The sequence below is a fragment of the Helianthus annuus genome, chromosome 9, assembly GCF_002127325.2.
Source record: "Helianthus annuus cultivar XRQ/B chromosome 9, HanXRQr2.0-SUNRISE, whole genome shotgun sequence".
Lineage (NCBI taxonomy): Eukaryota > Viridiplantae > Streptophyta > Magnoliopsida > Asterales > Asteraceae > Helianthus > Helianthus annuus.
This window is the reverse complement of record NC_035441.2, coordinates 137285338-137356963: the sequence shown is the minus strand read 5'-3', so window position 1 is coordinate 137356963 and position 71626 is coordinate 137285338. Positions and strand designations below refer to the sequence as shown.

Genomic DNA, 71626 nt, shown 5'->3' with positions numbered 1-71626 from the left:
AGCGGTTATTGCATCGCCGTACAATGCAAGAACAGAGTCAAAGGTTGAAGTTGGACCGAAAATGTTGAACGAGAAGGATGAATTGGAGGTTGCAATTAGGGTTTAAATCATTGTTTGAAGATGTTCATTGACGGTGGAGACTGCGAGGTTTCAGATCTGTGGGAAGGTTTCATGGGTTGAAGACTTCCGGTAAAAAACATGAGGGTGGTTCTAATATCGGTGGCCAGAGCGGTGGTGGTGAGGCGTTTGGGTGGTTGCCGGAGTGGTGGTAGTGAGAGAGAGGGGGGGATTAACGCCAGGTCACAGGTCACAGTGGTGAGGTATTAGGGCACAATGGGTTTAGAGAGAGAACGTTGGAGAAGATAGTGTTAAGAGAGACAAAGAAATTATATGGGATAGGAAAAGACTAAAATGCCCCTCATGTGAGGGGCATGTGACCAGGATTTAACAGTTGAATTGGATGGTGTTAGGGGCGGGGAGTGAAATAGAGATAAGTTTCATAGATCAGGGAGTAAAATGGCTATTTTGAAAGGTTTGGAGCAAAACCATTAAAGTGACCAAACCATAGGGAGCAAAACGGAAATTTACTCAAAACAAAAAAAATGCATGATTGGCTGAAAGAGAGTGGGGCCCACCACTACCCCATCTCCCTCATCTTCCCCGCATGCAGCAAGTGTTCACAGCTCACCTCTTTCACCGCGCGGCAAATCAGGGACCGCGGCACATTCCCCGTGCTGCAGCTCACCTCACCGCACCAATTCTCCACTCCACCCCGTCCACCCTTATAAAATCATATATATTAAATTTAAACCTTTTATTAGTTTGTATTAAAAATGTCAGATAACAACTTTTTAACGTGAATGTATAGGTTATCAACATGTTCGTTTACCGTTAAAAAACCAACATGTTCATTTGAATTGAAAACATTAGCCTCTCAACAAAAAACCAACATGTTCGTTTGAATTAAAAACATTAGCCTCTCAACGTTCTTTTTTTTTTTTTTTTTTTTTTTTTTTTGTAACTAATGTTAACATCAACGATATATAGAATGTGTTTTCTGTTCTTACAACATTTTTACCTACAAAAGAATGTGCTGATAGTTTCCCTTATAAAATACCTCATAAAAGTTCGTTTCTAGAAGTTTACTTTGATTTCAGAGCTGTCGCTTTATTAACCATATAAAATTAATTTAAGCCATACACGACAAAACTGGATGCAGAATTCAAGTTTCAAGTCATCTAAGACTAGCGCAAAACTTCAGTTTTAATTGAATAAGTGCGTTCATACGATCATCAGCCGTGAAGGTCAAAAGTTTGAGTCTGCTGTCGAGCAAAACTGCTTAAGATTGAGTTAGGAGTTTTATACCACAGTAGTGAGCCTTTGTACGGTGGGTTTTCTTTGAAATGGTGTGGACGCGTTACTTGCGTTCACTGACATGGATGACCTTTTGCCATTGGGTTTACCCGGATAATCAGACTTTTGTTGATCTTTAAAACATATTGCATATTACGAGGAGTGGAAAATTCAAATGAGAAAAAAAATTTTATAAGAAGATAAAAGAAGAAATTTCAACCAACAAGAATTTTTATTTTAGAGCAAAATGCCCGGATAGTCCCTATGGTTTGTTAAAATTTCACCTCTAGTCCTCAACTTTTTAAAATTACACTCTTGCTCCCTATGGTTTGACTACTTGTTACTCGGCTAGTCCCTGAAGTGAATGAAGGTTAGTTTTATCAGTTAAATGAATGTAAAATGACTAGATTACCCTTACTATTAATAAAAAAAATTAAAACATTAAAAGAACTATAAAACTTTTAAGTTAAATTCAAAAGGGCCCATCAAACTCCCTCACCCAATCTGCCCTTCTCCAACCTTGTTTATGAGACCCACCCAAAACCACCACCATCTTCAACCTCTTCCACCTTCCACCTTTCACCATCACTTCTCCGGTCACCACCTCAGGCCACTGTTGTTCTCAAGTTAAATCAGAATCCTTGAATTATGCATTGAATCAAAATAATTTGTTCTCAATAAATACAACAATGATGAAAAATCGATGCCTTTATTTTCAAAATCACAAAAAGATGACAAAAACCCCACCCCTCCATTTCAAAATTGTTGACTTATGCGTTGAATCAAAAGAAACCGATCCACTGCCTCCATTTTTAAAATCACAAAACCTTACTTTCATTACATAATTCATTACATAAACAGACCGGATCGAGCGTTTCGGAACATCGTCACCAATACGTAATCTTATTGACGCTGCAGACCGGATCGAGCTGCGTCAGTCCGATGGGGAAGCTCACCTGATCGTCGGAGTTGTTGCCGGAAAACCTAACCGAAGAGAAGTTGAAGTTGCAGGTGGACATATGGTGAAGAGATTGGATTGGTTAAGGTAAAGTCATCTTGTATCTTCTATTTTTCTCAGATCTAGGCTCATTGTGTACAAACTGGATGAAGTAGAATAGTGTGCGGCGACATGATATGGTTAGATTAGGAAGAAGAAGGGGTGGTGGTGGGTGGATTGGTCAGGAAGAAGAAGTGTATGGATGGGTGGGTCCCCTTATAACATACATTACGTTTTTAATTAAAAGAGTTAAATGCCCGGATAGTACTTGTGGTTTGGCATTTTTTCACATTTAGTCTCTAACTTTCTAAAATTACCTCTATAGTCCCTAACTTTTCAATTTTCGTTCCCGGATAGTCCCTGGCATGGATGGAGGTTAGTTTTTGGTGTTAAGTGGATGTGAAATTACAAAAATACCCTTAGTGTTAAATTAATACTAAAATTTTAAAAGAGATGCTTAATATTTAGAGATTTATGTGGGACCCACCCACTTCATCTTCTTCACTCCACCTTCAAAACCTAATTATCTGCAATCATCTCTTCCTCCACCTTCAAACCTGCAACCCTAACTCCACCAACAATGGCGTTTTCTGATCTCAACATCCCGTACACCGATTCACCAAACCAAACCTCCACTAATAACAAATCCACATGCTTAAAACTCGCTGTTAAAGCAATCGAAATCGGTTACACCGGCGTCGCCTACAACCGTACCATCACCGGAGTGGTGCAGCATCAAGAGTCCGTAAAATACGAAGGAATCCCAATCACAATCCACCACAAGAGATTCAAGGTCTTTCTCAGTTATATGTTTCAAATATGTATACAACATTGCTAAAATCTCCATGTGGTTTAAACTTCCATGTGGTTTTGAGGTACAACTCAATCAATATACTGCTATTTGAAGTCTGAAAACCTAAATCGTTCAAATAAGGAATATAGGCAATGAATTGTGAATGCCTAAAACCTAAATGAGATGATTCAAGAACAATATTTTTCCTCTTTAATTAAGCAACTTTTGTGCTCCATCACTGTTTACTATTCAACCCCGCAAAGCGGGTTCCACACCACAATCATCACCCGGTGGTTTAAACACCAGTGCCGCTGCAAAACGGTTGGGGGTTTTTGTTTGGAGAGGAAGAACACTCTTTCTCTCTCTATTCGATCTTAAGGTCTAAAAAAACGAGTAGAAGAGTTCGATTGGTTTACACAGCGGCAGTGTAATGTAGAGAGAGGAAGAGTGGTGGTGGTGGAAGGAGGTTGTGGTGGTGGATGTTGTACAAACTACAAAGAGAGAGATGCAGTAGAGAGAGAAAGTGGGTTTGTATAGAGAGAAATTGGGTTAATATAAGGGCATTTTTAATTTATTAGTTTTTTAATTAGAGTTAACTAGAATTACGACCCGCCGCAATGCGGCGGGGATTCTTTAGTTATAACTAAGTCGATTTAGGACGCGCATGTTATGTTGAACCTTTCAAACGGGAAAAAATAGACGATGTAAAAACGTTCACCCACACATGTACGTTGCGTCGTGTTAACTCGCAAAATTTAGAACGAAACATAAAAACGTTAAACCAAAGACGCACGTTTCGATGTGTTTAGTCACAAAATTTTTGAACGAAGCATAAAGCGAAAAAATTTGCGGAAAATAAAAATTATAAAGGACCAAAGTTGAAAGTAAAAAAAGTTGTGAGGATAGATTGCAAAAGATAAAAAGTTTTATGTTAAAAGTAGAAAACAAATAGTTTTGCGTTAAAGGTAATTTATGAAATACATTTGAGTGAAAAGTTAAAAAATCATTTTTTTAAAAAACCCTCAAAGCCAAGGTTACGACAATCATATGCATAACCATATGAAATACATTTGAGTGAAAAGTTAAAAAATCATTTTTTTTAAAACCCTCAAAGCCAAGGTTACAACAACCATATGCATAACCATTTTTTTTTTTGGAAAACTCTCAAAGGCAAGATTACAACAAATAAGTAAAAAAAATCAAAGTGGTTAAATCGTAAAAGATGGAAACTTTTGAATTAGAAGTGAAAAATCAAATTAATCAAAGGGGTTAAATTGTATAAGATGAAAACTTTTGAATTAGAAGTGAAAAATAAAATTAATCAAAGGGGTTAAATTAACAAAGATTAAAACTATAAACTTAAATTGTCAAAGATTAAAACTTTAAGGTTAAAAATGAAACAAAGATTAAAACTTTAAACTTAAATTGTGAAAGATTAAAACCTTAGGGTTAAAAAGAAAAATTCCATTTTTTTTGGAAATCTCCCAAAGCCAATTGTACAACCTTGATATGCATAAGTTTGTTGCTTCTTTATAAGGTTATAATTGCTCGGATGGTCCCTGTGGTTTGCCATTTTTTCATCTTTAGTCCCCACCTTTTCAAAATAGCATGTTTGCTCCCTGTGGTTTGATTGTTTGTTACTCGGATAGTCCCCTGCGTGGATGACAGTTAGTTTGCTCAGTTAAGTTAGTATGAAATTACTAAATTACCCTTAGTATTAAAACATATTAAATAAGAATATAAATTGTGGGACCTACACATATATAAAAACTAAAACATAATCCATCAACAACCTCGCCCCTACCCATCCCCTTCAACCTCCTCAACCATCGCCGGCAAAGAATTCCGGTCACCACCGCCGGCCACAAATTCCAACCAGCAAAGCAAATCTGTGAATGCAAAGATCTCACTTGTTCCCGAGAGAGAAAAAGAAATAGGCGGTGGCTGTGACAATTTTCATAGATCGGATGGGTTTTAGTGAACCGAATTGGACGCCATCTGTGACAGTCCATGATTGGTGGGAGGGTGACAATTTTCATAGATCGGATGGGTTTTGAGAAAGAGGAAAGATGATTGGTGGGAGGGTGTATAGAAATGGAAGATGAAGTATAAATTATATTTTTATTTAATATGTTTTAATACTAAGGGTAATTTGGTAATTTCACACTAACTTAACTGAGCAAACTAACTGTTATCCACGCAGGGGACTATCCGAGTAACAAACAATCAAACCACAGGGAGCAAACATGCTATTTTTGTAACACCCTAGTTACTAAATTACGGTTTTATATGAAATTGCCACAATTAGATGTGTAGTTAAGACCATACATATTATATAAATGCGGGTTTATTAAAACTTTTAACAAATCATAAGTTATTCAACATAACTTAATCGAGTTCGTTGTTTAAAATTTACAACGTGGCAATGTGCGGAAACGTGTATCTATATCGTGTTCGGTTCTTCGTTGAGCTTGATCTTCTTCCGACATCCACAAAGTGCCTACATTTCATAAAAACATGAAATGCTTTAGTCATACGGGACTTAAAACGCGTCTAAACGAATTCGAGAAACAATTGATAACAAAACAAAGTTTTCAACCTGACCTCCACCGTAAATTACGGTGGCACCGTAATTTACGGTGGCCACTGGTAGTACAGGCCCCCACCGTAAACCAGGAGGGATCCACCGTAGCCTTTTTCAACTCCACCGTAAATTACGGTGGACACCGTAATTTACGGTGGCCCCTGCATCAGCAGGTCTGCAGCTTAGTTCAGCCATGCTAGTTTTTACGGAAACGGCCATAACTTCTTCGTTATTGATCCGTTTTACCCGATTCCTTTTCCTACGCGTCTGTAATTTAATCCTCCATTTTATGAGGTTAAAATCCGACATTCGACTTAACAAAATTTAAGACTTCTAAGTTTTCGGCTTATTTCCCTTTTTTGCCAATTTTGACCCGTTTGCGAGTTCACCATCAAACATGTTTATTTGACCCTTATGTCACATATACTTCTTCAACTTAATGTTGCCTATCATATTAGATTTTAATCGCCGGTTTAATTACTCAAATTAAACCCATTTTTTACTCGGATACTTATTTTGACCCGTTACGGGTATTTAAGCATTTTCAAGCCTAAAAACGCTTTCGAATGCTTCTATATTTATTCTAAGTATTTACCTAATCATAGAACTCGTTTCCAAACAACTTTTAAAGGTTGTTTGCTCGAATAAGCCAACAAGGGCGTTTTGGTCGATTATGTTCTTTATACTACGAAAGGCTCTCTATCCCATTTATTCGACCAAAATAGCATTTTAAACTACGACATGAATATGCATACCTGGCCCGGATCAACAAGTAGACCCGATTTATAAATACCTTGCTTTTTAATCGCTAAGAAAGAGCGATGCGAGTATTCATTGGATTTCTATTCCTGTAAGCATATAACTCGACAAAAGATCATTAGTCAATATTGTCAAAAGGTGATGTCTACACCTTTTGACCCGTTTGGCCGAATTGACCGTTTGTCTTTTCGAGATGATATTTATTATCATCTCAACTACATGACCCGCTCCGTTAACACGGTGCGGTCATTTCTACTTATAAACCTTTCATTACCACTTTCGTCATAATATGACCGAATTATCTATTTACTTCCTTTTTAACCATTATTATGGTTTCTTTCATCTTTGATTATCTAGTTCCGTACGCCTACACGACGGAACATCGTATTTTAATCGTTTAGTTATTCCATTCGTTATTTATACGCTAAGGGAATATTACACAATCTAAGACTAGTGTAAGCTATACTTACCTCGCATCCCGCATACGCCTTTCTTCTCGTGCTTGATTCATTTGACCCGCTTCCTTTCCAAGCCTCTACCTAGCTTGTCAAGCGTCAAACTATCATCATAATTCGTAAGACGGTTATATTAGTCATCATTAATTATGACTATTCCATCTTACATGTTTTCTATCACAATTACCATTCGATCTTATTAATGGTCGGTTTGACTATTTAAAAGTCAAATCACCAATTAACACATACGATTGCACTATTAAGTTCACAAGACTCAATTAGGCACATTATCAACACTTAGTTCTCATTTAGGCATTTCAACAAACACCTAATGTGCATGATTTTACATATTTATAATCAAGTTCATAACTTGTTATTTTTACCAAGATTTTTAACATCTTTTACAAGGCAATCATCTAATTTATAGTTCAATATCAGAATTAACCTCATAGAATTCAAATAACACTAATCTACTCATCATGGTTCTAGTGTTCACCTTGTTTCTACAAAACCCACTACACACACATGGTGGATGATCATGAATTTCATAGTTTAAACATTAATTCAACAAACTAATGACTAGGGTTTACTCCTAGACATGATTTCATTACTATTTCACCCAAATAACGATCATGCAAACTCAAATCTCAAATCTCATGTGTTCATCCAAATTTGAGATGGAACCAAAGTGGGAATTTTGACATACCTTACGATCCCTTCACTGAGGTGATCACTAGTTTGTGCTCGGATTTCCATTTAGGTTCGATTCCCCTTTCCAATTTGTTGATTTGTGCTTGTTAGGGTTTGAGTAAGGAACCCTCCTTTGGCTCCTGTGATTGTCACGACCAGAACACACACTTTAAGTGTGTGTTTTGGTGTTTTAACTCTTGTTTTATTAAAGCAAGTTTCCCACTTGGCAACATTAGCCCCTCATGTTTTATTTTGATCAAATGAAGTTATAACTTACCATTAGTCAGTTAATTAAATGCTTCTAACTAGGTTAATTATTCCTAGTTACTTTAACGTGTTCGGGAAGTTATAACCCGTTATATTTTAAGTCCCGTTATTTTGGGCTTTTTATACACTTTGTTTTCTCAAAGTATTTATTTCCCCTTTTAATTAATATTAGGTTTATTTATTTAAGTCCTAATATTTACCGGGTACATTTTCACCACTAGCGGTATTTTACCCGTCGTTAATGTTAACGTGGTTTGATTACCAAACCCGTTTTTGGGGTGTTACAAGTCTACCCCCCTTAAAGAGGTTTCGTCCTCGAAACCTTTTATGATATAACTCATTGAGTTTAAACTCAATGTATTTTGAGCCGAGAAATCCCTTAAACATTACATATACTCTTAGCCAATTGTTAGTATTACCAGAAAAGTATGGTAACATCTTTTTTTGGCTATTAATTGTCTACGTACCTCTTACGATATAGTGCAATTCGAAATAACGTAATCTCGTTATTTCCGCTAGTTTAGTTACTTAGCGTTATTCATCACTTTCATATATTATCAAATTATTTATGGATCCGTTACTTTGACCCATTTAAAGGTCTTTAGTGAAATCATTCACTTTTAACAACAATTTCCTTTGTTTTCAAATTTATTTATTCGGTTTAGTTATACCGAATCCACCGCTTATAAACAACCAAAATTACTTTAATGTCCTTAACCGTTTTCACTAACTAGACCTTATAGTCCATATACTTTTACCGTTCGTTTAGTGATAATGTGATTCCACTTCACGTTGCATTTCTTGACTGTGATCGTGTCACGTCATGTTTAATTTTTATCAACCTTCCATTTTCGAAAATACCTCCTTTCGAATATATTGTCTTGCACCTATTGATGTTAAGACCCATAATTTATTCTTTTCCATTCTCATTTTACGCGGGGAATCATAGCTAGTTCCCTTGCCTTGCACTATTGACCCGTAGGTTTTTTTTTTTCACTTAGCATCATAGGCTATTTCTTTAAATTTTCCACCTTTTTAGGGTGGGACATTAATAACTCGTTTCCTTCTCTTTATGACTCGAGGGTCTTTTAGGTCCCATAAACCTTAACACTGTGTTTAATCTCGTAGGCTATGATGATCCCGTAGATCATCTTCTATTCTTGTCTATATTCAAATGTATATATATACATATATAGCCCCAAAGCATCTATTATTATGTTTGGAATCGTTTATTTTTCGCTTTTGAACTTCTATTGACCTTGACCGTAGTCTAAGGCTTCATTCGTCCATTTCCGGACTAATCCTCCGACTTCATGACTTCTGACGTTATTTACGCGTCAGTTTGTTCTACACTTACCGTATCCCGGTTCATACTTATACTTGTATACAACCCATTACCCGGGTTCTTTTTATCTTAACGTTCTTAACGCCCATAACCCCTTTACATAGGTTAGTTAATATCTCACACTTTTACTTATTCAACCCGCGCCTGCTTACATTAGCAAACATCATCATTTATTTAATTTGCTTAACTCGTTCATGTGAGATTTCATCACTGGCGAACGTCAAATTTCATTCTTTGTTCAACCCGTTCGACCTTTAACTAGTCGAACGTAATTTTCATCAAAATTTATGGTTGCGAAAATTTTCGTCATCTTTTAGTCATGACTCATATTCCGAGTCTTCTGACTTTCTATTTCGCGTTCCTGTTTCTCAGTCTACGCATGTGTTTAATTCCTTACTTACCAACCGGGTGTTTTACCGAAGTCGTTATTATTACAACCCTTACGGTATGTATTATGACTTCGTTTGCTTTTATATTCCTATTCCGTTCTCAAATTTGGGGTTTTACAAAATCGGCCCTTTAAGAGTCATTTTTGTATTCTTCGGGTTCGAGTGTAAGTACACTACCTCCCAATGCATATCTTAGTCATTTTATATGTTTGCATTCTCCGGGTTCGAGTGTTAGCACACCCCCTCCCAATGCATAATTTAGTCATTTTATATGTTTGCATTCTCCGGATTCGAGTGTTAGCACACCCCCTCCCAATGCATATTTTAGTCATTTTATATATTTGCATTTTCCGGGTTCGAGTGTTAGCACACCCCCTCCCAATGCATAATTCAATCATTTTATATGTTTGCATTCTCCGGGTTCGAGTGTTAGCACACCCCCTCCCAATGCATAATTTAGTCATTTTATATTAATCTTTGTCCCTTTACTCGGGCTCATTATCTTAATGTAATACGCTTCCGTCACTCGGCTGTGCGTTTACATTGTGATCACATATTTTGCTTATTTGATTCATTTGGGTACCTTTAGTTTGTCCCACTTACCCCGTCCTTATTACATCGGATGTAAGCATGTCCATTATGAAAAGTTCATGGTATCATGTGTTCACTACCTACTTGGCCAGAGTAGGCGATCAACACATGACATACATGACCTTTTTATAACTTTCACGTCACGCCCCATGTAAGTAACACCTCTATTCATTTCTCTTGGAAACAATATCCCGAATAGGTGTTCTATTCAGGTTTTTCCAAGTTTTCTATTTACATATGCAACTATCAGTTTCTATGTATTTGTTGCATATTTGTATTCGTGCAATTAAAATTATAAAAATGTGCACCTGGTAATGCTTGCCCTGTCAGGCTTCTCTTGCCGTTAGCCTTGTTCGCGATCGTTACGCGATTTAGGTCCTTGGTGAGCATGTTCTACTTGTCGTACTTTGGACCGTTCTCTCGTCAAGTCAACAAATTGTTAGACTCCCGCTATCTTTAGATGCGAGTGTCCTTCAACTGAAACATTTACAAGAGTTAATTATATCAACTTTAATATTCACCCGTATTGTAATACAAGGCTTTTTCTATACGCGCCAACGCGCGTATTTTCATTAACTATATCAATCATTTTAATTAGGGTAACGTATATCACACGATAACCCTATGTGTTGTTTACAACACTTTAGCACACTAAACCATTAACATACATGTACTTACCGGATTTACGATCAAGCCTCGAACCGAACACCAATCTTTATCAAGAGCGTAAGGTTTAAGTCCAAGCATGGTTCTCCCCACCATAGTTGAATCTCTTAAACCAAGGCTCTGATACCAACTTGTAACACCCTAGTTACTAAATTACGGTTTATATGAAATTGCCACAATTAGATGTGTAGTTAAGACCATACATATTATATAAATGCGGGTTTATTAAAACTTTTAACAAATCATAAGTTATTCAACATAACTTAATCGAGTTCGTTGTTTAAAATTTACAACGTGGCAATGTGCGGAAACGTGTATCTATATCGTGTTCGGTTCTTCGTTGAGCTTGATCTTCTTCCGGCATCCACAAAGTGCCTACATTTCATAAAAACATGAAATGCTTTAGTCATACGGGACTTAAAACGCGTCTAAACGAATTCGAGAAACAATTGATAACAAAACAAAGTTTTCAACCTGACCTCCACCGTAAATTACGGTGGCACCGTAATTTACGGTGGCCACTGGTAGTACAGGCCCCCACCGTAAACCAGGAGGGATCCACCGTAGCCTTTTTCAACTCCACCGTAAATTACGGTGGACACCGTAATTTACGGTGGCCCCTGCATCAGCAGGTCTGCAGCTTAGTTCAGCCATGCTAGTTTTTACGGAAACGGCCATAACTTCTTCGTTATTGATCCGTTTTACCCGATTCCTTTTCCTACGCGTCTGTAATTTAATCCTCCATTTTATGAGGTTAAAATCCGACATTCGACTTAACAAAATTTAAGACTTCTAAGTTTTCGGCTTATTTCCCTTTTTTGCCAATTTTGACCCGTTTGCGAGTTCACCATCAAACATGTTTATTTGACCCTTATGTCACATATACTTCTTCAACTTAATGTTGCCTATCATATTAGATTTTAATCGCCGGTTTAATTACTCAAATTAAACCCATTTTTTACTCGGATACTTATTTTGACCCGTTACGGGTATTTAAGCATTTTCAAGCCTAAAAACGCTTTCGAATGCTTCTATATTTATTCTAAGTATTTACCTAATCATAGAACTCGTTTCCAAACAACTTTTAAAGGTTGTTTGCTCGAATAAGCCAACAAGGGCGTTTTGGTCGATTATGTTCTTTATACTACGAAAGGCTCTCTATCCCATTTATTCGACCAAAATAGCATTTTAAACTACGACATGAATATGCATACCTGGCCCGGATCAACAAGTAGACCCGATTTATAAATACCTTGCTTTTTAATCGCTAAGAAAGAGCGATGCGAGTATTCATTGGATTTCTATTCCTGTAAGCATATAACTCGACAAAAGATCATTAGTCAATATTGTCAAAAGGTGATGTCTACACCTTTTGACCCGTTTGGCCGAATTGACCGTTTGTCTTTTCGAGATGATATTTATTATCATCTCAACTACATGACCCGCTCCGTTAACACGGTGCGGTCATTTCTACTTATAAACCTTTCATTACCACTTTCGTCATAATATGACCGAATTATATATTTACTTCCTTTTTAACCATTATTATGGTTTCTTTCATCTTTGATTATCTAGTTCCGTACGCCTACACGACGGAACATCGTATTTTAATCGTTTAGTTATTCCATTCGTTATTTATACGCTAAGGGAATATTACACAATCTAAGACTAGTGTAAGCTATACTTACCTCGCATCCCGCATACGCCTTTCTTCTCGTGCTTGATTCATTTGACCCGCTTCCTTTCCAAGCCTCTACCTAGCTTGTCAAGCGTCAAACTATCATCATAATTCGTAAGACGGTTATATTAGTCATCATTAATTATGACTATTCCATCTTACATGTTTTCTATCACAATTACCATTCGATCTTATTAATGGTCGGTTTGACTATTTAAAAGTCAAATCACCAATTAACACATACGATTGCACTATTAAGTTCACAAGACTCAATTAGGCATATTATCAACACTTAGTTCTCATTTAGGCATTTCAACAAACACCTAATGTGCATGATTTTACATATTTATAATCAAGTTCATAACTTGTTATTTTTACCAAGATTTTTAACATCTTTTACAAGGCAATCATCTAATTTATAGTTCAATATCAGAATTAACCTCATAGAATTCAAATAACACTAATCTACTCATCATGGTTCTAGTGTTCACCTTGTTTCTACAAAACCCACTACACACACATGGTGGATGATCATGAATTTCATAGTTTAAACATTAATTCAACAAACTAATGACTAGGGTTTACTCCTAGACATGATTTCATTACTATTTCACCCAAATAACGATCATGCAAACTCAAATCTCAAATCTCATGTGTTCATCCAAATTTGAGATGGAACCAAAGTGGGAATTTTGACATACCTTACGATCCCTTCACTGAGGTGATCACTAGTTTGTGCTCGGATTTCCATTTAGGTTCGATTCCCCTTTCCAATTTGTTGATTTGTGCTTGTTAGGGTTTGAGTAAGGAACCCTCCTTTGGCTCCTGTGATTGTCACGACCAGAACACACACTTTAAGTGTGTGTTTTGGTGTTTTAACTCTTGTTTTATTAAAGCAAGTTTCCCACTTGGCAACATTAGCCCCTCATGTTTTATTTTGATCAAATGAAGTTATAACTTACCATTAGTCAGTTAATTAAATGCTTCTAACTAGGTTAATTATTCCTAGTTACTTTAACGTGTTCGGGAAGTTATAACCCGTTATATTTTAAGTCCCGTTATTTTGGGCTTTTTATACACTTTGTTTTCTCAAAGTATTTATTTCCCCTTTTAATTAATATTAGGTTTATTTATTTAAGTCCTAATATTTACCGGGTACATTTTCACCACTAGCGGTATTTTACCCGTCGTTAATGTTAACGTGGTTTGATTACCAAACCCGTTTTTGGGGTGTTACAATTTTGAAAAGGTGGGGACTAAAGATGAAAAAATGGCAAACCACAAGGACCATCCGAGTAATTAACTCTTTTAATCATAAGGGCATTTTAGTAATTTCACATCCACTTAACATAAAAAACTAACCCCTATCCGCGCCAGGGACTATCCGGGAACGAAAGTTGAAAAGTTGGGGACTATAGAGGTAATTTTATAAAGTTAGGGACTAAAGGTGAAAAAAGGCGAAACCACACTATCCGGGCATTTAACTCTTTATTTTACCTCATTTAATATAAGTATTTAATGTTATTATAAGTGTACATTGGTAAATCTACAAAGATCATTAATTTGTAGATATATATTTTTTTTAAAAAAAATAAAATAAAATAATTTAAAGTGTAGGATAAATTACGAGGATGATAGTCTTTATAACTAATTAGTTAGTCAACAATGATAATAAATGAGATAAGTGAAAAAACTATTTAATATTTTACAAAATTACCCTTTGTTCTTTTTTTTTTCTCAATTAAATTTTATTCTCAAATGAACCTTCCTCGTTACGAGTAAGCTTGTTACTAATTTATTTATCATACTTAAAAGTCGTAGCATTTTCAATAACGTTTTTTTTTCTAAATAAGTGAGTCTATTTTAACTATTAATTACAAAAAAAGTTAATAAATTGTTTTCCAAGGGGATGGGCCCGGTGCTGGGCTATAGGTTCAGCGAGTTTACTAGAACATGGGCCCACCCAAGTGATCACGATGTGACAAATGTTTCACGGGTTCAGGTGAGATAGAGGCAATATGACCGTTGGCAGCGGTCTTGTGACTGTTAGACTTTAAAAAAATAAACCTCATTTTTAAACGATATAAACTTATACAATTCTTTTAAAATTTCACACATCTCTTCTCATACTCTATTACAGTATTCTTTTATACAAAATAATAATAATAATAATAATAATAAAACAAATGGAGGGTTTAAGAAAAAAAAAGGGTCAGCTACAAAGATGGATTCATATAGGCCGAAGGTTCATGCTAGTCAAAACAAATCGAGTACATTTCGTTTACAAGACAAACAACGATGCGTGAGGCAGTGGCAAAATCAAAATTGAAAGAGACAAAATACAAATTAACCACTTGCTGGAATCGAAACCAATACCATAACTCAAACCCAAACCAGAGAAAACTTGATGAACCCGTAACCGAATAACCTTATACTTGAACCTGAATTACTTTAAATGGATTGTTATTCAGATTGGATTGGTGGTTATTCGGGTAACCCGAACAACCTGATTAACCTCTTAATGAAAATCCTGATTTTTTAGGCAATTAATTTGTCGCGACCGCTCAATTTACCATGACTACATGTTTCCATGAGGCAGAGAATGTACGTTGGGTTATGTAAAATATGTTGGAGATGAAAGATAAAACCTAGAGGAGCCATCTTCCTTGGCCTTAGTAATAAGAATGCTGCAATTCTCAAGTGCTAGAAATTCCCCCATTGAAAGCTTCATCAAACAACCACCAAACAACTAGAAAAGAATTACTATGATCAAAAGAGCGAAGACTAAGTCAAAGTGTTGAGATGTGAAAATGCTGGTCAACAAGTCAAAAGTTGAAGACAATTGCTGGTCAACGGCTGAAGACTAAAGTGTTGGAAACCAAAATTTCTAGATTCTTCCAGTAGGTTGGTTTCCTAGCAGTTTCTCTTATATTTTCAGTAGTTTAGTCTTTTAAGTTGTTTTAGTTTTCTGTTTAGCAATTTTGCAAACTGCTAGCAATTACATCTTTATTGGGTGTTTTGGGTCACTTTCACGGTTACACCTATATTGGGTCACTTTCATGGTGACATCATCATCAGTTCTCTTCCCTTATAAATGGAACAATACACTAATGTAGTTAGTTAACTCTTAATATCTTAGATCAAAGAATTAGAGAGATAAAGGCTAAAGTAAGAGAGAGAGTACACCTGGTGAGGTAGAGTCACAATTGCACTATGTTGTATTGCTGAAATTAGTAAAAAGAAGTCATTAGACATTCATTCCTTACAAATCCAGTTTATGCTTTGATTGATGTGTTTATTATTAACCTATATTCATCATCTTTTGAATTGTTAAATAGCTTTTTTTTATCAAAAACATACACAAGCACACACTCTTAGATCCAACAAGGTATGATTACATTCTTATAAAAATTTATCGACAAATCAAGTTCGATTCATTTACTCTTTTCTTTCAAAATCCAATCGACTTCTACACAGTATGAGTGCATAGAATTTGTCTTTTATTTCGTCTTGTACATAAGAGTTCATCATTTTCATCATGTTAATATTGTGAATAATTTTTTATTATATTTGTGTGTGTGTTATTAACTGATTATCAAATTCAATCAGACGTCTACATCAGAGTTGATTATCAAATACAATAATCCCGTCTGATTATCGAATCATATGACTAATTAGCTAGCACCCACATAATGAATTTGCACCCCATTTACCTAACCCGAATGCAGGGATCATAATAGGTCAGCTTCGGGCTAGGTATTGGTAAATCTCAATCGCATACCCGGTTGTAAGATCGTGTCCCATACTCGGCCAAATACCCGCCGGTTATTACCTATAAGGCATTGGGCATCCCCGCGAGTATATGGTACACTTGTTAGTTTGTTAAAAAGTAATCGTTGGAATTTTGAATTACATTTCTTTTTTATTATTAAAATTACGTTATTTATATAACAACTATAACAAAGTAAAATATGATACATTATAAACATATAAGTTTTATCGTAAATAAATAATCTCATTATAATTTTTCACATAATGAACTTACTCAAATAAAGCATAAATAGACAACGTTAAAGGAAAAAAAAACGGATATATGATTCGCTCATATGGTTCGGGTAAACGGGTATTATGTGATTTCGGGTAATCGGGTCATGTGTCGCCTAATCTCATTCCCATATTTTTTTAAATTAATCCCATACCCGGTCAATCCTATACCCGTCGAGCTTCTGGCATACACATCCCATGTTCTGGGTTTCGGGTTTACCATCCGGATTAGGTAGCCGAAGACCGAATATCACGACCCAAATTCACCCAATCCAACAAACCCGAAAACCAAATTACTGATATGGATTGATTATTCAAAGAACACGACCCTTTAAACCCGAAACCTGATTAAAAACAAGAAACCTTGGTTACACTTTCACACACTCCTACTACTCCCCCAAATCTTCTCTCAAATCAAACTCACTCACTCTAATTCCAGATTCAATCTCACTTCACTACACGTAACTTCAAATCATCATCATTCACAACCACCAATCCATCACTATCCATTACTAAACTTTCACAAACCCTAAATCAATGACCACACTTTAATAACCTAATTCAGTGCCAGCATTCGTAACCCTAGCTATGGCGAAACCATCAACAGGATTTTCAACATTCTTGTTCCACAAGAAACGGTGGCTGCTGTTACTGTTAGCTATGCTGTCGGTTTCTACGGCCGTTGCGTTTATAATTAGGGCTGCCTATGATTCGTCGTGTGATCGCCAGCATTTTGATGTAGGTAATCGGATCCAGAAGCCGGAGAAGGTGAAGGAGACGACGTCGTCTCAGATCGGAGTGGTTACCAGTCCCAGTCCACTCAGTTTCATGAAGTCTAAACTTGTGCTTCTTGTTTCACATGAACTCTCTCTTTCTGGTAATGTTTAGTTCACATTGTTAGATCTAAGTTAGTTGTTTTTGCTTGCCTATAGAATATTATAATCTATTGTTGGAATTTTACTATTTTAGAACAATCACATTAACCACATATGGGGACTTTAGTAACAAGCTGCAACAACAGTTACTTTATGTAGGTTATGACACTGTAATTGCTCTCTAATACTGTTAAGAACAATTTACTATCAATGTTTACATATTTTTCTGCTTATGAAAGTAAGGGGAAAATATTCTTAGTGATCTATTTGCTTCTGAATTAAAGGAAATGTAATGGATATTACTATACAAGTCAGTAGTCGGTACCACAAATAATCGCTTCGTTTTGATTCTTTAGGTGGTCCGTTGCTTTTGATGGAACTAGCGTTTTTACTACGTGGTGTCGGTGCTGAAGTTTGTTGGATAACGAATCAAAAACCGTCTGGAACAGATGAAGTTGTATACAATTTGGAGAACAAGATGTTGGACCGTGGAGTGCAGGTACATTTTTCAATTCACATGGTTATAAAGTTGTAATATTTGGGATGCCGTTTGATGGTATTTACTTAAGTGCCACTGTCCGTATTTTAGGTTTTCTCTGCTAAAGGTCAAGAGGCTATAAACACAGCTCTAAAAGCTGATTTGGTAATTTTAAACACTGCTGTTGCCGGAAAATGGCTTGATGCTGTTTTAGCCAAAAATGTTCCACGAGTACTGCCGAAGGTTTTATGGTGGATTCATGAAATGCGTGGCCATTATTTTAAATTAGATTATGTTAAACACCTGCCGTATGTTGCTGGCTCTATGATTGATTCGCATGTAACAGCTGAATATTGGGAGAACAGGACTCAAGAACGCTTAAAGTATAATTTTTTTTACTCTATATACTGATTTAGTCACTCCTTTTAGCTACAAAATTGTGAAAAATGTTATCTTTTAATCTGCAGAATTAAAATGCCGAAGACGTATGTTGTTCACCTTGGTAACAGTAAAGAACTTATGGATGTTGCTGAAGATAACGTGGCCAAAAGGGTTTTGAGAGAACATGTTAGGGAGTCGCTTGGCGTAAGGAATGATGACATACTATTTGCTGCTATAAATAGTAAGTTAACTTTCACATTAACACTGTCATATATTTTTTTAAAGAATAATGCATGATCATGATGTGCAGGTGTGTCGCGAGGAAAAGGTCAAGATTTATTTTTACGGTCATTTTACGAGAGCTTACAACTGATAAAAGATAAAAAGCTACAAGTGCCATCAATACATGCAGTAATTGTGGGGAGTGATATGAGCGTGCAGACAAAATTTGAGACAGAACTTAGGGATTTTGTAGCACAGAAAAAGATCCAGCATCGTGTTCATTTCGTGAATAAAACTCTTACCGTAGCCCCGTATCTAGCCGCAATCGATGTTCTAGTCCAAAACTCTCAGGTACCATAAAGTTCCTTTCTTTTGACCTTTGACGATTAATTGGTAAACAGAAGTCAAACAGTTGACTCAGATAGCTATCACATGTCTTGTTTTTTAGGGTCGAGGAGAATGTTTTGGAAGGATAACAATCGAAGCTATGGCGTTTCAGCTTCCTGTACTGGTATACGTTTTTATTTATGTATCCACAGTTTACATTTACGCTATATTAATCACACAAATGACAAATCTGACATTTTATGTTTGTTAATTGGCAGGGAACATCAGCAGGAGGGACTGCAGAGATTGTGGTGAACGGGTCAACCGGGTTTCTGCATCCAGCAGGGAAAGAAGGGGTGAGTCCGCTTGCCACGAACATTGTCAAACTTGCTACACATGTTGAAAAGCGGCTAACCATGGGAAAAAGAGGATACGAGCGGGTCAAACAGATGTTTCTAGAACGACACATGGCTGATAGAATTGCTTCTGTTTTAAAGGATGTATTGCACACAGCAAATGCCCGACAATAATTTAAACATGTGTTGAAATTCAAAAAGGGATTTTGTATATTGGAAAACAGTATAGTGAACATTATTGTCATCTCCATGAGTTTAAATGTTTTATGTTCATTAGGGGGTGTTTGGGATTGCTTATTTTAGTGACTTATTTGCTTATTGACTTTTTGAAAAGTTAAAAAGTGTTTGGGTAAAACTATTTTATGAGAGGAAAAGTCAACAAGTCACTCCATTATCACTTATTAACTTTTCCAAAAAGTTATAAGTTGTTTTGAAAAGCTAAACCCAAATCCGTTTTGACTTTTATCTTGTCAAATTCAAAAGATATCGCATCCGATTACAACTCTCGCACGAAACAATGTCAAACTGATGTCTATAATTGTTTTTGCATGATCGAAATTCGCCAAGAACATGAAGCAACCGATCTAATGACATCAAATACAGCAGTTGTAGTTGAAGTTGACTTAAGTTGAGGAAGATTTGACCCCAGTGACAGTTGGTGGTTTGGTGAACCAGGTTGTGTACAGGAACTGCTTGTTGGGACCCACATGATTGCATATCTGCTTAAGTTTCTGCCTCTGTTTCATCCATCTCAATACAGTCTTCATCTGTGTTTTGCTGGTCAAATCTTTTATACCAACTTCCTGCAACATGTTTATAATCATAAGGTTGTATTACAGAAATACTTTAACGGGATCAAACTTTGTTGTATACTGAACGGACAAAAACTAAAGTCACCTGAACGCGTTCCCATGTTTGAGCGACACTGAGAGGACCGTGTTCTTTTAGGATTTCAAAAATAGCCCGTGTGATGGTTTGATTCTGCTCGGGTCGAAATCTAGGCTCTAATGCTTTCATTGCTGGTTTTGGTTTTGTACCAAGATATTTTACTGCTGTGGTAAACATGATGCCTTGGATGAAATTCTACAATCCTGCAATGATCATTTATCAAGTGAAAGTGCTACTTTAAGTAACTATTTTACGTGTGTTTTAAAAGGGTAAATATGACATAATGAAATATAGAACTATAGAAGGATAAGAAACAAAGAACCCTTTATTATAACGAACTCACAGTTATAGAGCAACAACCATTTGACTGATGCAACCCTTTATTTTCGCTCAGTAGTGTCTGGTATGTAGTTTTCGTATAGAATTTTTTAGGTATATACGTTTTCGACCCCCGGTCAGAAATCTCAAGCTTCGCCACTACATGTTGCTCAGTTTTTTCTTTTAACCATACTTGGTTTTTTGTTGCATGCTAACCATGGTTCTTACAGAAATACAATTCAGATATACCATTGCGATCTCAAACACTCTCATGGTTAGGGACCGACCAAACCGAAGCAGCCAGCTGGTTTGGTCAGTTTGAGATCCAAACGGTTCAGCTTTCATGGTTTCACGGTTCAGTCTGGTTTGGAACTTGGAACTGACCATTAAACCTTTATTATTTATATAAAACTTTTTTCCGTTTTTGATATTTGTAATTGTGGGTTAACTGAGCCGATTTAGTTGGTCGCTTACTGACCAAACCTGAGCATGACCACCCCTACTCATTTACTCATGGTTATAAAAAAATCCCCAATAAGCAGATTAGTAGTTTTAATAAGCAATTTCAAGCAAAGAATACATGATTTCCTGAGAATGCATATAGCAAAAAAGAAAGAAAATTCACTATTATAAAAAAATGAGTCTTGCGTGATCAAGGTTTAATTTGTAAAAAAGAAATGGATTTAAAGCAGTCATAATAGCATCCAAGAAACACTGAATAAGGAGAATACTCAATTCACAGTAAGGGTATAAACAGTTAAACACAATCCCGAACTAATCCTAGAAAGAAGGAAACGTAAGTGAAGGCAAACAAGCAGTAAATCAAGATTAAAAGCGATAGATGACCTGTAGAAAGAAACCCTTGATTGAGCCGTTCTTTCCGTTTTGATTGCAAATACCAGTCAGTCTGCTCGGCTTGTTTATTTGGGAGGACCCTTTGCGGTTGTGTGCCAAATTTTACTTTCACTCATCCATACGTTTTAAACTAGTTGATGCCCCGCCCGCGTTGCGGGGCGATAGTCAAATAATTTTTAACCAATTAAAAAAACAGTACTATAGTTTTGTTAGAAAGGAAAAGTAAAACGACGACAAGATCGTAATTAGCAGGGGTAAATTCGTAATTTTTAGCTAGGAGAAAACCATAATTTTATTTTTAACTGGGGAAAAACGTAATTTTGAATTGAGGGTGCAAGCGTAATTTTGAACCGAGGGGAAAATCGTAATTTTTAGCTGGAGGCAAAAACATATTTTTAGTTTGAGCCGGGGGCAAAAACGTAAATTTAAAGTGAGTGTAAAATAATAAACTGATGTAAAAGCGTAATTTTGAGGCGGGGGGTAAAATCGTAATATTTGAACCGAGGGCATATTCTTAATTTTTAGCTGGGAGCAACAGGTTACTTACTTTTTTAACTTGTGGCGAAAACGTAATTTTAAACTGGGGGCAAAAACGTAATTTTAAAATGGATAAAAAATAATAAACTTGTTGATCCAATGGTGTATTACCGGCCGTCCATTCCGACCAATGGCAGGGAAACACTATTCCCTGCCATGGTAAATGTAGATGTAGGAAATTGGGAATTAAAAATCTCACATGCTAAAATTTATTCTTACATAGTGAACCGACAAAGGCTATGTCAGTAGTGAGCTGAGAAAACTTTTACAAGGAACATATAATTCAATATCAGGAAATTATTGATAAATACAAGACAATGGAATTCGTGGATTTAGGTTGGCTTTGAATTTGAAATGTTATTTAGTGTTTCGCCAATTTGTAATGACGATATGTTGGGTGCATAAATCAAAACCTTGGCGTTCTTGTACGATGTATCTCTCCATCTCTTTAACTTATGAGGTGGTGGTGTGATTATGAATTTATGATGATGTAAGTCTATGTAACAACTCAGCCGCCCTACTAGAATATGTGACAATTTGTAATGATGAAAAGTTTGAGTTAAGGTAACTAGTTGATAAAGCAAAAGCAAAATAAGCTTGATCTTCTTTCATGTTCTGAACACATACCGACTGCGTTTTCGTTAACTCACATGGTTGGTAATCAATAGAAAATAGTTCGTTAGGACTCAAACAAACGACCAGTTAATAAACATAAAGTAAAAGCAAAATAAGCTTTATCTTATTTCATGTTTTGAACACATACTGACTGCGTTTTCGTCAATTCCACATACACTAATTAAAAAAATGGTTAATTGTATACGGGTCGTATAACGTTATACGGGCCGTATACAAGACATAAACAGCGCTCGTATATTAAGTATACGAGTGAATAAAAAAATAATAAACGTTGTATACGACCCGTATAACATTATACGGGCCGTATACAATCAAAAATGATTGTATAATATGCTATACGACCACATATCCACCATACGACCTCAAATTTCACTAAAATTCTCTTGATTTTCTCTTGGATCGTTATTGGATATCGTTCTTCGGCGTTCGTGACGTTTTCTTCTCGTTCTTCTATAACGATACGTTTCTAAGCCTCGTTCCTAGAATAGACTTTCAGATTACGTAACTTGTTAGATTATGGTATCATATAGTGTAACACTCATCTTATAATACTATTGTTTAATCATAAAATAACGGGCTTTTTAAAACGAAATACACAGCTAACAAAAACTTAGTTAATAAACTAAGATATACTTCATTATAGCATTTGAATATAGTCAACTAACTAGATTAAAATATTCAACGTTTAGAAGTGTTTACAAAACAACATGGTTTGAACTAGATTAGATTATCGCGGAAGCATTCAAAACTTGTGTTCTGTTCTTGATTTCCTTGCTTGATCAACATCCATAACGAAACGAGCATTACCTTGGGTCAAAACCACATCAATTATTACTTTTGACATCATAATATCAAATAAACTCAAGTTCTATTGCTAAACAACGAAAAACAAACAAAATCAAAATTTTATTTCAAACCGACCGTAGGTTACGGTTTGCCAAGCTCAAAACAGGACTGCCAGACTGTGAGCCACGGTTCAGAACCGTGGCCTACGGTTCGCCCAGCTTAAAGCAGAACTACCAGACTGTGAGCCACGGTTCAGAACCGTGACCCACGGTGCGCCCAGCTCAAAGCAGAACTGCCAGACTGTGAGCCACGGTTCAGAACCGTGACCCACGGTTTGCCCAGCTCAGCCTTCTTTATTTTTTACTTTTTTATTTTTTAATTCCTCATAACTTTTTATTTACATATCCGTTGTAGCCGATTCTTTTTCCTATATGTCCGTATTAAGATTACGGATCCAACCATATAAATTTCACTTAACGAAACCCGGATTGTGAACGAATGGCCCACAAAATCCTTGTTTCGATTATTCGACCCGTTAACTATGTGTGCAAATTTTTCGCCAATTTATTCTTTTGCATTCTAATCTTATTTACCCATTCCCGGGCTTGAAATTCTTGGCGTATCCGTACCATTACATGGCTTAACGCTTGTATTCGAATTTCATGCTTGTTTTTTTTTTATAAATTCAAGCATTGCCACTTTATGCAATTCTTGCAACTAGTTTCTACCATTCGACCCGATAACACGGATTCATAACCTTAACTTAGTATAACCATTCATTACTAAAATTGCTATCTAGCACCAGCGCAATATGAGGCTTTTAAATCTTTACGCGTAAGAATCGATATAAGGACATAGTTTTGACCCGTTTGGTTGACGAGTGAAAATCCTCACTTTAATGTCAAGCCAACTTTTTCTAACCAATATTTTGACCCGTTTGAATGTCGAATGGGCTTCGCCACTTAAATGACACGTCAAACGCATATACTACATTATGACACCATTAACAAGCTAAAACCAAACGTTTATACGTAATGTAACGGGACCAAAGTCACGTACCTTTAGAGCAATCCTTTCAAATGCATATCGCCACTAGCTTGTCCGCTTGGCGTCCCGGTTTCCTTGCCTATAGAGTTCAACCATAGTTGTTTAGAACCCTCTTATAGCATATAACACATAATTTTCCACACTAGTCAAATATGCATTTTTAGTCGGGTTTTTAACATTTATCTTCTCTTAAGCATTACATCAAACACCTAATGAGCATGATTTCATACAATTAAAAAACAAGTTCTTAACTAACTATTTAGCCAAGATTTAAGCATCCTTTCTCAAGTTCATGTAAATTTTTCATATCAACAAGTTAGAATTCACTCCATACAGCTCAAATACACTAAGTTATCAATGATAATCCTAGTGTTTAACATACTTCTACAAAACCCACTTGACACATGAGTGTAGGATCATGAATTCACAATTATAAGCATCAATTCAACAAGTAAATGGCTAGTGTTTACTCCTAGACATAATTTCATTCTTAATTTCATCCAAACAATGATCATGCAAGCTCAGATTCGAATTTCATGAGTTCATCTAAAATTTAAGATGGAACCAAATAGTGAAATTTTACATACCTTATGATCCCTTCGCCGAGGTGATCACTAATCTATATTCAGATTTCGATTTGGACTTGATTTGAGCCTTCAATTTGTGAGTTTTGTAAGAGTTAGGGTTTGAAGGGGAACTTCCTGGTCGCCCCCTGTGTTTAGTCGAACCAGAACACACACTTAGTGTGTGTTTTGGTTTTTTTTGTTTTATTTAATAAAAACCATTTTCGGTTTTGTCGCTTTTGGCCCCTCAATTTTCCTCAAATTTTATATAGTGTGATTTAACCAAGTTCCCTTATTATTACTTGGCTTGTGATTAACTAGGTTATTCATTCCTAGTCACTTTATCCTGGTTATAACCGACATTTAATTTATAATATAAAAATTTACATTTTCGGGGTGTTACAAGTCTACCCCCCTTAAAAAGGTTTCGTCCCCGAAACCTTCTTTACGTAGTTCATTGGTTAGACCAACGAACCTAGTTTCATTTTCATGACATTCATTCTTTTTGGTAAAGATTTATCATTCGTATTGACATGGGTGTCTTTTATGTATAAGTCCTCATGGACCTTAGCTTTCGTCTTATATTTCTTATTTTTGTCGTCTTTTTGTCCCAATTAACAATCCACCGCTCAATAGTATGGGTTCGCCAACATGTTTACTCCATACTAACCCCATATTGACCAGTGTTTTGTATTAATCACAACAACATTTTGACTTCGGATGGTCTTATTGGCTAGACTGATTAGTCACCATTTTACCTCATACCTCGTTATTCTTATTCTGGTATACTATATTGCCGTCATCGGCCCTTTGCGCACTTATAATTTCACATCTAGTAACTCATATTACAACGTGGTTGTATTCTATATCACCTCTTATAACAATGATCGCATCGCATCACGTCATGTTTAAGTTTTTATAAACCTTTCATTAACAAAATCTTCTTTCTAAAGTATCGTTTTACACCTATCGGTGTAAAGACCTATATCTTCTGATTTGTCTCATAATATTCATAATTGTTAAACATTGTTTCTTACTAAAACTAAATTTTAATTTAACGTTTTCCTCTTTAACACATGTTATTTAATCGTATCAAGAATTTGACGACAAGAATCATTTTTTCCTCCACGTTTTACCCAAGTGACCCGTAGGTTCTTTTGCTTAGTCTCGTAGGCTATTTTATTAGACCTTCGCCTTTTTAAGGTGAGATCCTATAGTTTGTTTCTTTGCATTTGTGACCCGAGGGTCATTTTGGTCCCGTAACCCTTATATTGTTTATCACCCGAAGGTTATAGCGATCCCGTACATCATCTTCTACTCGTGTCTTTATTTAATTGTATATACATATATACATATGGCGTCTAGGCACCCCCTTTTTATGTTTAGAATAATTTATTTTCGCTTTTGAAACTTGTTTGACCTTGACCGTAGTCTAAGGCTACACTCATTTTCTTTCGGATTATCTTTCCGACTCTATGACTTCTTACATCGTTTTTCGTGTCGATTTATCCCACTTATTCCATTATTTGGTTTATGCCCCTACTTCCTTTCAACCCGTTACCCGGGTTCTTTATCTTGATGGTTTTAACACTTCGGTTTCATTGGTTTGCATTTTCCCTTCCATGCTCTTTTACGACCTATCACATAGATTCAGTAATATTTCGCACTTTCACTATTCGGTTTGCGCTTACTTGGAATATCAAGTATTATACTTTATTCAGCCCGTCCAACATTGAAATAGTTGAACATAACTATCGAAATTTCTGTTTTGCAAAATTTTATCGTCTTCTTAGTCATAACTCTTAATCCAAGTCTTTTGACTTTTAATCCGCGTTCTCGTCTATTGGTTTACATATATATCTGATAACCTACCTATCAAGTGGGTATTTTACCGAAATTATTCTCATAGCAACCGTTCCGGCATGCATTAAGACTTTGTTCCTCGATTTATTTGGTCGTATTTAGCGAAATCCATCGCTTTTACTTAACCAAGTCTTTTAGTCATTCATTCATCTCGTTTATCTTGTTTGTGTGAATTCCATCACTTATGACAGTCAACTTTGTCCTTATGCCTTGACATTCTAAATTGTCGATTTCGATTTTTTTTGTTTACTTTGATTCGAACACCATATTTCTTTTGTTAGTGACCCCTAGATCCATCTCTTTTATCAATATCCCGTGGGTTTATTTCTTAAGCTTTATTTGGTAAAATCACTGCTATTGTTATACGGCTTTTGGGGTTTTACCCGCTTTTGTTCCAACACTTTTAATATGTTTATTTTACTAGTCTTTTATTCAATCACACTCATCAATGTGATCATCGTTCTTCCTCATAAGTGTTTTATTGTTAACATGCTACTTGGGTATCTACCCATACCCGAGTTTTTAAATCCATATTTATTGATATTTCATTATCTATAGCTGCGAATAATACGCATTATCCATTTAGCTTCTCTCTCGAGGACATTCCTATGCGAATCTTAATCTCTAAATTTTTAACCTTAATCCAATGTTACAATAACAAAATTAATTCATTTCATGTTATTGTTTCATATCTCTGTATGGCATTTATCCACATCGTTTGTTGTCATAAACGATGTTTCTACACGTTTCATTTGGTTTGGCTTAGTCTATAACTATGCCCTTGTCATCTATTACTATTGTAAATTTCCGGGTTCGGGTGTTATTACACTCCTTCCCAATACATCAGTTATTCACTTTATTAAGTTCCCGGGTTCGAGTGTATGCGCACTCCTTCCCACGGCAAAATTTATCATGATTACTTTCGCCTCAGTTTCACATGCTCACCATTGTTTATTTTCTTATGCTTATATATATTTTTTTTACATAATTCACCCGTTTCACTACTCATGTATGCCCCTACGCAACTATTGTTCACACCAGTATTGAATAAAATCTATGGTGAAATTAAATTTGTAATAACATACCTGAAACGGCATCAGGTTCAGCTTTAGCCTCTGCGGCTGTCATGTGGGAAGACCTTGCCTTCTCTTTCAGGGTATCAGACTTTGCGTCAACTGTATCTTCGGTTCCAACCAATTCCGGGCATTCAGACCTTCTATGTCCCGGGTTATAACACTTATAACACACTAACACCTTCCCTGGGCAATTTGCAACCACATGTCCCACTTCTCTACAAATAAGACATGGTTTGTTTCTAAGGTAGCATTTGCCCCTGTGGGTTTTTCCACAAATTTTACACTGAGGCGACCCCCTTCTTGTAACTCCATTCTAAGTAGCCTTATTAGGCTTTGATTTCTTTACGGGACTTGGGTTCACATCCAACACTCTCTCGTCAACTTTTTCTTGTAAGAGACTGTCCTTTAATTCATTTATCATATCATCCACCACTAGCGAGATTGTGGTTTGTAGTCTCTCGACAAACTGCGGTAGACTGGCTGCTACTGCCTTTCCGACTTCCTCGGAAATTTTAGTTTCCATCTCTTTAGTTAATTGAGATGCTAATTCGCCCCTGGTTACACCGGGCATTTCTTTCTTCTGTTTGGTGACTATCGGCACCGTATTATTATCGCCTTCATCAGTCATCTTGAGTCTGAAATGTTTATGCTAATTATTAAACATTTTATTTTTATAACATATGCATCATTCGCTTTGGTTTAGCCAAGTTCATCACTTGCTTAAACCATTCATGTGCACTTTCCGGGTTTGAGTGTGTTAACACGCTCTTCCCGTACACATCAAATCGAATTCCTTTTTCTAATATTTTAATAAAATCTACTAAATGACTAATTCTTACCGGATGTTTGATCAAACTTGAACCGAACACACCTTGTTAATAACATTGAGCTCTGATTACCAACTTGTAACACTCATCTTATAATACTATTGTTTAATCATAAAATAACGGGCTTTTTAAAACAAAATACACAGCTAACAAAAACTTAGTTAATAAACTAAGATGTACTTCATTATAGCATTTGAACATAGTCAACTAACTAGATTAAAATATTCAACGTTTAGAAGTGTTTACAAAACAACATGGTTTGAACTAGATTAGATTATCGCGGAAGCATTCAAAACTTATGTTCGGTTCTTGATTTCCTTGCTTGATCAACATCCATAACGAAACGAGCATTACCTAGGGTCAAAACCACATCAATTATTAGTTTTGACATCATAATATCAAATAAATTCAAGTTCTATTGGTAAACAACGAAAAACAAACAAAATCAAAATTTTATTTCAAACCGACCGTAGGTTACGGTTTGCCAAGCTCAAAACAGGACTGCCTGACTGTGAGCCACGGTTCACCCAGCTCAAAGCAGAACTGCCAGGCTGTGAGCCACGGTTCAGAACCGTGAGCCACGGTTCACCCAGCTCAAAGCAGAACTGCCAGGTTGTGAGCCACGGTTCAGAACCGTGACCCACGGTTTGCCCAGCTCAGCCTTCTTTATTTTTTTTTATTTTTTAATTCCTTATAACTTTTTATTTACATATCCGTTTTAGCTGATTCTTTTTCCTATATGTCCGTATTAAGATTATCGATCTAACCATAAAAAATTTCACTTAACGAAACCCGGATTGTGAAAGAATGGCCCACAAAATCCTTGTTTCGATTATTCGACCCGTTAACTATGTGTGCAAATTTTTCGCCAATTTATTCTTTTGCATTCTAATCTTATTTACCCATTACCCGGGCTTGAAATTCTTGGCGTATCCGTACCATTACATGGCTTAACGCTCGTATTCAAATTTCATGCTTGTTTTTTTTTTATAAATTCAAGCATTGCCACTTTATGCAATTCTTGCAACTAGTTTCTACCATTCGACCCGATAACACAGATTCATAACCTTAACTTAGTATAACCGTTCATTACTAAAATTGCTATCTAGCACTAGCGCAATATGAGGCTTTCAAATCTTTACGTGTAAGAATCGATATAAGGACATAGTTTTGACCCGTTTGGTTGACGAGTGAAAATCCTCACTTTAATGTCAAGCGAACTATTTCTAACCAATATTTTGACCCGTTTGAATGTCGAGTGGGCTTCGCCACTTAAATGACAAGTCAAACGCATATACTACATTATGTCACCATTAACAATCTAAAACCAAACGTTTATACGTAATGTAACGGGACCAAAGTCACGTACCTTTAGAGCAATCCTTTAAACCAAACGTTTCTCAAGTTCATGTAAATTTTTCATATCAACAAGTTAGAATTCACTCCATAAAGCTCAAATACACTAAGTTATCAATGATAATCCTAGTGTTTAACATACTTCTACAAAACCCACTTGACACATGAGTGTAGGATCATGAATTCACAATTATAAGCATCAATTCAACAAGTAAATGGCTAGGGTTTACTCCTAGACATAATTTCATTCTTAATTTCATCCAAACAATGATCATGCAAGCTCAGATTCGAATTTCATGCGTTCATCTAAAATTTAAGATGGAACCAAATAGTGAAATTTCACATACCTTATGATCCCTTCACCGAGGTGATCACTAATCTATATTCAGATTTCGATTTGGACTTGATTTGAGCCTTCAATTTGTGAGTTTTGTAAAAGTTAGGGTTTGAAGGGGAACTTCCTGGTCGCCCCCTGTGTTTAGTCGAACCAGAACACACACTTAGTGTGTGTTTTGGTTTTTGTTGTTTTATTTAATAAAAACCATTTTCAATTTTGTCGCTTTTGGCCCCTCAATTTTCCTCAAATTTTATATAGTGTGATTTAACCAAGTTTCCTTATTATTACTTGGCTTGTGATTAACTAGGTTATTCATTCATAGTCACTTTATCTTGGTTATAACCGACATTTAATTTATAATATAAAAATTTATATTTTCGTGGTGTTACAGCTGGCGCTGCACCACCATCACCACCACCAACGTCGTAGCTGCTTTACATGGTTGTAAAACAAGGTTTCCAAGGCCGAGTACTCCCCGAGTAGTCGCTACAAGGTAGGTCGCCGAGACGACTTTCTCTAACTCCGCCTAATTACTCAGAATCGATCAAATGTGGTCAAACTCGGCCAAAATCGGATCTAGTTGGTCAATTCGGGCCGAGTTTGACCTATAAAAAAATAAAACATAATTTATATGACTATCATATTAAATAATGAATATCGTTTTCATGTATTCTGTTATAAATATTAGTAAATTTATGTTATTAGACACATATTTAATTTCTGGAAACTAATTTCTTTATAATTTAACATGTCCGAGTACTCTCCGCCTATGCGAGTACTCTCAACTCCCCGGTCGACTGACTAGGGAGCGCCTAGCGACTTTTGCAACCATGGCTGCTTATTATATTTTGGTTTTGTAGTTTTACATCTGAAACATTGTAAATATTTATCTTTTGTTGTTTTAGATGTAAGACATTGTAAATATTAATCTTATGTTTACATTTTATCTTGCTTGTTTAATAATTGTTATCGTATTGTTTATCATATGCACGTGTTTTGCTTATTCGATATATATAAAAAATAATACTATTGTAACATAGACGTTTTACAAACTCGTAACATAATCCGATATATCTAAATAATACTGCAAATGCTATCTAAACAATTATTAAAACTTATTAAAGGGTTGTTCGGTTTTACAAAAAAACTTATATATGGGTCGTATAACATTATACGACCCGTATACATATGTTAAAAACCCAAAATCTGATCAAACCTCACAAAAATATACACATTAGGTCGTATAACATTATATTACTCGTATACAATTGTTATACGACTCGTATAATGTTATAACACCCGTATACATGTAAAATAAAAAAAAAATTCCACTGCATTTATTTATGTGCAACAACATTCTATACGGGCCGTATAAGGTTATACGGCCTGTATACATTAGGGATGTGAAAGTAAGAAAATAGAGATGTGAGAACAATGGCTGCCTTTAAATTTCATGTTAAGTTTTTTTGTGTGATCTCACTTCTCATTTGTTACTTGGATAATCACTTGATTTAATGGACGTTATTTTTACCGGTTAAGATCATACAAAATGACAGAAATAGCCTTATTATTATAGGAGTTGACTTATAATACAAAGGATTAAAAATAAGAAGTGTAAGAAGCCACTTGAAAGTGACAAGCATCCTAGGAGAAACATAAATAAATGCCCCAAAAAATCAAAGAAAAAAAATCACATACAGATAACCAAGAGGTTGAGCCTATGCAATTCAAATGAGCGACTTTGGGTTTTGAATCTTGTTGTTTATATAGTACTAGGTTATCACCCGGGAACTTCCCGGGCAGGAAAAATTAATTTATATTAATCGAATTATGTCACGAAATAAAATAAAAACACATGTTTTCAAAACCAACTGGAAAAAAAGATAGATGCACGGTACCCCTAACCGCGGAAGTGATCCCACTTTCCAAGCTAACGAACCGGATATATTGATCTAACCGTTCTCCAAAACATGTATGTTGTGTTCACCCTTATATTACATTTCATCCACAATACTTTTTTCTTTGAACCAATAACCAAAACTCTGCAACTTCTCCAGAACATATTCTATTTGTTCACTAAATTTGCATTGTCCAAAAAAGTCATGACTAAGTAGTTGGCTCAATAGTTGTAACTTTTACATAAAATACTATTCAAAGAACTAATCACCAGCCCATCTCGTAAATATACTGTAATAATAGCCGAGTAAGTTAAGTACCTAAAACCATCAACGTTAAATTTATTCATCATGTGGATAGAAGACACCACTCTTTTATACACATATATAGTATATTATCTTATTGCAACAAGTACATAAAATACGAGTATATAAAGAAAATTCATGTGTTCAAGGTTATTTTTCAGCAATCATAGCTAACGTAAATGATCCTGGGAACTACATTATAGTTGTTAGAACATGCCAAAAAATCACTTCGTCATGTGTACAGGTGCTTAACATGATCTTAATCAGATTCTTACCCAACCCGTTTTGAAATGTTACCCGATTCGCTTATATTGATATGATAAAGATTAGTTTTTGAGTCATTTAAAAGATGAAAATAATATCTGGAAATTCACCCGTTTAAGGTGAGCCAATACTTCTGTAGAGCCATTGTCAAAACAATGTCAAATAGAATATAATTTTCAATCCACAAATTCGAGTTATAAAGATCTCAAAATTTGTAGCTCAACCCACCAATTTAGCAAATAAACCTTTAAAACGAAGTTATGAAGCTAAACAAAGTTCCATGAGCTATGGACCATACATGGTATCCAAACATTGGCGCGTTGTCGATTTTACCTATAACCAGTTATCGAAACTGACCCAAAACCACATACCAAGCCTAACTCGAAGCAACCTGAAAAACTGAGTACATAAAAACAGAATTTCACGACATACCCAAACACAATTAAGTGTAAAAAAAACTACCAAAAGTTATAAACACGGATCATAAGCAATCAATAAGCTTATAAGTCTCTTACAAGTTCACAACCCATGTTTAAGTTTATGCAAAGTTTATAACTTTTCTATATCCAAGACATTTAATATGTCAATACTTTTTTGTATGCTTTTATTTATTTTAAAATCAAAGATTATATCCTCAAACAGTAAACCAATAATCTTATCTCATAATTGATATAGGATTATCAGTGAATGTCCTCACAGATTAAAAAAAAAACAAATCGTTATACTTAAAAAATATACATGATTAATAACTAATAAAATAAAACAACCGTGGGTACCACGGGTGATAACCTAGTATAAAAATACACCATAAGATGACACTACAATTGCCATAATTTATGGTAGAGGACACTTAAGATCAAGTTATTAGTCATAGAAGCTTATAAATCACATGATTTGAATCTTTTAACTTGGTAAGTCTAAAATTCTACAATAATAAAAGGATAATGGTAATTTAAATTCACCGGAATTGCAATTTCTTTTGCTCAAAATTGGTTATTCGTTGTGGCCTCAAATAAGACTATGGCTGCAATAGTGAAACAACAAATATGCAATCTCTTTTGCATCATGACAGCCTCCCAACGACGTAAGAGAATACGGGTTGCCCTGGTAAGAGAAGAACATATCTAAGTGAAGATGAAAAAAATGAAAGCCAATTGAAATGGTAGAAATTACTGTTTAAATTTCATAAAAATACCCCAAGTTCATAAAAATTAAAGTATAATGTTACCTTACAAAAATGTTGAAGACCCTACTTCACTTCATGGTCATTATCAATATGTGTACGCAGAAAAATAATGTTATTCATTACATAAACTACATCAACATAATTAAGAATAAGATCCTAAGAAGACCACACCTATGGATATTAATCATGCTGATATTTTACAAAAGAAAAAGATATATCTAGCAGAGCAAATTACAAATAAACCTAAAAGAATCACAACAGTTGGAATACAATTTCGGTTAATAAAGCCAATAGCAGGTTTCCACGCTGTTCGATTCAAATAAAACCACACATTAATAAACATCAATCCGGGGGGAGGAAGATTGAGGGGATGGCATCCCGTTGTCGATTTTACCTATAATCAGTTATCGAAACTGACCCGAAACCACATACCAAGCCTAACCCGAAGCAACCTGAAAGCTGAGTACACAAAAAACTGAATTTCAAGACATACCCAAACCCAATTAAGTGTAAAAAAAACTACCAAAAGTTGAACCCGATTCGGGTTACTTTCATTTTCCTTTTCCTTTTATTCCTTTTAAATATGGCCTAATAACAAATCTATGCCAAAACAATAGCATGATAACTTTACCTCTATTGGATTAGTCATCCCATCTACCTCGTAGTTTTGCAACAATGGTTGCCATCCATCAAACGGATCTTCATAAGCGTAACTATTGGTTTACATAATTGGTAGATTTGGTCAGAACCGACTCGACTGATTGAGTTGAACTAAAGGGGTCGGGTTGGTGGGTCGACCCGTTTAACCCGATTATATTATATTTTATTTTTTTACAATATGATTTATGTCATCAATTATATTGGGTGAGTGTTCTATGCCATAATTATAACATAAAATAAGAAATTGACATTAAACTTTATAATTAAAATGCAATTGTATTACATACATTTGTGTTTTTTTAGTAAGACTTTAACTTTCATATGTTATTTTACAAAAAAAATAAAATAAAATAAAATAAAATCCGGTTGACCGGCCCATGTTCTGGTCAACCCAAGAATATTCGTGTTCAGGTTCATATGTATACACGATTTTCGGGTTCGGGTCATGTTCGGGTTTGTTAAAAAATTTCGAGTCCAGGTTGAACCCGCCAACCCACAAACACGACCCGTTTAGCACCCCTAATATTTAGGGTAGAGGAAGATTAGCTAACCGACTACATTATTAACTAAAGAACACATAATTTAACTTAAAACCAAAAAAGTCTAATATTGATTTCAGATCAAATAATTAACTTATCTCAGTAAGATCTATCTGTTTTGTCAAAAATAAAAGTTTTGGATGTTTTATGGATATAAGTTACACTTCAGGCGATTTTCGACTCATTCGACCCGTTTCCTTTTTAGCTAATTATTTCTGTTGTACCCATTAATAAAGCATAACTCAAATTAAACTATTAAACTCTTTGTCATAAATGGGTCAAAGTTGCCACGTCCTTAATGAAGCGACACGTTATACGAAACAACTTACCTTATGATTTATTCATGTTGCGTCTCATGAGCATATACCAGCATCTCTGATGCCTTCTCACTTGCAGTCCCCACCATTAGTAAGCCTATGCTAATGCCCGCAGCTTCACCTGCAACAGCACTGTCATTGTAGAGGACACTTTTTATCTCATCGTATATATCTTCATCAGCGGTCCTTAAAGCTGCCAAGCCAAGGCCTAAGCAAGCACCATGCTGAACCACCTGAACCAACCAACATACAGAATAAACATAACAAATATATATACACAAACATATACCAGTCAAAATCATTTGAGAATCTGAAAACTTATAAGAGATATGTGAGCCAAACAAATCCATTATCTTTTAGCAATGTTATGAGTTATGAATGCGCTCAAATACGTAAAATTGTAAATCAAAGTTACAACATTAGTAATACAGAGAGAGAGTCTTTCATAACAAAATCAAACTTGGGTAGAGAACTGCAAGAGCCACATTAACCGCATAATCCCCTCTCTCAAGTCTTATCTGGCCATCACTATGTACATATGCTTATGCAGTTCTCTACTTAGAATTGGTTCTTTACACACACATACCTACACTACATGCATGTGTGCATGTATGTGTATGTTAAATACACACATATATAACCATATATATGTGTGTGTGTGTACATACATATATATGTACATATGTGTGGGCTCGCTTAGGATCCTATGAGAATCTAAATAATCATGAAAAGCAAAACGACAAATTAACTTTGTTAAATTGACCCAAAATTCCACATATTAGCACATTAACAAAACTATGGATTGAAGTTAGAAATTAGTGGATCAGTTTTCTACTCTGCTTAAATCCACATTTCATCCTGAAATTTTATGTGAATCATGATTAGATGCCTCTTGAAAATCGCTGAGATTTTTTGAAAAAAAAATAGTAGAGCATCAGGTAGAGTAAGTTTTGTGCATCATTTTTTTCCAAATTGTGATGCACGAAAGGGCTTAACATTGAAATTATGCATCACATATAGATAAGTTTTTTTTCTAAAAAAGTTTTTCAGAAGCAAAGAGCCCTGAATATACAAATATATGTGTGTGAAGAAGTTTATGGTATAAAAAATGTTAGTAGACAATTACCTTCACATTGGTACACCTAACCCGGCTGTTGCACCGAATTTAGCCCAGTTTGTGGCTCTGCTCAACCAATCCTATAATCATACGCCAAGTAGAAGATAATGATAAGACTTAGAACTGCTAATAAAACTTGGAGTATCCAAAATACGAATCGGAAGCACAAAATTACCAAGAAGATAATCAACAGAAACGCAAGTTGTAACAGTCGAGAATCATCAAAAACCCCAAATCCATGAACAAACACAGATAGTAGATGAATGTTAGTAAATCAAACATCGTGGTGTCGAATAAAATCTGCGTTGAACATTGAAAATCAAATGAAAATCACATGCAGTGGCGTAGATTACTTAATTTCAAACTTACCTTGAGGGTTTGGCATCGATTGTTCAAAGATGCGAGTTAGGGTTTTCATACCAAAAAAAGGATAGAGTCAAAGAACATACAGATTCGTTACTCTTAAGGCTACCACCACCACCGTCACCATACTCTTACACATGGAGTTAATTTGAAGATCAAGAACATACCTGTAGTGGTTGATCGATATCTTAATCCTTATTCAGTGATGGCGGCGATGACTGATGTAGAAGAGGAAGGAAGGGGAGGCTAGGGTTTAGAACATGGATTACAAAAAAGCGTGTTTTAGAAGGTATTTATAGCCGGGTCAAAACCCAGATCCCTTGTCTGTCCATGTTAAGAAAAAAAGACCCGAATTTGGAGCCAAAACCAAATTCTAGAGTGCCTATGGTGATGCCACATCATTTTCCAAGCCCTTATATCATGACACATCAACCCTTATTTATCATGTTTATATATATATATAGATATAGATTAACATTGATATGTTTGATGCTTTGGTTTTCTGCTTTGTGTGCAATATCTGGCTCTGGTTGTTGTACTTTGTGTTGGTTTGGCTTCTGTTTTATTGCAGTTATGGTTGGTTTAAGTTTGATTAATTATGCTTCCACCACAACACAAAAAGACTCTAATACCGGTTTACTAAGAATGTGAATGGGGAAAAAGATGCTATAATTGTTGATGGGGAAAAGTTTTCCAACATAAAAGTTACTTAAAATTGTCTTTCAAAGAAAATTACTTAAAATTAATAATATAATAAGTATTAAATAAAATAAATGCGTTATCAAATTATAATATTATAAATAAAATTCTATAGGCTGATCTGGCATGTTATTAAAGCTTCCTAGATGTGGTTTAGGAGGAAAAATTTTCGGGTTTTTTTTTTCTTTAGTGAAGCCCCATATGAGCTACCCGACTCGTATACGTTATTCGGATCCTATTTAATCCACAAAATTACACGCTCTACTTTTTTTGAGTTCCCTTAGAAACCCTAATTTTTATTTCCATTGTTCTGCCGTTCACTCCATTTCGCAAGGAACAAGACCTCCTAACCACCAAGAATCACATCAACAATCAACCTAATATTGCATGTGTTTACTTAAAACTCTAATGGGTTAACCGTAGCCTTAGGCAAACATAATGAGCAATTAAGAAGACAAAATGGTTGGACGGAGAAGATATCAGATTGGTATCGTCGAAGAAGTGATGACTGGAGGGGCGTGCCGTGAAAGCTACAAATGAGAGAAGGTGTCTTTTATAAGAGAAGCATATGTACCACACCACAAAACAAGGCACAATACCAATAATCACAAAAAGTAAGCAAAACATAATATACAAAACCAAAATGCACAACCATATTGCATATTAATACTCAACAAATATAAAAAATAATAATAGTAACAAAGTCTACTTGATATTTGGAAAACAAAATCTACCAAAAAACTTGTGACTCCTCTTTTCATTTTGGTGGAGACTTACAAGTTGATGGCCTCATTTAATTAGTTGTGTTCTTTCACTATCTAAATTAAAAATTTATTCTTTTACTTTGAAACATTTATGAAAATCCATTCAAAGTTCAATTTCTCCTTCTCTATTTTTTTAACCACAACTAACTACGTGTCAACCATCATGACACCAAACGTTGTGGCCAAGGTCGACTATTCGACCATCGCCAGCCCCTTGGCTCTCCCAGATGCACGGAAACCCAACCTCCACCCGCCCAAAGACACGACAGTGGAATAATCGGTGAAACCTCGCCTCCCATCGAAGACGAACCGACGCCACCCGTATTCACCCTTCACTTCACCTAGATGCCGCAGAAAATAATGGGGAGAGTAAGAGTTGAACTTGGGTCACAAGGAACACCAAATTTTCCCCCAACACTCCACCACTACCTCATTGGCTCTCCTCTCTCTATTATCTACATAATTTAAATTTCAATTTTAGTGAATTATGTAAACCAGAAGTACAGAATTAAAACCTTCAACTTCAAATTTTATAAAATTCCAAAGAATTGAACGTACGTTAGTAAAGACCAATGTAAATATGATTGTACGTTAATTTTAGTGACCTATGTAACACAATTAACCAAAAAGAAACAAAACTCATTACTTTTGTTTCTTTAAACTATTAATCTCTCATGATGATCTTGAAAAAAGGTTTAACTCCTATAAAAAAAGAGTGACCCATCACTTTACTCCCTTGCATAAGATTACCATTTACCAACATAAGAGAGCATGTCTAGACGAAAGACTTCATACTTATATTTGGTAAAACCTAATAGTACTCTAATCAACACATGATACGGACACAACCAAGTAATGACGGATCTAGAAAATCCTTATAGGGATAACGTTTCAAAAAAAGGGTAACTAAATTGAAAAAAACGCCAAAAAAACGTAAATAATTTACACTGCCGCCGGAGCGTCAAGGGGTAGCGGAGGCTACCCCTTATTATAAGGTACGTCCGCCACTACAAGCAAGAGTCAATTGTTACTAATCGCGTCCCCAATAAGTACGTCACTGATACACACCTATGAGATAAAGGTGGTGACATGATACAAGAAACCAATTAGTTTAACTCAAGGTAAGGTCAAAACGCTCACCTTTAATGTGTGTAGTTTGCAACAACCGTGTCATTTTCAACATATCTAATTGGTGGATAACCTAGTATAAAGAAATTAATGATGAAAGAAGAGAAGGGTTGGCATCAGAGAGAAGAGATTGTTAGGTTAGCTAAGGAGACTGCCTGATAACTGCTTGGGTCTCAAAGCATCAGTGTAGAAAGACCAAACCCTTTGAATAAAAAAGTAATAATTACAGGCAAGTCATCATTAGCTACCAAACGAAACTCTCTCTTATCGTGTTACATACCCTTAGCTCAAGTTGTGAAGGCTAAAACGGCAAGTTCTTATGATTCACGGAGGTCATATTTATATTCTATAGCCAAGTGATGAGAATATAGCCAAAATAATTTAATAAAATTCGGGCATTTGTTTGTATTAAAGTGGCATGTTTTAAGACTGTATTGGGTTTTCACTTTTCAATACTTGGTAAAGACATCCCTCCAATGAGTATGCAAAGTCAACTCATCCTTTGAACAAAAAATATTAAAATCAAGATGATTAAAAGAATAATATATTAAAATCAATACTTGGTACACACACTTTCCGTAAAGATGAAAGAATATAACTATAGAGGGTTATGATCTTTTTAGGCAGAAGCAAGCAATACCATTGGCGATCGATTAACAAAATCGAACAAAGTGGTAGAATATTGATCAAGAAAACCAGGATCCGTTAATGAAGGGCCAATAATGTATTAATCCTTTTAGTTTTATTTTTTTATTTAACTCTTTTAAGTAATTTTTGTGATATTTTTACATTAAACTTTTATTGGTATAAACGTTTTAACCCTTTACTTGTGAATTTCCATGATGATTTTACTATTTTATGTTACCTGCTAAATGCTTAAATAGTGATCACTGATTACTGAGTGTTATATATAGTGTAATCTGTAATGAATGCCCTTTATGTTTTTCCATAAATGCTTAATGACAACTATTAAAAGATAGAACCCATAATGTTTTTCCATGATGATTTGTACTGTCTTCTAAGGTAATTAGCTAATGTAAAGTTATAGCTATAACTTTTGAAAATATAAAAGGCCAAAATAGAATGTTGGTACCACAATGTTTAGGACCAGAGTTGACCTTAGGTGTGAGTCACATTGTATTCTTGTATTTGTTATGAAACTAGCCTAATAGCAAAAGAATATGAAAGAATAACAAGAATAAAGAGATTCATATTATTGATTGAGGTGTGTATTTTACAAAAGAATACAATAAACATATATAGGAGAGGAAGTCTTGGAGAAGAAGCCAATCTATTTAAGGAGTTGATAACCACATAATAAAATATATTTATAACACTCCCCCTTAATTATCAGCTTCATACTCTTTGAGATGTTGCATCGTTAAAAACATTGCCAGGAAAACCTAGTGGGACAAAACCTCAGCTAAGGGAAAAAAAGTGCAGTGCGTAATTTCTTCTCATAATACTTCTGGATTATGTATGTTGCCTCATTAAAAACCTTACTAAGAAAACCCAGTGGGAGAAAACTTAGTCAAGGGAAAAAGAGTGCAACTTGAATAAAGCTCCCCCTCATTTTAATATGTATACTTTAATTGACGTGTGTCCATCTTCCTTGAAAGTCAAACAACTCTTTTGTAGCCAATGATTTGTCGTTTGATCCCTTAATGTGTAATCCTTTATGTTGAGCAATGTTGTATAATCTTCTAACGAGACTTTATGTGCCTCCTTCCGAAAAATATCATATGTCCACGACTGTGTTTTGTTACATTCCTGCACTACAAGACTAACCAAACTTGTTTTGATGGGTTAGTAAAATATAATCAAATATCGTTTATACCTGAAATCTTTCTTTGAACTCATTCAAATGTCTCTTCGCTTGACAAAGGTTATATCATGATAATAAGCTCAAGTGAAAGATATTATAACCATATATAACTAGCAAAACATATTAATTCACTTATGCATTTAACGATGGTACTTCTAGAATGAGAATCTCTACTTTGGTAGGAGATTATAATGGGCATTTCTTATAACAAATGACTTAACAACCTTTAACATACTTTAAGGTTCAACAATGTCTATAGTAAAATATCCAAACATCATCTTCTAGATGTACTTGAAGGATTGGTAAAATATAATTACATATATACTCAAACTGCACCGTGCCAAGGTCATTCAAAAATTCTCCCTCTAAAAGCTCGACAATTTCTCTCGATGATGTCTAGACATCATTACTGTAAATTGAGATTATAGTGAACTTTTAAAAGTAGAATGTTGATAGAACATGGCTAATTTAATCAAACTTATATCCTTCTTTATCCGAATATCTCGAGTTGTACAACACTCGTCTCGACTATTTAGTCCATACGTATTTTGTCAATTTCATATAATACGTTCTTGAGGTTTTGACATCATTAATACTTCTACCATTATCAATCCATGAGGGAATTTTTTCTATCTTATCCAAATATGCATGCGATTTCACTCTTAAGAAGTTTTGCTACATAAATTTGTCCATTTAACACATAGATATGTATATCATATGCAAGATGTCATGGACAATTGCTTTTATCTCCAAAATCCATATTGTACCATGCATGTACACTATTTATTGAGATATCACAATCATCGGGTACAAATTTTCTATGTATGTTTCTTGGTGCACAAGTATTACATCATTAAGATGTTTCAATTAACCTTTTAAACACTCAATTGCTTTAGAAACTCATCATGAGTTCCAATATGTAAAATAATCATAACCTATTCAAATCTGAATATGTATAGATGATCACATTGTTTTCGAAAACTTACTTTACATCTTACATAATTTAATCCTTCGGGACTTTCATGTAAACTTTCAGTATCAAGTGATACATAACATTCATAAGACGCATATCAAAACTCTCTTTATATTACCAGACTAATAAAATATTGGAAAGTCAATGCACCCACCACTGGAGAATACGTCTTCTCATAATCAATCATAGGTCTTTGCGAAAATTCTTGTGCCACCAATTTTTCCTTATATCACTCAATTTGATTTTCACATAATTCGCATAAAAGACCCGTTTATATCAAACATATTTTACAACTTCAGTTGTATGGACTGTTGGTACAGAGACTTTCCATGCCATTAGAGAATTCAACTTTACCTTATTTGCATCTTTCCATTATGGCAAATCATTTCTCATAGGCAGATCTTAAATTTTGATCCTTATCATTTCAAGCGCTATATTATATACAAAAGTATGACGACGTCGATTTGTTTCAATTCCATATATTTCATAGACATGATACAATATAATGAGATCTCTTTATTTTCAGGTACCTGGGGTTCTTCTTGAACCATCATTATCGTCATTAATTGTCGATGCCGGTAACCTCTAATGACCAACACCACGATGTCGGATCTCTTTCGTTCACTTTCCTCTCTTTCTCTCTCTGTGGATTGATCTGGTGCGGCGGCGGGAGACGAAGTCACGACGGCGTTTGGTGGCTGTTTTGTAGATGAAGGTAGGGAGAGGAAGGTTTAGAGAGAGAGACGGTTTGGATTTTTTTAGAAGAAGGGGGTGGGGTGGGGTGGGGATGGGTTGTAATATATTATTAATTGTTTAATAATTAATTGTGGGCCTAACTAATATTTTATATGATTAATCAGATTTCTCTTTTATTTTAGTAAAAACAAGGGTAATTTTGTCATTTTAAATGGACTTAACGGAGAAAACTAATCGCCATTCACTTTAGGGACTATCCGAGTAACAAACGAGTAAACCACAAGGAGTATACACGTAATTTCCAAAAGTTGGGGACTATATAGAAGTGTACAAATCGGTTTGTTTTCTAAAAATCGGTCCGGTTTTTAACAGGACCGGTTATTTACGTGTCGGAAAAAAACCGGTTTTAAAAAAAACCGGTTTTAAAAAAACCGGTTTGGTTTTTGAACCGGTTTTTCAAGAATGGAACCCAAACTGGTATAACCTATTCGGTTTATAACCAGTTTTTGAATGGAACCCAAACTGGTATAACCTGTTCTGTTTATAACCGGTTTTTGCCAAGAAAACCTGTTTTTAACCGGTTTTTTAAAACCGGTTTTAATTTTTAAACCGGTTTCGAAGATCAAGATCCCTAACCGTTTCTCCAGCTTTAAAAGTGTTGTAAATCATTTTTACCCTAAACACTTTATTTAAAGACGGATCATTGTGATTTATTTATTCTAACACAATAGAGCTATAACATTAATCATGAGTCACCACCCATTACTTCTATAGGCAAAAGATCAAATACAAATAATCTTAACATACTAAACATACAAATTGAAGGAAAACTAAAAAAGACAAGGTGGCATTTTTGTAATTACTACCAACTATCAAAGTTACAACCAAAAATACCTAAAAAAACACATATTTTTTTAACATCTTTTATTAAAAAATCGCTACATTTCGTTAGCAAAAAAAAAAAAAAAAAAAATTTTTTTTGCCTGCTACTAAAAGTAGCAATTTTTTAATAAAAATGTTAAAAAAATAAAATAAAATAATTTGTGTGGTTTTTTTTTTATTTTTTTAGATTTTTTTAGGTTTTTTAGGGGTTTAGTTTTTAGCATTTTAGCTTGGGTGGGGAGGTTAGGTTTTTTTTAGGTTTTTGGGGGTGGGGGTTTAGGTTTTTTTAGGTTTTTGGGGGTGGGGGGAGGTGGGGGTTTAGGTTTTTTTTGGGGGGTGGGGGGAGTGGTTAGGTTTTTTTAGGTATATTTGTAGAGTAACTTATTGATAATTACAAAAATGCCACCTTGTCTTTTTGAGTTTTCCTTCAATTTGTATGTTTAGTATGTTAAGATTATTTGTACAACAACTTTACCCTACTTCTATAACCATCGTCATATATACATGTACCACATCAAATCAATAGTTGCTTCTTCAACTTTTAATCTTCTCCGTCTTCCCCTTTTCTCCATGCTCATCACTTAACCCGTGTAAGCTAGCATCACGGCCTCCAGTCTCTTTAACGATACCACCGCCACCCACAGGGGTGATATCAGGTTGGTTTAGGTTGGTGCCAGAAACACCAAACCCTAAACCAACCCCGGTGGTATCCCTGAAGTCATAATGACATCCTGCGCCACCCGTGGCATGACCTACGTTGGTGCCCAACCCCTGACGGCCGTTGTCGAGTGTTGTGTGAAGTGGGTTGCCGTATTCGTCGGTTTGCCGGACTAGGTTGGCGTGTTTGTTGCCACCCTCCATTTTAGTTTTTACACTGAACAAGTACAACTAATGACCGACATGTTTTGTTGTAGATAAGAACCTTATTATTATAAGTAGACAAGAGAGGAGACGTGGATTCCGTACGGCATCGGAATAGTTATGTGGTAGGTGATAAATATGGGTTGTTTTTATTAAAATCGTGTGAAGGTACATGTCATTATAGAATGGAACACGTGTTATTTTTTAAGGTGATTTATCATCAAGATTACCTAGTGAAAGTGGTGAGGTGTGAAAACACGATTGAGGAGTCTAAATGTGTGAAAACTCTATTGGAAACCATGACTCATTCTTTGACAAAATCAATTTATTTAAATATTTTTGTTTGTATGATTGGCGATATATCATAATTTTTGGATCTAGTGTAGTGAATCTATTTTGATACATTATATTCAAGCAGAACCTTTTTACCTAAGCCTACTTCACATGAACAAATTTTGAATGGTATCTAACCCGACCAGAGACGGCCGTTTTTTCGAATAGTAACGGAACTAGAAGAAAAATTCAGTGGTATCCTAAAAAACCTTTTATCTATGAGAATTCGATGGCCCCCAAAGGGCTTTGTGCGACTAATAAAAATGGACTCTTTAAATTTTCTTTTACTTAGGATCATCTCTGAGAATTTGAAAACCCTTAGGGACCTTATGCGGCTAGTAATGTTTAATGGCAGGTAAAGTAATAAATAAACAAAGTGAAGAAAAAAAAAACACAAATAAGTAATGTTTACTGTCCGGTAGAACACTATTAACCGGTGAAAAATAGTAGACTACTAATTAAATTTGACTTCTGACATTTGCAAAATAGTACCGCCAATGTTTTAAAAACCGGTTTTTAAATTAAACCGGATTAGTCTAAAAAATGGTTCAACCGGTTGTACCAGATTGTACCGAGCGGTTTAACCGGGTTGACTAATTAACTCTATAATTTCATAAATTACAACATCAACTCAAAAGTTAATCTAAAAATGCATGATTACATATTAAAAGATAATCTAAAAACTAATCCATAATTAAAAAATAATCCAAAAAATAATTGAAAATCATTCAACTTTTCAACAAAAAGATGATATTCACTATCATCGTTATCCTCATCAACAAGAGGATAACTATTTTCGTTTCATACAATATTAAATAAGAAGTTTTAGTTACGAATAATTATAATATATAAAAATTACGTAAGATAACTAACATATGTAATAAAAATAAGTAACAACCCAAACTAAAATAACCTTGGGCCGGTACCGGTATTACGTTTCAAATCGGTATACCGGATTTTACCGCCGGTACAAACCTTATGCCGTTTCACTTATTTACCGGGGTGTTTCGTACCGGATTTACATCTGCAAACGGTAATACCGGTATAACCGGGCGGTATTTACCGGTTTTTAAAACACTGAGTACCGCGATGTATGGTTAATGCTAGTAATTATGTTTAACATGTTCTTACCTTTTTTTTTTTGAACGGCAAGCACACTTTATATATATATAAAGAGCCAGCAAGAAGCTGGGAAAACAAAACATGGATGGAAAAAACAACAAGAAAAACGACAACAAAACGAATTACATCAAGTCAATAATATCAAAATACTTCCATTTTTCCCAGCTAATCGAACCGAGGTTGGACCGGTTGGATATCCACATAAACGCGTCTTCTTTTATCTGCTCCACTGTTTTAGCTATAGGAATAAACTGCCCTTCAAACACCTTCTCGTTCCTGGCTTTCCAAATCCTCCACATTTATTGTCTAAATGCCATATTGTTATATTAACTTTAAATATAACTTCATATTCTTCCTTCTTTAACAATATGTGCCACCTACAAGTTCCTTCTCAGAAATTTTCGTTTCCATCAAATGTCAAATTTCATTTCGTTTTATTTTCACAAACACTTAGAGGTATCCTAACATTGGTTTAGGGGTATCCTAGACAAATAAAACAGAACATTAAAAGAAAAATTATACTTCGCCAAGAAAGTTGAGCCGTAGCCCATGCTACGGCTCATTATACATTGGTTCCGCCCTTATTTCCGAGCTTAATAACCAATACAAGATATACTACTAAAAACTCATCTATACAATATGATCATATCATGATGCTTGCAAGATGATAATGATGTGCAATCAAGGGAACCCGTCATAGAGCAACAAGTGAAGAACAAAAACTAGCTTAAATAAAGCTTAACACCTACACCGGATAAGGATCGAATTGTCTTACAACGTTCTGAACACAATCGAGGTAATTGTTAGTAATCTTCTATCTCCTACCCAAGGAGTCACATATACACCAAGGAAATAATGGTGGTGACATGATACAAATAGTCAATTAGTTTAACCCAAATACACCAAGGAAACAATGGTGGTGACATGATACAAATAATCAATTAGTTTAACTCAAGATAGCACCAAAACACTCACCTTTAATGTGTATAGTTGGCAACGACCGTGTCATTTTCAACATACTTGAATCGTCTATTGCCTAGCGTGAGAGAGAAGAGATCGTCAGGTTAGCTAAGGAGACTGCCTGATTACCAACCAATCAAAGGGTCTCAAGTCACCAGTCTAAAAAGACCAGACCCTTTAAAAAGAAGAAGCAGGCAAGTCATCCTTGGCTACCAAACGAAACTCTCTCTATTCGTGTTACCATACATTCAACTCTAGTTGTAAACTTAAAATGGCAATTCCCAATGGGTTGTGAAGGTCATATTTATAGCTTATAGCAATGTGATGAGAATATTACCAAAACAATTTAATAAAAATTGGGCATTTGTTTGTATTAAAGTGGCAAGGTTTAGGCCTCATGTACGTGAAAGTCCGTGTGATGAGAACATGGAATATATTCTGGTCAGAGAATATCAACTCAACTTTTACAAAGTGAATGAAATCCAGACTCGTTATTGGCTTTTCAATTGTTGGTAAAGACAGCCCTCTGAAGTCCAAATACGATGCCAAGTCAACTCATTATTCGAATTCAAGATGATTCTGTAAAGGCTCCCCTTATTCCCACACCCCCTAGATCTTATTTTCACATCCCTAGTGTATACGGGCCGTATACAAAATATACAGCCCGTATAGAATGTTTTTGAATAGGAAAATGCGCAGAGAATGTTTTTTTTTATTTTATTATATACGGCCCGTATATAGTTATACGAGCCGTATACAAGTGTATACGATTTATAAAAAGTATACGGCTCAATGGATTTATTTCTGAGGTTTTTGATGTTTACCAAATGTATACGGGCCGTATAACTGTGTACGGGCCGTATAGATTGATGTTTTTCAATTATCACATTTTTTCCCGTAAAAGCACCATCATTCTAGGGTTTCTAAACTCTTCATCACCTTTAAACAACGTTGATCGGAACACGCCGCTTAAATCGGAGCACAAGTAGAGTTACGTTACCGATCAGTCCGTTGATCAAGTAACTAGCAGAAGAACCCGACACAAACAAGTTCTCCACAGTTTGTTATTCAGATCTCTATTCGGTCATCTTTCCAAACTACAACACACGATAACTTTAAACTTTATAGTGTGTGATTTGACCAGGAAATGATTGGAGGTGATTGCTACCTTTAATAAGCTGTCATAGTTGTCAAATTCGATTTCAACAAATCTTTTCCTTTTCCTTCAATTTCTAGAACATTCTCCGTAACATGAAGACGTGTCGGGTTCTTCTACTAGTGGTATTTTAATGAAGTATTGAAGATTGAATGTGCAAACCCAACTATTTTTTACTATGGAAACGGTGGCTATGCGAAATACAAACCGCAACCGTTTTTTACTACGGAAACGGTGGCTATGCGAAATACAAACCGCAATATTTTGTGACTATGGGAAACACAAGTTTTCTTTTTGAGCTTGATGGATGTCCGTTATCTCAGTTGAGGCGGGCATTGTTTAAATCTCAATATAAGTAGATGTTACGTGTAACTTCATTAAATCAAGAACAAAGCCTATTTCGAAACACATGTGTTCGTATCAGCGTTGTTTATCACCCTGTGTGAGCATTGGAAACCCGACAAACAGTCTTGACAACTGTGACAACTTATCTATCTGTGTTTGTCACATCCATCCTGTTATAGCAATCAATATGATTAATTTTACATATTTTTTCTAATTAGCGTTGTTAACTACCAAAAGAATGCATACACAAATAGTTCTAGTGGACGAAGCAAAGAGACCGTTGTGTATATGAATCACGTTTTTTTCTAATTAGCGTTGTTAACTACCTAGAAATTGATATGGTGAGTTGGTAATCAAAATCAAGATGTCAGACAACGTGCCTTTCGAGATCCATGAGGAAATAATCAAACGGCTTCCAGTAAAATCACTGATTCGATTCCGATCAGTCTCCAAATCATGGAAAGCTGTTGTTGTTATTGTGCCTATCTCGGTTGTTCAGTACTTTCGTGATAATAAAACAAGCAGACATTGATTTTGCTAAGATTGAAGGAAAGAATCTGGCCATAAGCGTTGTGGATTCTCAGCGTTATTCGAATGTAAGTGGATCGGGTTCTGCTAGTTATTCGGAATGTTTCGAATCATCACAGAAGACGTGTCGGGTTCAACTCTCCTATATCAACATACTCTTCTCCAGACGCTTAGTTGTTACGAATGATAACTTGAGGGGTCTAGTTAACTTTCAGATTCAGATTCAGGAAGCAGATGATTTGAGCGCAGGAATCAATGCAAAACCCTCACCCTCAAAATCAACCAGAAACCGAAGGAAAAGGGGCAAATAATGGCTGATGGAAATGATAAGCCTGGTAACCGAAAGAGAAAAAACCCTAGTGCATATTCAATCTTCATTGCTTCATACTGTCAAGAAAAAAACATCTTTTAATACTTCATTGCGTATGTGCTTGTGCTGTAGAAACCGGTGATGAATTTGTGTATCTAAATCAGGTTCTCTGCCTTAGATCGGTTATTCCTTGTGATACATGAACGTTGTATTCTTGTCTTTCAGAATACTCTTCTAGCAGAACCCGACACGTCTTCTATCATGTGACGGACACAGGTGCAAGAGAATGGCGAGTTATTTTCAGTTATTTCTGTTGATCCACAAATTCCATTGTTTAAATCAGAATCAGGTTCTCAAAACAAGGATCGTTCTAATAGATTAAAGAGAATAAACCAATTTTTACCATTTTTTACCCATAGTATACGGGCCGTATAACAATATACGACCCGTATACATCGTTCGTATACATTGTATACGATCGGTAGAAAAAAATTTTACCGAGAGTATACGGCCGTATAAACCGTATACGGCCCGTATACATATGGTAAAAAATGGTAAAAACCTCTGTAATCCACAAATTCCAACAGTTACTTCGTTTTTACCGTCCGGTTTCCAAACTCTTTCACTCAAAGTTAATATTCACTGTGGTGGATGCAAGCATAAAGTTAGAAAAATACTCAAGAAGATTGAAGAGTACACAACTGAAGGTTTAGTGCACGAAAAGTTTCTTACGAACGATATGTATCAGGAAGCTCAGTATCAACAACTTGTGAGTGGGAATATGGCTATGAAGAATAGTATGGATAAACAATCACCGGTACGGATTTTGGTGTTTTAGTAGGTTGAAAGAGGTGAATGGTCCTTGTTTTTCCATGTATCAACAATCACCGAGAAACCAACCGAAGAGGCAGCAAGGACAGATAATACTTCATTTGTCGAGAAACCATATTGTCAAGAAACTAACATCTTTTACTCATAAACCCTTGAATCCCAACGCTTCTCTAAAAGAGCCTGTATTAGAAACCATCCTATGTCTTTTACCAACCGAAGAGGCAGCAATGACAGATAATACTTCATTTGTCGAGAAACCATATTGTCAAGAAACTAACATCTTTTAATACTTCATTTGTAACCGTAAGGATGATGCAAATTTGTACGTAAAGATCTCTACACAAACTCTTCTACATCTTTTAACCAATTGTCCATCACTTAAGACCTTGAAAGATTTGTTGAAATCGAAGAAAAGAGTAACTAGCAGAAGACGTGTAGGGTTCTTCCAACAAACAGTGTATGTGCTTGTGCTGTAGAAACCGGTGATGAATTTGTGTATCTAAATCAGGTTCCCTGCCTTAGATCGGTCATTCCTTGTGATACATGAACGTTGTATTCTTTTCTTTCAGAAGAGTTGGTATTGAACCAAGAATACTTCAAACATTCTAAACCCTACTTGGAAACAAACCAACAAAATCCTTATACTCTTCTAGCAGAACTCGACACTTCTTCTATGATGATTCGAAACATTCACGAACCACAATGGACTCAGACTAATACTACTCACCCTCCCCCGAGGAAAAGTTTTCCCGACGACTCAAGACAAAGCAGTTGGTTTGGGTTCATATCAGCGTTGTTTATCACCCTGTGTAAGCATTGGAAGCCCGACCACTAGCAGACATTGCATTACATCCCCGTTGAAAAGAAGTGATTAAAACGCTTCTCCTTACAACTCTCATCAAATGCCTCACCCTTCCTTTTTATTACAGTCATACGACACCTTTTTTTGTTTTTCAATCTTTGTTACTTGTAAAAGTTTTATTTTTTTCTACTTTTAGAAAGATTTGACCACCTAACGACTGTAAAATGTCTCGTGTGATTGACACCTTAAATCCATTAAATACTTTGGGTAAAATCTAATTTTCTTTTCATACGGGCCGTATACAGTTATACGGCCCGTATACATTGTTCGTATCCATTGTATACGACCAGCCAAATTATTTACACATGGTGTATACGGGCCGTATACAGTTATACGGCCCGTATGGACTAAAAAAAACTGACAAAGTCTGAAGACACAGACTTTGTTAGTTTTATTTTATTATATACGGACCGTATAACTGTATACGACCCGTATACACCATGTGTAAATAAGTTTTTGCCATGTGTTAATATTAGGACCCTTCTGTAAAACTCAAAGGTTTGCCTCATCTCTTTGGTAAACTGCTTTGCGATTTTAACGAACAAACATAAAGTTTCATTAGATTTGATGAATATATAACAGATATAACTCTTTGTTAAAGAACTTAGTTGATGTAGAGTAGTTGTCATTAAGTGTTATAGGTGCGTGTAACTTTTGAAAAATAGAAAAAGACAGAATTAGGAAAAATCACAAAGATTATGCTGGCATCACAAGGATTGACCTTAGGTATTATTGGTACCACTAGATGTTAAAGAAAACCCTTTTCTTTTCTTTGGGTGAAAGTTGGTCTAAATTTCACGTTTTTTTTAGTTGGGAGCGATTGTGTGATTTAACAATCGTGATGTACTTATGTAACTTTCAGGTTGTTGGAGTGTTTTAACTTCTACACCTACTGATTACATATGCTTACAAGTAGAGATTAAAGTTATATATGTAAATGTAACTAGAGATTAACGTTATATATGTCAATGTAAATGTAAATATTAACATAACAAAATATAGATATAAACATATCTATAAATAGGGTGGGAGTTGGCTACAAAGTCCATTTTACTACAAAGTGTACAAAGTCATAAAACACCACAACTTCAGGCATAAAACACACTCAAAACCCACAAATAACAAAGTGAAGATTACTAAAATGTCATATTTGTAGGTTTTGTGTTGTGTTTTGGATGATAAGACTTTGATTTTCGAATGATTAACATTAGTGTGTTTTATGTTGATTATCATGTTGTGTTTTATATTCATAGTTCTACGATAGTGTGTTTGAAATTTTTATGGACTACTAGGGTTTGGATATTGTGTTTTAGTGATCTTCACTATGTTATTTGTGGGTTTTGAGTGTGTTTTATGGCTGAAATTGTGGTGTGTTATCACTTTGTACACTTTGTAGGAAAAATGGACTTTGTAGCCGAATCCCACCTTAAATAAATATATAAATATATATATAAACTTTCGATAAAGAGGAATATAACTATAGAGGGTTGTAATCTTTTTTGGGAGAAGCAATATCATTGGTGGTCAATTAGCACAAAATCGAACAAAGTGGTAGAATATTGTTCAAAATATCCAAGATTGAACCCAGGACGCGTCATATTTTTTAGTTAGTTTTGACCCTTAAAGTTTCACTATTTTTTATTTGAATATTGACCCTTAAAGTTTCACTATTTTTTATTTAAATATATTATATTACTTTTCGTAAAAAATTTAGATTGTTAATAAAAAATTTATCCTCTACTTTTGTTTCTCCGTAACGATTTTACTATTGTTTGTTACACTTTTTTTTTAAAGGCTATGCTTCATTAAAACAACACTAGCCAGTGGCTTGAAAACAACACAATAACAATCACAAAAACAAACATACAGGAAACAATACGACCAACTCCCTATCCGAACTCGAATGTACGCCATTGCTCTTCCGTCATCAGGCCTCTCTTAGCGTGGGCTTATATCCAGCGAAATCCCAGAGCTTTTACTTGTGGAACTATCGCCGCGGCCTTCGTCTTTTTTCGGTTGAAAATCAACTCATTACGAGCCTTCCAAATCAACCAACACCCCAAGAGCATGATAGACTTCACCATTCTGATGTGCTCCTTGTTTCCTTTGACTGTTTTGTGGTACAAAATGATATCACTGATTGAGAATGCGAACAACGAAGGGAGTCGACACCACACGATAATCTCCTGCCAAACTTCACAAGTGAAACTGCAAGCTATGAATAAGCGAAACTGCAAGCTGCAAGCGAAACTTCACCATTCTGATGTGCTCCTTGTTTCCTTTGACTGTTTGTTACGTTTTTCTATAACGATTTTACTATTGTTTGTTCTTAACTAGGTGCCATTAAATGTTATGCTTTTCATAAATGCTTAAAGACAATTATTTATTCAACGGTTAATATCTTACTTCTTTACACTAATAATCCTAAGCTATTCCAATATTCCTCATTGCCCTGGGGATAAAGGATCTCCCTGTCCTTGGTCCTGGTGAATGGGTCTCCTACATATAAATTTAAATGCTCCAAAGGGGTTATACAGGGAGATCCTTTATCCCCGTTTCTATTCCTTCTGGTTATGGAAGCCCTTTCTAGCATGTTGTGTAAAGCTAGGAACGAAGAGATCTTCAAAGGTATTCAAACACCCAATAATGGCCCGGTAATTTCTCACATTTTTTATGTTGATGATGCTCTATTGTTGGGAAAATGGGATAAGGAAAATTTAAAAAATGTTGCGAGATATAGCTAAAATGATTGGGTGTAAAACGGACTCTATCCTGCTTACTTACTTGGGAATTACGGTGGGAACTCATATGAACAAAATTAACAACTGGACTCCTATAATTGAGGTCTTTGACAAAAGGCTGTCAGTATGGAAAGCTAAAACTTTTTCAATAGGAGGGAGGCTTACTTTGATCAACTCGGTGTTGGAAAGTTTGCCTATTTATTATTTCTCATTATATAAGGCTCCTGATGGGGTGATCAAGACCCTAGAAGCCAAAATAAGAAAATTCCTTTGGATGGGGGAGCTAATAACTACTTTAAAATGAACTGGGTGGCTTGGGAGGGGGTCACTTGGCCTAAGTCTAAAAGGGGGCTGCGTATTAACATGCTTAAAGAGGTCAATGAGGCTCTTTTGGTTAAATGGGGGTGGAGATATAAGGTTGATAGGCATAATCTTTGGTGTAAAGTGGTGGAAGCATGCCATGGCTCTCACAACCAAAGGAGCTACCTTCCGATTAACGGTAACATAGCGGGGTGCTGGGAAATATGGTTAAGTTGATTTCCAAATTTAAATTAGACGGGAGGGGTTTAAATCGTTTAATAATGGGTAAGCTTGGGAATGGGTCCGATATCCGATTTTGGATGGACACTTGGGTGGACGATCTTCCCTTTATGGAAAGATGGCCTCTGTTATTTGGTTTGGAGTTGTTTAAAAAATGCAGGGCTGTGGAGAGAATTGTACCGGGTCAAGGAAATGATATTGTCACTTGGAATTGGTCTAGGCAGCCTGAGTCAGAGGAGGAGCTAAAGGAATGGAAAGAATGCCTCGAGGTTCTCAGTTATTTGAGATTATCCAACGAAAAGGATGCTTGGATTTGGTTTGTGGACAGTCAAAACGGATTCTCGGTAAAGTCGGTCAAAAATGCTATGATTATAGATAGGGGTAATAATCATCCTCCTAACTTTGTTTGGTGTAGATGGGTGGCTTTAAAATGTAACATCATGGCGTGGAGAGGCAACCTTAATAGGCTCCCCACTAGAGATAATTTAAGAAGAATGAATATAAACATTAACTCGACCTTGCGTCCGTGCTGCGACGAATTCGAGGAATGGTGGAACATCTGTTCACTGCTTGCTCGGTGGCTTTCCAGGTGTGGTCGGCTTTTAGCAATTGGTGCAACATCCCGCCGCTTTTTCTTTTTGAGTTCAAAGATATCTTATACATCCACAAGTACATTAAAAGTGGCAAGAAGGCGGAAAAACTCATTTACTGATTGGCTATTATCTCTTGTTGGTGCATTTAGAAAGGAATGAGGTGGTTTTTAACAAGAAAAAGTGTAGTCCGCATGATATCACAGGGGAGATAAAATCTTGAGGGTTTGCCTGGGTTAAAAATAAATTTTCTTGTAATTATCTCAAATGGGCGGATTAGTGTAAATATTCATTGTATATGTTGTAATTTGTTCGCCTTTTGCCCGTTTGGGTCGGGGGTTGTGTGTTTGTTTGGTCTTTTGCCCGTTCGGGTCGGAGGTTTGTTTTTAATGAAGTTTATTTTTCAAAAAATAAAACCTCCTCCACCAAGTGGGCTAGCCCTACGTTAGCTTATTATAAGGCAGAAACCCATAATGTTTTTCTTTAATGATTTTGCTATCTTTAAGGTAAATGGTTAATGTAAAATTGTATTGGTTGTCATCCAGTGTTAATACTGAAAATAGATATTGGTCAAAATGAGGAAAATCAGGAAGATTATGCTGGGACCACGTTGTTTAGAATGAGATCGTCGAGTTAGCCTAATGTGTTTAGGTTAAGGATATAGGGCGTTGGTACCAATAGAGTTAAGAGTCTAATCATCTCAGGTTTAGTTTTGAGTTCTGTTTCGGGCGGGTCCTTGGTTAACTTAAGGTACAACTGACAAGGTCAACTTATATCATTTAGCTTTGTCGAATCAAAGGCACTCAACGCCTTTGGAAGTTTCTCTTTGAACGAGTGAGTGCAGAGAGCTAATGTTCTCTACAATGACTAATAATTAATAGTAATGTTCTCCATGCTGAAAGATTAGAGTTACTGGCTTGACCGTTATGAATCTTTAGTCGGTTGTACAAAATTTGGAGAACAAGTTAGTTATCTATAATTTGACTATTGTAAATAAACATCTATTGTAATTGCAATTTGCAATTGTGACATCAAAATATTCTCACTTCTTTATATAATAAAATATAGGGGAAATTACAAAAATGTTGTTTGACCAACATGATTTACCAAAATGTCACCCTCATGCGTCCTTGGAATGACGCCTCAAGCATGAAATGCGTCGATATGTCAGCTATTGCCTCCGTTAAGGTGGTGCTGACACGTGTTAAAGGCTAAAAGATGGCTGATGCGTCGGGCTGACTCCTCCTAGTGGCTTGGCTAACTCCTCCTAATGGCTGATGTGTTAGACTGACTTCTCCTAGTGCACATAATCCTAAAATAAATATGGCGTTCCTTGTGCACATAATCCCAAAATAAATATGGCGTTTCTTGTGCGCATAATCCCAACAAAGTGGTATGTGTTAGGTTCTTGAGTTTTCTTGGGAGCAATGGCAAAAGACGAAAGGGTGAACATCGACAAGTTTGATAACTACAACTTTTATGGAAAGGACGATGATTATGATGACAATGTTACTTGAAGTTTGACAGCTTTATGTAAAGGAATGAGTATAGGAGATATTCCAAGGATAACAATATATTTGAAAAGATTTCATTCCTTTGGTATATTGTCATTCCTTTGGTATATTGTTATTGCGTTGATAATATATTTTTTTTTTCTTTAAATTTTCATTACAATCAATAGGGCAAATTACATAAGGATAGCAGGTAGACGGGCAACAAATTGCGCCGTCATCCCCTTCTGAATAGAAAACCTTAATCTACTAAAAACAAATCCTCGCCCCTGAGGGGTCAAAAAGTTACTGTGGACCACACGCTGAACTCTAGCCAATAACCGAACCGCCTCTGGTGCCAAGGAGCCGAACGTGTCAAACGCCAGGGGACAAGGGCATGTTGATTATCCTCACAAGCTTTCGTGTGCTTTTCCACCTTCTTTAACTCTGCTTTCAGTACCGCTCGCCCTGCCACAAACTCATTTTCCCGGAACCCGGCTAGGGGGATACACCTGTGAGATCGACACAAGCATGTTTCCCGCCCTCCCAACCAAAAACTAGCACGTCAGTCGGGCGTAAGGTGGACCTCCCTTCCGCCAGGTCTGTAAGAAAATTAACTGGTGCCTCTTTCTTTGCCGAGATCCCTGCTCGTCTGAGAATATTCATTAATGTGTCTCGAACAAAGTCATGGCGATACCTAAACCCCGGCAACTCTCTACAGTGTAACGCACGCTCCCCGTATTTATCCAGGCATGCTTTACGGCAAACTGGGCAAGTTTCATCATTCGGGAACATGAGGGATCATCAGACGGTACTTAAGGATTGACCGGTACTCCACCGCTGACATACATTGACCCAGACCTTCAATAGGAATAACAGTTGAGCAAAATCAAACATATCAAAAGACCGAGGAGAAATATGTCTTAGATTTCTAGATGAAAGACTCGGGGTTACAAGACAAATACATGGCATGAGTATATCTAAAGACAAAGCATAATGTATCCTGAAACTATCCTAGAAAAAATAAATAGGGAAAGTATTAGAGTAATCCAGAAGAATGCAAATACAAACTTTTGAAGTCACTTAAAGCTCAGTCGGAAACAATAATCTATAATGAATGAAGACAAAGAAGAGATAGTTAATGTTTCTTATGCATCAACATTGACTAAATTAAAGTATGCAATGCTTTGCACTAGGCCAGGTATAGCTTATGTGGTAAAATTTCTTAGTTGGTTTATGTATAATCCGAGCAAGTCAAGTGGATGTTATGTTACTTGAAAAGAAACTATAAGGTACACCATGTTACAGATGGAAAGGTATCATCTTAGAAGGTTTTGTTGATGTAGACCTGGGTGGTGTTTTGATTTTAAGAAATCCATTACATGTGTTTCCACAATAGGTGGAATGGCGATGAACTAGATGTCGATATCAGAAAAGAGTTGTGCTATATCAACCACCGAAAAGGAATACATCGCTATTGCATAAACAAGTAAAGAGCTCATATGGTTGAAAAGTTTCTTATCATAGTGAGGTCAACAAGAAGATAATATTCTTTATTATAAGAACCAAAGTGCAATTCATTTGCAAAGAATCAAGGTGATTCGCCGGAAGATGAAATGCATTTAAACGATAAATCACTTCATAAGAGAATTATCGAATGATTGTACGTGCGTTATCTTAAAAAGATTCTCGGTACAAAAGATAACATGTATATGTTTACCATGATGGTGAAAACTGAGAAGTTGAAGTTCAACATGCGTTCGATGACCTTCTAGATAATTGATGAGAAGGTGTTGAACTGGAGAGGAGTTTTACTTAAACTATTAGTCTTGGATGGTAGTAAGCTTGATGATGATTCTCCAAATCGAATTTGTTAAGGCGTCGAGTCTAATCAACTTTGTTTGTCAGCTTATAATTAATACTCGATCTACTTATGCAAGAGAGTTGGTATTTTACCACAAGGCAATTTTAGTTTGGGTCAGGCTGGAGACAATGGTGAGCTTTGAACATTTCTTTTGGTCAGTTACGCCAAGTTAGTACATAGCTCATGTGCGATGATGGTTTCTACGCTTACGGATAAACGTTGATGTCCTCTATGCCGATGGAACTACGATGACTAGACACTGCTAGATAAAATTTAGAATTATGTCCTCCATTCGTGTGAATCTTAGGATCGGTTCTTCAATGGATTGCATAAACATGGTTTCTATGATAAGTTGATAACAAATAAACTTTGCCTGTGTTATTCTTACACTATCTATTAGTCTTTCTATTGCTACTATGATATTTGTATCCAATAAACTGACAAATCAGATTTTCATAACACAATAATTATGAGTTTTAGGGAGAGAAAAAAAAACATCTCAAGTGATTGAAAATATCTAATAAAGTAGAGAAATATTTCGAATTGGAAAGCAAATTGAAAATTGTATATATACTAGAATAGAACTATAATGGAGTTTCAAATACCTTTTTCTTGAACCGCAACGGTTACTCACTCTTAATTTACACCTAATTAATCCTAAACTACTCCTTGCTTGAGATTGAACCCAAGACCCCCTAGTAGAATGGAATTTCAAATACCTTGTATTCACTTCATTTCTTGTTTCATCTGTTGATTATACTTATATTGGATTAGGAAGATATTATATTATGATTAATTTAAAAATAATTAACACACGTCTATTTGTGTGGGTGAAAGGCACTTCGAATACAAAGTGGGTTTTGCCTAAGAAGCGTAGAAAGCGATAAGAATACGACACATATACATTGTTGGTTCTATGGGCGAAAGGTATTTGCGTCCATATATGCATGCAAAATACAACACTCTTTTATGATATAAATGTGTTATACCAATTGTTATGTTCGAATGGTATAACTGCACAGTTGTAGTGATAAACAACATAGTTATAATGGTTTACGCTTAGATCGTTACTTTTTTTTTTAAATATTTTTTTATATATAGCAATATTATACTTGTGTTAACGAGAAATAAAATTCTCGATTTTTTGGTACATAAAACTTATTTGAATTTCTAAAACCGAGTGAAAATAGTGTTCGATATATAAAAATTTAAAAAGAAGAAGAAGTCAACAAAAGGGTAGATTTGCTCTTTAACAATACAAAACCATTAACACCTTCCTAATACATCTAGACAACCATTAACACCTTCCTAATAAATCTTGAACATTAAATTACTTTGATTAAATACCCACAACACTTGCACTTTTTAGGCAAAACCCCACTTCGTGTGTATCTGATCGCTCCCCTATATGCAAATATGTTTGTGTATGCGAATATGTGTGTGTATGATGAGTATTTGATGTGTGTGTGTGTATTTATATGTTTATAAACCATTAGGAAATAGGAAGTAAACAATGAAGCAAGAAAAGAGTTGTCATAGAAAGAAGAGAATGTCAGGTTAGCCAAGAAGACTGCCTGATACCGACCAATCAAAACGATCGATCTAAACAGACCAAACCCTTTGAAAAGAAGAGACAGGCAAGTCATCCTTGGCTACCAAACAAACTCTCCTTGTCCTCCCATAAAATTTACATTTAGGCATGCAGCCACTTAAATCTGTAGTTGTGAACTTAAAATGGTGATTTCCTATGGTTTGTCAATGTTGTATTTATAGCCGATTGGTAAAATAAGACCCGACAGAATCGAATAAAACTGAAAGTGACATTATTTAAGCCTCAGGGAACGTATGTGTGGACCGTGGAAAGGTTTGAACACGGGTTTGTGATGAGCATGGAATTATAGAATATGTTCTGATCAGCAGTAGGAATTTCAACTGAACTTTTATAAAGTGGTTGAAATCAAGACTTGTCATTGGCTTCCCATAGTTGCCAAAGACAGCCAGCCATTCAGGTAAACTTTGGGGTTATCATATGCAACATAAAATTTACCTGGTGGAATCTAGCTGGTACAAAGTACAAACAAGTTGCATATAGCAGCAGTGTTTGGATATGCTTCATTGGGTGTTTGGCAAGTTCTTATTACAGTTGATTACACAGATGGTCCTATTGGCAATGCCTTCGGTTTTGATCCCAACTTTTCAATAATTATGTGTATGGTCCTACACTATTCACTTAGTTGTAACCAGTGTTGTAAGAATCATTGGGCACTAGTCAACCGGTAACTAGCAATTAATTGGGATTACTAGGGATTAATCGGATTAGGATTTTATATGTAATTTTCAGTTTTATATGTATATTAGTATGTACACACATTTTTATATGTATTTTTTTAAGTAAACATGTTTTAACACCTTCTTCGACCCATTTTTACAAGTAGATATGATTAATTGCTAAAATTTACAGGTTTTGGCCAGGAAGGAATCTGGCCGGAATCGCTAGAGTGCCACCTATTTTTGGCCAATTAGGACTGGATTTGACCACTGTTGACTGCCTACATATTAATTGGTCAATTAGATAAAAATTACTCATTGAGCCTCCAACTAGCAACCAATCAGAGGCTAGGGATTTTTTACAACCATGGTTGTAACACAATTGGTCCTAGGAGTTGATGGACATATGATGTTAGATTTATATGGAGTTGATGGACATATGATGTTAGATTTATATGAAACAACCATTATACCTCTTTTATTAAGAAAACAAAAAGAAGATGCGGTATTCATATTTTTATAATGTTTCACAAAAACTCAACAGGATTTTTATCGCAAGTGAAAAGAACCAAACGTGTTACGACAGCAAGCAATGGGAACCATATCCGCAACTCTTAAAAGTTGAGACCAAAACTGCAATATCACAATACCACAGGGACAGCAAATTTAAAGTTTTACACGTAAAATGCCCCCTAAATAATTTGGTAACCGAAACCTCTTTCACCATACCCAAACACGATAAACTGATTATCTACGACTTGAAAGTTAAAACCACATTAACCAGAGGATAACTTTCAAAATGAAATGTCCAACAAACCGCCACCCGCTACTTCATATTTTAACTGTGTTTATTTCATTGCAATCAATGAACCAATCAAGAACCTGCCAGATAATGTGGCATGAAACGATTGAGAGTTGGCCCACCGGCTATGGTTCCGAGTGGCTATGACTACACCACGTGTACATACAAAAAGAGATGGCATAAATCCATCTTATCTTCAATTAAGAGATTGACTTGTGAAACTTTATAAAAAGCTAAAAAGGCACAAAATCCACACAAGATTTTGTAAAACTGTCAGCTTCACAATTATAATGGAAGGAAAGTCTCTTGATCATCCAATAACAAGTGTTATTCCAAATAAAATTCAAAGAACAAACCTTAAAAAAAAAAAAAATACACTAAATCTACCTTCCACAAAATTACAGTTACAGTTGTCATAAAATACAACAGTTATTGTTCAATGTTCATTACCTCCTCAAGAAAGATAAAGATAGACCTTGAAGAAAAGCATGTGAGGATGGTAGCATGCGGTTTGCTATCTCCAATGATTCAGCTAAATCTTTTGATGTCAACATGTAAACATCGCCAACTTGATGCTTAGTAACCCATTCATCTAACTTCCTGTTAAAAAAAACAAATTATTATAAGGGAAAGAAGTGAAAGGCGTTAAATATGTACTTAACAACAAACCTTAGTTCAGAATCGGTGCTGTTACTACAGTTGGAAAATAGCACTTTAACCATTGGGTACATAATAAAATTGGGAACCGGTATCATTGCATCCAAACAATCCCCGAATGAACACCATGCATTTGGGTTTAGTAAAACAATTTGCAACATCGGTGATCTCGTTTGCAGATTTTTAACCACGGTTCGGAACGAGAGTTCATCTTTCGCACTTTCCAACAGCTGGCTAGTAAACATCCTCTCTAAAGTGTATTTCCTACCGTATTTAAGCAGTATAAGTTTATTTTCTAATTCACAAAATAATAACTGCAAAGGTAATAACATAAAAAGGGGGAGTAAAATGCCATTTTTGTCCCTGAGGTTTGGCCAGTTTTGTGACTTTCATCCAAAGGTTTGTTTTTGTGCATCTGAATCCAAAAGGTTTAAAATCATGTTATTTTCATCCGGCTCGTTAACTCCATCCATTTTTCTCTATTAAGTCATGGGTATTTTTGTCTTTTTTTTTCTTAACTTAAAGGGCAGTTCGGTCCTTTTCACTTTATGTATAAGCATTTAGCATAATGTACAAGCGTTCAAAATACTGAATTGCCCTTTAAGTTAACAAAAAAGAAGGAAATACCCTGGCTTAACAAAGATAATTGGATGGAGCTAACGAGTCAGATGAAACTGGCAAAATTTCAAACCTTTTGGATCCAGATGCAGAAAAACAAACCTTTGGACGAAAGCCACAAAACTGGTCAAACCTCAGGGACGAAAATAGCATTTTACTCAAAAAAGGGGGAATATTGTGCACATACCGAAACAAGTCGGTGGGGCCTCCAACTGGGCAAGTAGAAATAAAGCATTTAAACAAGTGAACACCGTAATCATTGAGTAGTCCATCGGTATTGTCATGCGGATATGCCCCAAGTAAGCACGAACAATGTGGACATAAGATTTCACTCCATTTAACGTCTTTCGAAAGATAAGGGGATGCAACCATAAAACAATTTCCAAGAAGACCATTTAGAAGACTAGCCTTGTTTGTTAGTAACTCACTTGTACTATGTGTTTGGTCCTCGTCTGTATGAAGATGGCAACATTCATTTTGACTATTGTGGTCAACAACCGACCCGTTTGTACTTTTATTATTCGAGACGGTTTTTTTTAAATTCTCGGTTTTAGAAATCTCTGAAGACTTGTGTTCTCTGTGTTCAATTCGATTAGGAAATTCATATCCTACAAAGTCATCCTTACATAGAACAATAGAAGTAGGGTCCACTAGGCACACGCCAGGTGTACATGTATATGAGTTGGCGTATTGCGCAACTAGCTTCTCGCTTGCACCCCCGAAAGAACAGCAACAAGTCCCAAACCAGTTATCAGCTGCCTCACGCCAATTAACAGATGGCATTTCTTTGAAATTTCTGCATATATGGTTACGATATAAGAAAGAACCAACAAACAATCTAGATGGTAAAATGCTAATGAGGAAAGCACCCTACCGAACAGCGCTGCTTAACTTGGTAGAGCAACCCCTGCAAAAAAAGTGCACCTCCCCACAAGAAGCCAACTTCTTAAGATCTGAAACGAAAATACACGACTGAAGTAAAGATAAGCATAACAGAGTCCTCTGTGACAGCTAAATCATAAACGAAACCCTAAAATCTAAGAAACATAGAAACCAGGTCAAATGAACTCTGAACCGGCTCGTCTAACCCTAAACCCTAAAGCTAAATCATAAACGAAACCCTAAAATCTAAAGTATAAACCCTAAAAACTAAACCTTGGATATATTTGATTAGGGTTTAACTAGCCGGTTCCAACGTCTCTAGAGTGAGTTCAAATTCGAGTTCGTTTGACCCGGTTTACTATGTTTCTTAGGTTAAGATCTGTTTGTATTAGATATGCCTCTTAAGCCTGTATCTATGCAGTAATGGTGTATCAAAAACATTTTCTCATGATATGCATTACACCGCCAAAAACAGAAACTACCTGAATCCAATTGAAGAGGTTGACAATCATCATCCAATGCAGCATCTTGACCACCTTCAAAGTCAAAATTGGACACAATGGGGTGGTCAACAGGAAGAACCAGAACAAGTTTTACCTCAATGTGATCATCCAACGCTCGAAAGCTAATTGGAGAGTCTGCATCAATCAAAACCCTAGGAATCGGAACCCAAAGTGATTGTGATTGATTGTTGTCGATCCAGGTGAGTTGGAGTAATGATTTGTGGAATAAAATGGAGACTTTGAGATCGATACATTGAGATATTGGGTTTGTGTTGGGGTTGAAGAGGTATAATTTGAGAATTGGGACGTGTGAATTGGATTCCCATGTGAATTTCCAGTTTCTAGGGTTAGGGTTTTTAGTGGCGGGAAGAAGATGTTCAGAAGGGGTCATTTTGCTAAAACCCTGAATTCAATTGGATTGAATATGTCGATGATGGTAAATTTTTATTTTACTCCCATGTATATTTGATTTTTAACACTTTGTTCCCTTTAGGTATGAGGAGAGTAAAATGGTCGAATGCTAAATTTGTGAGACCACCCGTAGTCATGCCCATTTGGGCGTTTTGTGTGCCGGAAAATGCCCAAACACGCCGGGGATCCACCCCCTGGGCGTGTTTGGTTGCAAATCTTGTTTTGGCGTTGTTTTAATCACGTTGTGTGGGGCTTGTTTTGGCCAATCAGACTGTTTGCAAATATTATAAGTTTTTTATTTTAAAAAATTAATAATTGTGTAATGATTGTTTGGGGCATTATTGGGCATTATTCCACTACGCCCCTTTGGTAAAAACGCCCAATAATGCCCCCTTGCTGACTGGACTACCACGTGGCAGAAAACGCCCAAGGGTGGGAGAATTATTGATAAAACTACTACACATGGTCTAAATGATATTCCTAATTACGTTTTTTTCGTAAAGTAAATTTCATACACAAAACAACAACCAGACCAAGACTCCAAGTGGCTGAGGCCAAAGAGCCGAAACAAAAAAGAACTACAAACTACATGAAAGAAAAATTACACCATTTAGACAACTCTATCGACTAAAATCTAGATCTATTATTAAACAATAAGAACCCAAAGGACTTAACATCTTCACATATTTCTTGATCATTAACTTCTTTTCCTGAGAAAAGCTTCTCATTTCTAGCATTCCATATCACGACCTCATGAAAAACTTCTGTCTCTTTCCCCCAACCCTCTAAACTTAAGCATCTATGACAAATTGCCACACAAGTACACAACCGAGGCCATCACGCACATACAAGACTCAACTGGAATGTCTCGCTCATTCATTTATGGTCATGAACGTATGTTTACGAATATTCGTTTATGTTGGTTTATATATTCATTCAATATGTGTTGACGTTTATCTTATTAGTCTAACTATATGAAAATATCAGTACATTCATATAGCTTTCGGGCCCATCAACTTAATCAGTTTGATAATAGCTCATTCTTTAGCCTTTAGATTTAGCTTAGTAGCGAGCTTTCATCATCCATTGTATCATTCATTTATGGACGCATATTTATGTTTGCTTGTGTTTGTTTGCGCTCGTGTGTGTTTGTAAACCCGTCCATTTAACACATTAACAAACGAATAGAAACATGTTCATTATCTTAATGAACAAACGCAAACGAGAATATTCATTCATTTATTTGTTCGTATATGTTCATTTGTAAACAACGGACACACTGATGCCCCGTTCAGTTAGTTTACGGACCTAACGATTAGGTATATTATTCATGTTTGGTTTCAGTTTGTTTACGGACCTAATGATTAGGTATATTATTCGTGTTTGGTTTTCACATATACATATGTCGAATTCCCTTTAGGAAGAAAGGGACTCAACAGGTACGAGCTTGAGTGGCTCTAACCAGTATATACCAGCCCCAAACACCGTCCTTTTAGATGATCTTCAAAGTCAGTCAATGAACACAGCATTATGTTTTCAAGAAAAATGCTACTAAATAAGAATCGACTCTTTGTTTTGTAGGAAGTCGCACCACTGGAAACAGACGATGCACCAGTTTCAGACAAAGGCTGTACGACAACACCTGCAACTGACAACCCGACTTCAAATTATAAGAGTCATATGCAGAGCTCGATTACGTGTGCCAACTGCCCAAGAACAGGCGGTGATCAAAACCTGTTCCGCATGGAGCCTGGTTCACCACCAAGGTTTGATACTACAAAAACTGGATAGCTTTAAAAGGCTTGTTAAGCTCAGATGAAATACTCTATACACAAAACCAACAAACATATGATTTGGTAAAACATTATGCTGAGAATCAAGACAAGTCTATGGTAGAAATGGGGAGTATAACTCTATTGACCGGTAACCATGGAGAATGTTAAATGTATCAAACTGCTTTAGAAACATAATCATCCATACTTCTGGAGCAAACGAGCAAGAAAATTTGCTCTTCATTTACAGGAATATGACATGAAGTAGCATGTTGTTCAGTCCTTCTTACTTTAAACTTCATCATCATGGAACCACCATCTGGTCTCCTTAGGAGATCTACCATTTCTACAGTTCTTAACGTATCGATCATTGTCTTCTGGGCGTTCCTGCAATGGTAGCCAAAAAAGTTTTAGAGTAAACTGCCAAAATGGTCCTTGAGGTTTGTTCAATCTTGCCACATTAGTCCAAAACTCAAACCTTTCGAATCTGGGTCCCTGTGGTTTTAATTTTGTTGCCATTTTCATCCAAAATCAAAATCTAGTCAGATTTTTCAGTTAACATCCAACTTTTCTGTCTTTTTCCTCCCTTTTAATGAAGGGCAAAATGGTCTTTTAACGTTTTATTATAATAAATTAAAAAAATCTGACCATTTTGCCCTTCATTAAAAGGGAGGAAAGAAATCAAAAAAACTGGATGTTAACTGAAAAATCTGACCATATTTTGCTTTTGGATGAAAATGGCAACAAAATTGAAACCACAGGGACCCATATTCAAAAGGTTTGAGTTTTGGACTAGAGTTGCAAAAGTGACCAAACCTCAGAGGCCATTTTGGCAGTTTAGTCAAAGTTTTAAAACTTAATTTACCTATTAACAAAGAGTTTAAGGTATTTAATTGGGCATAAACGATACTGATATCAGTATTATTTCAAAAGTTTTAAGGAATTTTTCCTAGAAAGAATTTGTGATGATGAGAATGTGACTGAAGAAAATTGGTTTATTAAAGCCCAAGATAGAATAAAACCTTTGTTGTAGAACTTGAAAGCATAGACAGAATGCTGATGCAGATGGAACCAACAGTCATGGCAGGTGACCATGAGTCATATAAAATATCTACAAAAGAAATAAGCCTATTAAATCTTCATGATTCAAACTAAATGTATAGCCCAATGATATTGGAAAGATGAGTTTGTGAAATGCAAAGCATGATACATAATTAAATGATCAACATTTCACCAAACACACTTCAATTCCTTTTCAGTGTTATCACTCACACACACACACACACAAACACACACCATTTTTATTAAAAATATATTTTTTTTATTTTTTTTATTTTGTTTCTAAATAGCTCCAATAGCTTATACGAACAAAAATATACGTACACTTATCTACATGCATCTTTTTCAGATGTTATTGTCTAATGGGCAATCATAAAGGGCATTAAACATGTGTATACAGTTTGATGCACAACATAATATGATTTGCATGCTTGATTGATTGATTAACTTTGATATCTAAAGGTTTAGTTATTTTATAAGACTATACAAACAAGGATATAAAATTGTGTTTTGACTATCTGTTACGTATACTATGGAGATTATGATATAAATAAATTTAAGTTGTACAAATGAATTTGAGTTATCTATAGTTATAAGTTACGAAAATAACGCATTTAATAAAAAAGATTCTGGAAGCATTGTAGAAGTCAAATAAAGTAACATGTAGCAACTAATTGTAAAACTAACATTCCACGAAAATTAAATATGACACAACTTTAATATAAAAATAAAAATGTATAATCACATTATCACACTAATAAGAGATGCACAAAAATTAGTTACCAAAGCCAATAATTAGGTAATGAAAAAGTAGATTTTAGTTTTCTACTAAACATCATGGTCCCTCAGGTACAAATATCTATCCTTAATGTAAGGATTCTTATATTCCATGTCTCGATTCATTTTTTCTCGTATTCGGAATGTGTTGCAACTACTAAACTTGACTTCATGTTTTCCATGCATGTGATTATCAAGTTAGTTCCTTTATTGAAATCGTGTGTCACATGCTTCGCTTTTCTAGGAGAGTACCGTTATATTTTTGAAAGGCATAAGTGAATTTGATTATATAGTTCTTGCGTTTAGCCTCATTTGGTCTTTTGTTTGGTATAATTTTCTTGGATTAGACATAGCTGTTTCGTTATGCTATCATGTATGCTTTGATTCATTTCAATTATATAGTTCTTGTGTTTAGCCTCATTTAGTCTTTATAAAATATACATATTCAATGGACAATTGGCTCAGGCACATTTTCCTTTCTTCACAGAAAGTAATCAGGTTACCCGTAGGGGAAAGCAAAGAGTGGCAACTACATAAGTGTAAAAAAATTTAACAGGTGGTTCGAAGATCAAGTCAATAAATATTTAGACTCCATTGGATTTGGATTTTTTGGTAAAGTTTTGATAAATACGTTGAACCTTAACGGTCTTCAACCTTTCAGATGTATTCAATCAAATAAGTTTTGAAACGACATTATTAATAGATATTTGTATTTGTTAGTGTGGGTGATTGCAAAAGAAGGGAAATCGGCCAGAAGCGAGTTTTCAAGAAACCGCTCGAGTTTTAGCATTTCATCCCATCAGGGACGCAGGCGTTATGATTATAGTTAGAATAACATTTAAAAAAACAAGCAGAGTTGCAAGAAGACAAGAATACATATACAAGAAACCACAGGGCATTTTAACAAGTACCTAAACAAATATGGTCGTTGCTATAGATGTGCGGGTGAAGCGGAGCAGGCTGCAAAAATATCACCTGCCATTCCACAAAAATATTAATAAGCAAGAATCCAAAATGCATAACCAAAATCATCAATTAACCTCTAAGTCAAATCATTATCCATCCACCTGAGGTGCTTCCATAGGATAATTCTCCGGAAAATCGACTTGAAGCTGGTACTTTTCACCGGCATAAATAGTTCCCTGAGCTCCATTTACTTCAATCACCCACCTTTCCAAAAATAACAAATAAAAAAACACCATAATTCACAAACAAAATTTCTAAAAAAAATTGAACATTTATTCGAGGGCGAAATTGAACATCCTCTTTGATCTGAGGATGTGTAAAGAGTCAAAACGGTGAAATTGGGACATATAGAACGACATAAACCCTAAAAAAGAGAACAATTTAAGATTTAGAGAATAAAATTGAGAGATTGATGAACCGTTGAAGATTATCGGTGACTTTATGTGTGAATCCAGAGGGAGGACTGATCTGCCACTCCGTAAGCTCCTTCTAAAGTCAATTGGTGGCAATTTTGCTTAAAACCTAAATAATTGGCATCGAATTAATCAAAATTTGACGATGAATAAGCAGATATACACACAATCGATCGAAATCGGAGTTTGAAAAGATCAACCAATACATATATAGAGAGGCATATGTATAGATACAGAAACCTTGCGAGAGGAGACGGAGGAAGCGGTCATAGCGGCGGAGGAAGGCAGAGACATGGTGTTGGGTTTGTAGGTGTAGACCGGAGATGGAGGTGTGTGTAGATTTATTTTTATGTTTTTTTTTGGTAAATACAATAATAATAGTTAAATGTGATGTAACTAGTGGGATTATCTACACGCTTACAGGCTAGAATTCGGTCGGTATCGATATCGGTTTATTATGGTATCAATACACATTGGCACTCACTACAACTTACGATACCGGAAAGATATTTTATTAGTTTTAAGCAAAATTTAGATCTAGACGTAGATAAAAATAAATATGTCGCAGCAACATACGTGAAATTTTATAAAATGTCTTATCTTACAAGGTATAAACAAAAAACAAAATATGCTAAAAAGTTATTATAGTAACAAAATATTATAACAATAATAAAATATAGCAAGTAAAAGAATAAAAACTAAAATTCGTCATCACTCTAAATTAATAACAATAATAAATTAAATTTATCCGAGCGAGCTAAGTTGGCTCAAACTCGGCTCAAATGTTATACAAGCCAAATCAACTTAAGCTTAGTTAAGAGTGAGCCTTTAAAAAGTGAGTTGCGAGCCATGGAAAACCCACCCACAATACTCTTATAAGGTTGTGTGGATATTGTCAGTAATCAACAAAATCATAATTTCAAGAATTGGAATACGAGGAATCAAATGAAACAAACAATAAGCTTTCTAGAGTTACCAATTCATTAGAGAACTTTAACATGTATAACGTAACACAAAAAAAATCAATGAGCAATATTATCTTACTTTAATCCAACGAATAATATATTGATATCCCTTGGCTTTTCCTAATCATGTAACCATATTCCTGTCTGGTTGAATAAAGAAAGCAAATACATTAACTCATCAATAGATAGCTTTGTTGGTCTCTTATCTTCAAGCCAAGTAGTTTTCCTTTGGACAAGTTCACATTTGTTGCCAAAATGTTACATTCATTTTCCTTGTCATCACTTTCATTACAAGATTCATGTTGCATAAGAATATCTTCATCAAAGCTTGTTAATTTTGACAAATTCATGTTGCACCCAGCGTCTTGTTTTTCTTACTAAAACAAGTTTTAGTGAAAGCCCACCACTCATTTAGATTTACATTCGGGATTTCAGTTTTCAAACAGACTTTTGACATGGAAATAAAATTTTTTTTAGAGTGAATTGCAAGTTTTGTCCTTTATCTTTATACCCATTTGCAGGCGTTGTCCTTTATGTTTAAAATTGACGAGTTTTATCCTTATTGTTTCAAAATCTTGCATGGTATGTCCTTTGAACCTAACCCAGTTAATTTTAGTTGTTAAATGAAGGATAAATGAGTCTTTTTACTTATTTATTTAAGAAACCATTTTTTTAATTATATACACACATCTGAATGCAGGCACTCTTTCATACTCTCTCTCTAAAGACATGCTTTCTCTCTCTACACTCTCTCACTCCAGGAGTCTAGGGCAAACCCCTACCACACTTGTCGCCACTAGCACCACCAACTGCTGCCACCCCCTTCCAACCCTAATCCACCACCGCAAAACCCCCCACCCAACCTGCAGACTATTCAATCTCCAAAAAAACTTCAAACTCACACTAATCTTCTTCAAGATGTTCCAAATTCCTCTTCACAATCCTAAAATTAACCGTGGTGCTGCTTTGCTGAAATCGGCTCACCCGGATTGGTCACCGGCGGCGATAAAATCTGCCACCGTTAACACCGTCCGTCGCAACCACCAC

General features: G+C 35.5%; 4 protein-coding genes and 3 long non-coding RNA genes across 9 annotated transcripts; 1 reads left to right on the top strand and 6 right to left on the bottom strand.

Annotated features, from left to right (window-relative positions):
* Positions 1–16944: 16944 nt before the first annotated feature.
* On the top strand, positions 16945–19542 carry LOC110878861. Its single transcript, XM_022127242.2, has 7 exons — positions 16945–17488; positions 17843–17985; positions 18076–18347; positions 18432–18586; positions 18656–18918; positions 19016–19078; positions 19173–19542. The coding sequence occupies exons 1-7, from the start codon at positions 17200–17202 to the stop codon at positions 19422–19424; spliced, it is 1437 nt and encodes a 478-aa protein (XP_021982934.1). The 5' UTR covers positions 16945–17199; the 3' UTR covers positions 19425–19542.
* Positions 19543–19687: 145 nt separating this feature from the next.
* LOC110878862 lies at positions 19688–21432 on the bottom strand. Its single transcript, XM_022127243.2, has 3 exons — positions 21303–21432; positions 20148–20341; positions 19688–20053 (listed from the first exon to the last, which is right to left on the bottom strand). Exons 2-3 carry the CDS (start codon positions 20313–20315, stop codon positions 19874–19876), a joined length of 348 nt encoding a protein of 115 aa, XP_021982935.1. The 5' UTR covers positions 20316–20341; positions 21303–21432; the 3' UTR covers positions 19688–19873.
* A 1692-nt stretch (positions 21433–23124) lies between these two features.
* On the bottom strand, positions 23125–25045 carry LOC110874724. The gene is made up of 3 exons (XR_002556168.2): positions 24905–25045; positions 24330–24396; positions 23125–23291 (listed from the first exon to the last, which is right to left on the bottom strand). It is a non-coding gene; the product is annotated as an uncharacterized LOC110874724 (long non-coding RNA).
* Positions 25046–28807: 3762 nt separating this feature from the next.
* Positions 28808–32350, bottom strand: LOC118482125. Its single transcript, XR_004867362.1, has 2 exons — positions 32238–32350; positions 28808–29000 (listed from the first exon to the last, which is right to left on the bottom strand). It is a non-coding gene; the product is annotated as an uncharacterized LOC118482125 (long non-coding RNA).
* Positions 32351–33703: 1353 nt separating this feature from the next.
* On the bottom strand, positions 33704–37247 carry LOC110878863. 2 transcript variants are annotated; one of them, XR_004867361.1, is made up of 6 exons: positions 36799–37247; positions 36633–36703; positions 35519–35739; positions 34622–34703; positions 34385–34449; positions 33704–34296 (listed from the first exon to the last, which is right to left on the bottom strand). It is a non-coding gene; the product is annotated as an uncharacterized LOC110878863 (long non-coding RNA). The 2 variants fall into 2 exon arrangements; XR_002558255.2 differs by having other exon boundaries at positions 33728–34449.
* Positions 37248–61844: 24597 nt separating this feature from the next.
* On the bottom strand, positions 61845–64637 carry LOC110878864. Of its 2 annotated transcripts, XM_022127245.2 has the most exons (6): positions 64196–64637; positions 63706–63784; positions 63458–63627; positions 63019–63283; positions 62226–62477; positions 61845–62156 (listed from the first exon to the last, which is right to left on the bottom strand). In XM_022127245.2, exons 1-6 carry the CDS (start codon positions 64605–64607, stop codon positions 62003–62005), a joined length of 1332 nt encoding a protein of 443 aa, XP_021982937.1. In that variant the 5' UTR covers positions 64608–64637; the 3' UTR covers positions 61845–62002. The 2 variants fall into 2 exon arrangements, with proteins under 2 accessions (XP_021982937.1, XP_021982936.1); XM_022127244.2 differs by having other exon boundaries at positions 63019–63627.
* Positions 64638–66455: 1818 nt separating this feature from the next.
* LOC110878865 (probable ubiquitin-conjugating enzyme E2 16) lies at positions 66456–69959 on the bottom strand. Its single transcript, XM_022127246.2, is given in 6 exon segments — positions 66456–66786; positions 67422–67510; positions 69147–69210; positions 69303–69405; positions 69620–69723; positions 69855–69959. Coding segments are annotated over 6 exon segments (510 nt in total). The 5' UTR covers positions 69909–69959; the 3' UTR covers positions 66456–66690.
* Positions 69960–71626: the final 1667 nt, after the last annotated feature.

Coding starts and splice junctions, on each gene's coding strand:
- LOC110878861 (XM_022127242.2), top strand. CDS start 17,200: ATGGCGAAACCATCAACAGGATTTTCAACATTCTTGTTCCACAAGAAA. Junction 17,489..17,842: donor ACATGAACTCTCTCTTTCTG/GTAATGTTTAGT, acceptor TTGATTCTTTAG/GTGGTCCGTTGCTTTTGATG. Junction 17,986..18,075: donor TGTTGGACCGTGGAGTGCAG/GTACATTTTTCA, acceptor TCCGTATTTTAG/GTTTTCTCTGCTAAAGGTCA.
- LOC110878862 (XM_022127243.2), bottom strand. CDS start 20,315: ATGTTTACCACAGCAGTAAAATATCTTGGTACAAAACCAAAACCAGCA. Junction 20,054..20,147: donor AAACATGGGAACGCGTTCAG/GTGACTTTAGTT, acceptor AACATGTTGCAG/GAAGTTGGTATAAAAGATTT.
- LOC110878864 (XM_022127244.2), bottom strand. CDS start 64,607: ATGACCCCTTCTGAACATCTTCTTCCCGCCACTAAAAACCCTAACCCT. Junction 63,628..63,705: donor AAGTTAAGCAGCGCTGTTCG/GTAGGGTGCTTT, acceptor CCATATATGCAG/AAATTTCAAAGAAATGCCAT. Junction 62,478..63,018: donor GGCCCCACCGACTTGTTTCG/GTATGTGCACAA, acceptor TAAATACGGTAG/GAAATACACTTTAGAGAGGA.